At 42.5% G+C, this 71,192-nt stretch overlaps 3 protein-coding genes across 3 annotated transcripts; all 3 read right to left on the minus strand.

The window, feature by feature from the left end:
• Window positions 1-1,506: 1,506 nt before the first annotated feature.
• Window positions 1,507-6,064, minus strand: umps (uridine monophosphate synthetase). The gene is made up of 10 exons (XM_063498583.1): window positions 5,850-6,064; window positions 5,192-5,345; window positions 4,709-4,833; window positions 4,412-4,599; window positions 4,211-4,302; window positions 3,893-4,053; window positions 3,694-3,811; window positions 3,420-3,595; window positions 3,214-3,328; window positions 1,507-2,754 (listed from the first exon to the last, which is right to left on the minus strand). Exons 1-10 carry the CDS (start codon window positions 5,997-5,999, stop codon window positions 2,576-2,578), a joined length of 1,458 nt encoding a protein of 485 aa, XP_063354653.1. The 5' UTR covers window positions 6,000-6,064; the 3' UTR covers window positions 1,507-2,575.
• A 2,496-nt stretch (window positions 6,065-8,560) lies between these two features.
• On the minus strand, window positions 8,561-34,021 carry LOC134644211 (fibronectin-like). The gene is made up of 49 exons (XM_063497016.1): window positions 33,726-34,021; window positions 32,896-33,021; window positions 32,647-32,781; window positions 32,269-32,400; window positions 32,023-32,160; window positions 30,999-31,157; window positions 30,339-30,536; window positions 30,033-30,215; window positions 29,263-29,439; window positions 26,973-27,128; window positions 26,612-26,740; window positions 26,220-26,363; window positions 23,591-23,712; window positions 23,289-23,457; window positions 23,021-23,206; window positions 22,759-22,887; window positions 22,530-22,619; window positions 22,251-22,445; window positions 20,877-21,155; window positions 20,049-20,312; window positions 19,720-19,814; window positions 19,186-19,354; window positions 18,979-19,065; window positions 18,697-18,888; window positions 17,862-18,134; window positions 17,202-17,316; window positions 17,049-17,125; window positions 16,867-16,956; window positions 16,495-16,761; window positions 16,284-16,400; window positions 15,986-16,150; window positions 15,747-15,902; window positions 15,550-15,663; window positions 15,183-15,452; window positions 14,814-15,025; window positions 14,355-14,442; window positions 14,072-14,257; window positions 13,907-13,996; window positions 13,620-13,811; window positions 13,443-13,532; window positions 12,655-12,763; window positions 12,316-12,532; window positions 11,969-12,139; window positions 11,739-11,877; window positions 11,413-11,574; window positions 10,575-10,700; window positions 10,314-10,420; window positions 10,085-10,204; window positions 8,561-9,951 (listed from the first exon to the last, which is right to left on the minus strand). The coding sequence occupies exons 1-49, from the start codon at window positions 33,853-33,855 to the stop codon at window positions 9,883-9,885; spliced, it is 7,506 nt and encodes a 2,501-aa protein (XP_063353086.1). The 5' UTR covers window positions 33,856-34,021; the 3' UTR covers window positions 8,561-9,882.
• A 27,169-nt stretch (window positions 34,022-61,190) lies between these two features.
• Window positions 61,191-67,282, minus strand: LOC134645243 (melanoregulin-like). The gene is made up of 5 exons (XM_063498615.1): window positions 67,036-67,282; window positions 66,676-66,925; window positions 64,046-64,136; window positions 63,792-63,958; window positions 61,191-61,762 (listed from the first exon to the last, which is right to left on the minus strand). The coding sequence occupies exons 1-5, from the start codon at window positions 67,107-67,109 to the stop codon at window positions 61,685-61,687; spliced, it is 660 nt and encodes a 219-aa protein (XP_063354685.1). The 5' UTR covers window positions 67,110-67,282; the 3' UTR covers window positions 61,191-61,684.
• Between the last annotated feature and the right edge of the window lie 3,910 nt (window positions 67,283-71,192).

Consider the following 71,192-nt stretch of genomic DNA (forward strand, 5'->3'; position numbering starts at 1 on the left):
GCCATCTTCTTTGGCATCAGTCTAAAGAACCAGTTTTGGTTCCAGTTGGCACCTTTATTTTTCTGAGTGAAGAGGTCCAAGAAAAGACAACCGGTGAACCAGTGCCAGGGTCATGGACACCCAAAGCTCATGAGTGTGCATGGACAGTACAATCCCACAGAGCAGCACCACACAGTGAAACCCTCAGTGCTGGTGTCACAGTGCATATTAGCACACACAGAGTTTTTAATTACATGACCAAACGACCTACACTGGGCATGTGAGAGACCTGACTGTTTGACTGTTTCCATCTAGAGATTCTTTGACATCATGTGGGTGACCAGGTGACTGCACATCACAGCAGGTTGCATTATGGGAAGAAGGAAAGCCAGCACAAGAAGTGCAATGTTCCATGGCACGACGTACGCTTCCACATGGAAAAGAAACATTGTGGTTTCCAAAAAAAGAAAAATTCAAAAAGACTTTAAGGTGTTATTGAGGCCTCCAAATTCCCCACATTTTAATTTAAACGGACATCTGCGGGGTTTTTCCTGCCTCAAAATGGGCCTTTGCATACTGACGGTGAACGTAACCACAACCGGATCACATATGATTAAGACAAGAGACACTTTATTTAAATGCAAGTCTCTGCATTTGCCTGTTTTTTTATAACCATGTGATACACAGTAATGTTTCCATGCTTTTATTTGATGGCTCAGTAAAAGAAACCCTTTTCTAAATTATTATTATTATTGGTGAATTTACACTGGGGGAAGTGGGTACCATTTCTTTTCTATGCAGGAACCTGTGAGAGGAGCTGGAAAAACCAGTGTGAGCCAAAGAAGCACCACCTTCGACTTTGAGGACAACAAAGGGGGGTCTGCACATGAGTGTGGCTTTCATTGATGTGCCTTAAAGTAACCAAAGCTCTCTGATGGAGCTTGCAGTGTTTAATTCAGCTCAGATGCATCCCTCAGCTTTTCTTAATGGTTCAGCTCAGGTTCTAATGAAATGACCTTCGACCTTGTTTGTTGACTTTTGGAGGACATTTCTATAAACCTGAACTCTGTTTTGGACAAAATTACATTCAAGTAAAAACTGTAGAGATTTTTTTGGTATCACGTGTTCCCATGTATGTAGCGGTGACTCCCACAGATGGATCCACAATCATCTGCTCCCATTTTATGATCCTGGTTTTGAACTAGGGATCATCATCATCATCTCTGTGCTCTAAACAATGGCATATTCATGAATAATTCCTCTTCCTGAAATGCATTTCTTTATCCTTCTTATTTACACAGTGACTCAGTTCTTACAGTTCATTGAGAAAGAATTTGCCTGTGGTGTGAAAACCATCTGCAGAGGTGAAAAGCATCAAAAGAATAAAACTGACTCTAATATGAAGCGCCTTTATTGCATGTAGTACCTGCCCTGCAACCGCCGTGGCTCCAAGGCACAATGTAGCTAATGTCTTTAGAAAGAAGAGTCATAAATTTATATAAAGATCATTTATTTATGTATGTGAAATGATAAGGACGGCAGACAATAGATCTAATAGAGACAGATATGAGCTCCATTCAGCTTTCCCTCATCCAAGTCACAGTAATCTGAGGTTAATAATCAACTAATAACCAAACAAGTGCAGGGGTTAAAACACTGTTGAGCAGGTCCATAGTACCTGAAATTAGGTATTTCCCAAAATCAAGAGTTAAATCATCATTCAGTTTGTTCAGTATTGCGCTGTGACTAGCTGCAAAATCCACCAACAGTACACGCAGGTGCAGTTAAAAGGCTCCTTCATGGGATTTACGCTGTTTGTGAACACATGAAGACTAATGAAGAATCACTGCGTATTAAAAATGCCCTGTACTTGAAGCTTGAAATATTACACAGTGTCCATCCTCTTCAATTCTTCTTACACCTATCCAATTCAGGGTCGCGCAGGGATTGGAGGGTATCCCAAGTTTGTGGAGTGCGGGAGGAAGTCGGAGAGAACCCCTGGAAGCCCAGAAAGAACGAACAAACCCCAAACAGAGCCCCCTGCTGGCTGGTGATTCAAACGCAGGAGACAGAGCTCACAGTCACACCACCCCCACAAAATATTGTAGCATTTTTATCTAGTGTTTTAGCACTTATATAACAGCATGCAAGGGGTGGTGGTTTTGTGGCACAGACAGAGCTACACGATGTGGTCTTTTTCGTGCTGTAAGAGACATCCTGCACTATTTTAAGTGAATCTCCATTTCGAAATCTTCACTGCAGTACTCATACGGGAGGAATTACCTCAATCCATTATTTAAAACCAACTACTGAAACCTGATCAGAAAAAACACTGAGATTAGAAATCAGTTCAAGTTGTGCAACAAATTAAAAGGAATGAATCAAAAACATTTAAAGCAGCAGATCAACGGTAAAATGCACACCTGCCAAGAACACACTCCAAGTGTCAAACACTGTTGTGTTGCACACTGATGTGGCAGTGATACCTGAAGTAAACGGTAGCATGTGCATAATTACACGCCGCCTTCAAAACACTCTGATCACCTGCACAGGTCCTCGTTACAGGTGCACTCTGAAACTCGAGTCAGAGAGTTACTTAGATGCTGCTCTGGCCCACTCTCTTTCTGTAAGCATCCCAGCCCGACTTCCTGTACAACTCTGCAGCTTCCAACCTATCAGAGGCTGCCAAAATGCCTCGTCCCACGATGATGACATCAGAGGCTTTGCTGTAGATAACTTCCTCTGGAGTGGTGTACTGCTGGCCCAGCAAATCTCCTGTAAGGGGGGAGGGAGACCAAGAGAAGGGAAAATAGGTTTAGAGGAGACTGATACAGACTTTGGGAGATCAGCAACAGCAGGGGCGGCACTAGTTTCATGTACTATAGCACCCCCCTGTGTTAGAAATGAGTCATGGCACCATAAAGAGGCAAAAAGCTGAGTGCAAGGCTGCCTGAGGTGCAGTTTGGCCTGAACTTTATAAAAACCTCAAACGAGTTAACACAACTCTGTGAATCTCCTGATGCGACATGTGTGATTCCTCGGGTTACAACAACAAGGGATGTAACACTGAGTGCATGCACTGTGTATCCATGTATCTTCAGTAGGGTGGATTTCATATTGACACTGCATTCACACTTCACTTTGTAGTTCTTTTAGTATGATGAATAAGTGAAAAGAAATTATGATAAACAAAGAAAAGTCAGCTCAAAGTTCAGTAAAAGCTGTCAGACTTACCTCCAGCCTGCATCTGCACCCCGGGGGTCATGTGGATGAACTCTGGCCTCTCTGTGAGCTTAGTGCCACAGATAAACCCAATCACAAAGTCCGAGTGCTCCTCTGCCATTTGCACCTATGAAAACACAAAACAGCTGTAAACTGAAAAGAACACAAAGCACATGTAAACAAATTTAGAAGAAGAGCACACACAGAAATGAGCTCACCACAGCCTTCGTGTATTCACCAGCAGCCAGTGATCCCTGGGAGCTCATCTGAGCTATGAGCAAACAGCCTCGGGCCAGAGGCTTCCCTACAGCGCTCAGACCTTTCACCACTCCCGGCCCCGGCACTGCGTGGGCATTCACTATGTGGGACCACGATGAAATCTGGTACAAACCACCTTGAGAAAAGACATAAGATCACAGCGTTCGACTACTTTGGAGACATTTTTAAGTCACTTTGAATTTACACGACCAAAAGAACATGAAATCGTCTCACCCTCATACTGATGCTTGACTGTGTTCCCAATGTCAGCGAACTTGCGATCTTCAAAGATAAGGAAGTTGTGCTTTTCTGCCAAGGCCTGCATTTTCTGAATAAAGGCTAATGTGTAGTCCTGTTAACACATATGGAAAAAAAACCATCAGCTTTTTTGTCACATGTACAGATTTGACAGTTTAAATTGATCACACGGTACCTCGAGGATGTCTACATGGGTCTTCAGCATGCAGATCTTTGGACCGAGTGACTCGGCCAGCTGGAGCAGCTCCTCGCTGCTGGTTACATCAGCAGAAACACAAAGATTGGACTGTTTCTCCTCCATAATCTTCAGCAGCTTTGATGCTAGAGGATGAATGTCTGCAGACAAAAGGAGGAACAAATGAAGAAGGAAAAGAAAATGAGAAAAGAAAGAAAAGACCAAGGAGTCCATAGCATGTGTGTGGAGCTCAATGAAAACACCACCAGTCTCTGTTTTGACGTGAAATAACTAAATTTAAGCTTTAAGACTACATACTTGGTAACTTGGCTCTTTCTGAATAACTGAGCTCCAGCTTCTGTTTCACACACAGCTTCTTGCTGGCTGGAGAGTCTGTGCCATTCTTGGGCCTGAAAGTGAGTCAAGGTGACAGTTTTACAGTTTTTTTGTTCCTAGATTGTAGCGTAATGCAAGCAAACACACCAGCTACACTGGGGGGAAAACTCTGCAAAGTTGTACCTGAAAGTGTTGTTGTCCCGGATGAACTCGTGGACACTCTGGGCGGTTTGGGCGTCGATGCGTTCGGCTGCCTGCAGCACACGGAGCAGCTGAGATATGGAGATGATGGGATGGAGCTTGATTCCCTTTGATGCCAACATCTCCACGCCACCTTGCTCTCTGTCCATTAGTACAATTGCATCAGTCACCTTAAATAAAAACATGTCAGAGGTCATTCTTGTGTACTGCTGCTCTTGATGACATCAGTACAGCATAACTATGACATTATTATCTTTACTGTAACGTTAGATTCTGGACCTTCAGTCCCTCTTTGTAGAGCACTTCAGCAGTCTCCAGGATGCTGGTGCCGCTGGTCACCGTGTCCTCAATGATCAGGCACGTATCCCCCTGACGGAACGACCCCTCCACCAGCCGTTTGGTTCCTGAAGCAGAGTTACAGAAGGCAAATTACGAGTCCATACTGAAGGACAAACTTACAGTAATTCTCAAACTGTGAAATATTAACCAACAATATAGCATGCAAGATGAAGCATGCACTTTCTTGCTTTGCATTTTGTTTTTTAGGTTTGGTTTACGCAGGTTCTGTACCGGAGAACTGGGATTTCAGACAGTTTAATGTCTGCCTACACTGGACACCTGTGTATTCATGCACACCTCAGTGGGGGTACTGCCTGAGGCTTCAGGTTTTTCAAACATCTGGACAGCAAGTTTAATCAGAGCCTGTAGTGGCAGCATTGTTTTTTAATTTTTTGAAAACCTGATCAGCTGAGAGCGGCTCACCATAGTCCTTGGCCTCCTTCCGCCTGATGAGCATGGGCAGTTCATGTTGTGAGCAGATAATTGTGGCCAAAGGCAAGGCTGTGTAAGGAACCCCACACACAGAGTCGAACTGCAGACCCTCTTCTTGCACTCGCTCGTAGATGAGACTTGCCACCTGGAAGTAAATAAAGAAGTTTGGGTCTGTTGTCAGAAAAAAAGACCACAGTTTAGAGTGATGTGTTGCAGATGATGAACTTCTAATAAAATGTTAATTAAAAAGCTGATACAGTTAAATGACCGGCTGTTTAAGGCTGAATGGTTTGAAACGCTCATCCTCATCTTATCCTGAGTGACCTGAAGAAGAGAAGAGTATTGCTTCAGAAAGCTGCTGATTCCTGTAATGATTATTGAGGCTGGAGTGAGTGATTAGCTGGTGAGAGGTCCAGTCTGATCTGTTTTAACTGCCATTTTCCGTGAAAGGAGGGGATCCCTGAAACTCAGTCATTGTGTCTGCTACATTACTGTGAAACAAACCACGTGAGTGTTAACATTACACAGGAACTGACGAGTGCCTACACAAACACCTTTGCCTTTAAAAAGTGCATCCAGCAGACGTTTCATGTGTCCGGTATCGCTTTAAGCTGTTCTGCTCTGCAGTCACGAAGATAGCACGTGTTACCTGGTTCATGAGCGCGGGGTGGGACACGAGCACCCTCAGGTCGATATAAATGGGTGTCATCAGGCCGCTCTTCAGCTTGTATTCCCCGAACTTCACTCCGTTCACGTCGTGGAGCTTCAGGATTAAACTATCAATTGAAACGCCGTCCATGTTCTCCGTATTTACGAGACTTTCACTCGTCCTCAAAACTTGCTCGTCCCGTTCGCGCTACCCGAGTTACAGTAACATAAACACTTCCGCTGAACCTTTCAAAATAAAAGCGTTAATGTCCGTTTTAAGAGCGTTTATGTTTACAGATCAAATGTCGCGTAGCTCAGTGAAGAAACGTGAAGAAGCCTGGTAGAAAGAATCGTTGTTTGTGAAAGTTCAAATATGAAGACTCGAATAAATAACGTTGCGACAGGCTGCTGTCCAGCCTCTCAGCTGTGATAGGCTCCAGCACATCCAGAAGAAGATGTATGGATGAGAAAGTACGCCCTAACCGGAAGTAGATACCCGCGTCAGCGTTATAGCCCTTCAAAATAAAAGCACCGACCTCAGCCATGCTCATAAACTATGTATTCAAAAAATAACGTCAAATCGATTTCGTTGGTGAAAACATATTGTATGTTATATTATCTTTTAACTTTAAGAGTTTCGGTCATAAAAGGGCTTCCTGCAACCCCATGGTTCCAGGGGCGGATCGAGAAGGGTGGCATGTGCCACGTTATGCCACCCCATTCGCAGGGGCAGATCGAGAAGGGTGGCATCAATGACTGTAGAAAACATGGGGTGGCATGGAGTGGGTGGTGCCACCCTAAAATGATCTCTTGCCACCCCAAGTGCCACCCTAGTTTTGCATATGACAGTGTTATTTATTAAAATAAGATATAATTAACACTTTGTTAACAGTGAACATAAATTCTTAAACTGAATATATTGCACTGTGCTACCCCCCTCCATCATTAACAAATGGTTCAGCCAATAGTGCGGACCAGCTTTATTTTTTGTTTTCAGTAGCAAGCGATGCCTATGATAGAGAGAATACACCAGTTTTTAAATTTTAATGACAGACCACTAAATCCTGAGTTATGTTAATATATATATATATATATATATATATATATATATATATATATATATATATATATATATATATATATATATATATATAGCGCCAAAACAGTAAAGAAAGAAAAAAACCCACCTCTTTGCTATTAGTTGAAAAATGTACTATGTCGACCTTTAAAAAAAAAAAGTCCTCAGTGTAAGTCAGCAGCGAGACAGCGAGCGAGTGAGAGAGAGAGAGAGAGAGAGAGAGAGAGAGTTTGGGAGATTTGTGACGTTTAGCGTGGAGTACGTGTGTAGTTAGCGTGCTGTGTATTCGTTGTTTTGTTTTGTGTGTCAGTGAGGGCACTAAAGAATGTCACAAAGGCAGATTGCAATGTAAACGCTGTCTCTAGGTGGAAAAGAGGAGTGATACACCTCCTGTTATCGGGCCTACAAGGTTTTGGTCTGTGGTGTTCTTCTCTGTCTTGTGGCGGACAAACATTTTTTTTACTGGCACAAATAATTTGTGAGGCATCTTCTTGTGGCACCTGATTGTTCTCTCATTTTAGTTATAGTAATATTTTTAAATGGTTGCACAATTAAAAAAAACAACAAACAAAAAAAAACCCCGCCAGGTGTATTGGCTGCATTTTTAGATAAATAGTTGTGTATGTTTACAAAATGTGTGCACGTTTTCAAAATGTACAATTTATATTTGCATTTCAAGTTACTGAAATAATTTACTCAACACATCTGTGGTTTTTACAGTAAAAAGAAAAACTACTACTAGGATTTTATGTTTTTTGTGTGATTTCAGATCAGTTGCGTTAATACAGTATGTCAATGAAAAAACAACTAAATTCAGACACGTGAGGTTGAGCTATAAAGAATGATACCAAGCAAGGCAGGGGAAACAATAAAATAAAACAATTTAAAGGTGAAATACAAATGTAAAATCAAAAATGGCCAGTTATATCTTGGACCTAGGAGGGTTAACTCAGCAAATCATGAAAAATTAGGTTTAAGTTTTCGTTCATGACAGTGCAGATTTCTGACATTCTGTGTAATTTAAACATGTAACAATTTGATTTTTTCCTAACAAAACAGTGTGAAACGCAAGTTAGACTGTTTGTAAATGAACCGCCCCATAGCTTTCTGGATTTTATACTTATTAGGCTACATATTTATTTATTATACAGGCTATACAGTACATAAGATCAAAATCCGCATGTTTTATGTAACTAAAGTGTTTAATTATGTGGGCTACAGAAAATAATTAAGTTATAAACTATATTTATATGAAAAACGCATATACTTACTGCATTTGAATCATTGTAACAATATGTAACCACCTGCATGTGTCTGAAAAAAAAGGCTTTGGTTTGGCCACCCCATTTGATTTCCTTGCCACCCTCATGCCATCCTAAGAAAATTTTTCTAGATCCGCCCCGCATGGTTCGCTGATTTAGGCTTTTTAAACGAAGTCTTTGCCAAGGTTTTAATAGGTAACTGACTAAAACTACAGCGTTTGCTGACCAAACTAACTGAAGTAAAATTTCACTGAAGTAAAAGTGACTTCAGGCACTGTATAAAACTGTCATAATTCTGTTTTGTAGAGCATGTCCCATTTTTTCCCAAGAGATAACTAGGAATGAATTCAGTCTCACTAACAGGCATGTGTTTTTATCAGTTTATTAAAAAGATTCAGTCCACAGTAGTTCAGAGTCTGGCACCAACAACATAAAAAACAAATGAATCAAAAATAAAGTGTACACCCTAAAATAGCACTGAACAAAATGCCTGAATAACAAGGGATAAATAAAAGAACTGAATTAAAAAATAAAAACACTAAAATGTAATCCACTGGGAAATTATGGTGAATTCTCCAACTTATTTTTGAAACAATAGTTACATTTTTAGGTGAGCCAGTTCTGGGTTTACTTTTTAATTTTTTATAGGTTCTATAATTTGTACTCATATTGCTGATGACGACCGTCTGCATGGTGAATTAAAGACTAATAGCAGACACAATAGCACATCAAAAGTAACAGGAAGGCTGTTTCAAATCTTTTTGTCATTTAAAAAGATCAGCTGCTCTTCAAACTAGCAGACCACAGATATACACAGGATACTTACAGGAGTGCTTTCCTCGTAACAAAGGGAATCACACTTCACTACAAAGAATGTAGATTCACGCTAATAAAAACTGTCATAGCAGTTTTATTTTAATCTGATTGTGACGGTCATTTCTGTATATGTCACTAAAACTGACCCACAGGAGCTAAAAGTTATTTTGGGGGTACAATAGCAATGCTGCATGGCTCTGAAACTGCCTTTGCAAAACAGCTCTCCCTCTTTCTCCTGATATGGAAGGACCCACAAAATGCATTCCACCATTATCTAAATGCATTTGAAAAACGGATATGTCAACAAAAGGTGGCTACAGACATCAGGGAGCATTTAGAGATTTGCATTCTGTGTTTGAAAGAGGAATGTTCTGAAAACAAAAGCACCAATACAACAGTCAAAACACACATAACAATACTGCTTCTGTGTGTGTGTGTGTGTGTGTGTGTGTGTGTGTGTGTGTGTGTGTGTGTGTGTGTGTGTGTGTGTGTGTGTGACTGTGAGTGAGAGAGAGAGAGAGAGAGAGAGAGAGAACAGGAGATTTGGGGAATGAACGTTCAAGGGGGTGAAGCAGCAGGATTCGTGCTCTGACAGATTTGTGTCTAAAATTAATCTGATGGAAGAAATCCCTGGTTCTGTTGAAGAAAAGAGGCTCAAAACCCACAAAGAAAGCTGCTACAGGTCTTTGAAAGGCACAAGGAGTGGAGTAGAAAAGTGTTGTTAAGGCACTACAATTTGGTGGGAAAAAAATTAAGGCACAAATCTGATGGAATATTTCCTTTTCACAAAAGCGAGGGAGGGCTTCCATCTTTAAGCGATGCTGACGCTGTTAGGGATCTCGTCACTTTATCCTCCTTTACTCGTACTCCTTTCGTCTCTACTCTTGTGGGCTGATAGCGTCTGCAAGCAGCTCCGGCCTCAAACATTCAATCGGACACTGGATGTTCTGGAGAACAGAGAAGGGCACGTCAGAGGAAGGGAGAGAGAAGAAAAATACATGCATGTTTTATGGGCTACAGCTACATTTTATCTAATGTAAATCTTCATTGGAACGATTACTATTAGAAAAAGACACTGACCAGTTTGCGAAGAGCATTTTCTCTGTAACGATCAAAGACGTCTGAGCGAACAGGCTGGAGGAGATCAGCCTCCAGCTCAGTCTGTCCTCCTGGCCTCCTGCAGTTCTCACATCGCCAGCCCTGAAGAGAGGAGAGAGAAATGTTACTCACACACACAACCAGCCTGGCCTTGGGTGCACACAAACACCTTTTAAGAGCTTTAAAGCAACAGTACAGGTGGCGTTCTTACCTGTAGTCCTCCATAGCAAGTACAGGTACAGATGGCTCCCTGGTACTCCTTCTGCCACTGCTTCCCGACCTGGTACATTTTTCCATCGTCATAGCAAGTCGACTCATCTGGAGAAGGATAGAAATTAAAGAAGCATGAGAGTAAACTCGACCAGTTAAAAAAATTCTGACATAGACCTCATCACTTTATTCACACCAAACGTGTTCTCGTATCATAAACATCACACCCGGCTCTTGTGTGTGTCTAGCAGTCAGCACTTACAAGGTTCACATTTGAATTCTCCTTTGCCGTTGCCCAGACAGGTGCAGCTCATCATGTGACCATTCTCACCGCGGCGATCCCACTTTTCTCCAATAGGGTAGTTATTGCCGCCATCATGGCACCACTCTGAAGAAGGGAGAGGCAGCAAAGAGAGGGACAGACGAAAAAAGAAAGGGACGAGGAAATGATGTAGAGAGGGAGTGAATGCACAGATGTGCAAAAGATAAAGAAAGCAGCTCATCAGTCAAGCCCATTCACAGATACATATTTATGCAGCGTGTGCAGACACATAATAAATATACAGAAAAAACAATGACAGTGAACCTGAAATGCTCTCAGTTTCTCGTATTGTCATGTTAGCTTTGCAGTTATGGACAATACAAATAACTGAGTGCGAGGCTCAGTCGGGCAGATCAGTTTGCTGTGAGGTTTCCACAGTTTGCAGAGAAGGATCAGAGGGGTCCACACGGGCAGGCTACAGCTGACTCACACACAGTAAAATCATTTTCTTTATGATTAACTGAAACAGCAAATACATTTAAACCTGAGGCAAAAAATGTTCTATGCAAAGGTCTATTTCTCATTGCTGTGGCTGCCCATGCTGACATTTTATTACTGCATGCTGCTGCACATAGAACATCCACTGATTCTATGACTCAGGAATTTATAATGTGCATAAAGGCAAAGGGTTATGTGTTTAACTGAATTTCCATTTGCTTGTTTTATGCCTCCCTCTTATAAATTCCTTGTGTTTAAATCACATAGAATTATTACTGGACTTTAATTCCATGGTAGGGTTTTGCAAAGCATGCTGGGATGGGGTTAATAAGCCACTCACTGGATGAATCACACCTAAAATGCCCACTGCCCAGCCCCAGGCAGCGGCACCACAGCTTGAAGCCCGTCTCTGACATGCGCTCCCACTCTGAGCCCACTTCATGGTAGGTGTGTGTGAACGTGTCGTAGCACACATCCCGTTTGGGGGTGATGGGGATGCCACCTTTCAAGACAAAAAAACAAAATGTTTTTTTTATTGCTCATTAAGAAACTCATCTGGTTATTGATTTAATATTTTCCAATTTTTCACTTCAGACTCTTTGAATCTTTTCTACTTATCAATTTTCTGTGATCAAAGAATAAATTTGCGAGTGTGAACTACTGTACCAGCATCGCCAGCGGTTACGACTTCCTCCAAAACCTTCTCTTTAGCCCCGCCCTTCATGGCCTCCACAATGACATTATAGGAAGCTCCAGATGTCAGTCCAATCAGAGTGGCGCTGGTGGAGTTGCCAGGGAGACGCATCTGTGTGGAGAAAGATAAAGCAGCTGAATGAGGAACGTCCTCTCATATCAAACGAGCTCGCACGTGAATGTGTGTGCACACGTGTCTGTACCTGGAAGCCTCCTTCCTCCAGGTGTGTGATAGGATTACAGGACACCTCGTACTCTGTCGTGTGAGGGATGGGTTTCCAGGAGATGGTTGTGATTGTCTGAGCTTCTTGGGGAATCTCTGTTTCACTGTCAGAAAAACCAAACGCGAGACCAGGCAGAGGGCCGTCGCTCACCTACAGGAGCCACATGGAACAAAGTGTGAGCACATGAATATTAATTAGGGTAATGTATTTGTACCTGCTCTGAAATCAAAAACCAGCATGCTTAAGACATGCTGATGTAACGTGTTGGAGAATGCTTTCACTGCTTTACTGAAGCAAGATTATAGCTACGTCAGGGCCTCACCCACCTTGACCAAAGGTACTCTGTTTCCATCAGGGCCTGCCACAGGAATATAAATTAAGGGCTCTTTGAGAGTGGGTCTCTGGCCTTCCTTGGGTCCACTGTAGGGGCCAAATCCATTATTGGGACCCAGACCCTGATACTCTGTATAGATGTGCTGACCCTGCTGGCCTGGCTGGTTCTGGCCGCTGGTGCCAGCCAGGTGGACGTGGTTGGAGTCAAAACTGGAGAAACAAAAAGAAAGGGATGATAAAACAGCAAAGATCAAGAGGTGCAAAATCAGAAAACACTTTTAAGGTGGTTAAAGAAATGTCCTTCCTTTCCATATGACTGTGGCAATGCTTACATTTTGTCATCAAAGGACTCGGGAACATCCAGAATGTCAGTGGTGGGGCGATGAGGAACAGGAAGCTGAGGCAGCTCGGGGAACAACAGCTGAGAATCTGGAGCTGGTTCTGATTGGATCAAAGACAAACGTGTGCTGGCTGTTAGATTCTTAGATTCCAGTACTTAGTTTGGATTGGTTTCATTGTATAATGGTTAAAAGAGCTTTGGACAGCTAAACTCAGACCCTCCGGCAAGCATGATTTGCCCAACATATTTACAGCAGTGCTGCATGGCCAGCAGAGGGCAGCACAGCACAGCTCATGTAGCAGTCATTACTGCTGGTTTTGTCTCTCTGAGAGAAGTTACTCTTAACAACAATCACGAAAAATAATCAAAGTCAAAGTTCTCTCCATTACATCATCTAACTGCTGCAAGTGGGAAACTTTAAAAAAACAACAACCTTTAAGGCTTTTATTTAATGGTGTAATCTGCAAAGTCTTTGTAGAAGTACTCATAAACTGAGTATATTATTCCACAACAACACTATTATGTCCCACCTTTAGCATATCACATTTTAAAAAGGTGATGGGAATAGTTTTTCTTTTTTTCCCTTTAATGCAAGAGAAATAACTTTGCAATGTTCAGTTTCTCTTAAGCAATACCAGAAGTCAGAATAAAAGCGTTTAATACATTCGACGTACAGTGAAACGTAGAAACAGCTGTAGCTGAACTGTAACAAAATAAGTTACATATCTAAAGTCTGCTCTGGCCAATAAACGATTGCAGGTGGACGACGTCTGCACTTACGGGTTCTGGCTTTCCCCACCAGCGGTGTGCTTCTCAAAGCATTCTGCAGGGCTACGATCTTAATGACATACTCCGTTCCTGGTTTCAGACCTATTTTCAAACAAAAAGTCAAAAAGATTCATCACATTTTTAAAATAAATATTTACATGACATGTAGTAACACTCATGGACACTTACCATTGATGGTAACAAAGTCCTGGCCTGCATGGGGTCTAGGAAGGACCTCTCGAGGCAGACCACCCGCCTCCTCATAGGTGACGTAGTACCCTGTAATACCTGGGCTGCGTGACGGCTCCCACATGAAAGAAATGCTGTTCGGATTCAGGGAGGTGAAGCGAATATTTGTGGGTGGAATGACCAGAGGCTGAGCTACAAGACAGACAGAAAAGTGATTACTCAGGAAATATGGAGAAAGTCTTTCTTTCTTAAGTAAATTCATAATACTGTGTGATGTGTACAGTTACCTGTGGTCGCTGTGAGTGTGAAAGGTACACTGCGCCCATGTCCTTTCAGTGTATAGATGTTGATCTTATAACTGGTGCCAGGCTCCAGACCTAGAGTGTTAATACAGACATGTTAGCGAGAGTCTGTATGTGCAGAAACACATGTTTAACTCTGCTGTCTCGTACCTGTAATAGTGTATAAGCGCAAATCAGGGCTAATGGTGTTTTGGATGGGTGTGTAGCCGGAAGAGGAGTGGGTGGGCGTGGCCTCAACCAGGAAACCAGAGATGGGGTCTGTCTTGGCCCGCCATGTCAGCGTGATGGTGGAATCATTAACATCAGAGATACGCACACGACGAGGCGGGCTGATATCTTGAAGCAAAGCAGCACCAGAGAAAAAGTATTAATAAGACGGAATAAAACCAGCTCTTCATTTTTATGCATCAAATTATCCATTTTATAAACTCACTCTCCAGGGTGGTGACCTCTCCCTGGACGGGCCTGCTGGTTAGAGAGTTCTTCAGGGCATAAACATTGACTTCATAGGTGGTTGCAATCTAACAGGACCCAAAGAGATACGGTTACATTCTCCACAAGGCTGAGAGTCAAAATAGCGACTGAAGCTGCAAGATTATATGGCTGTGCCTGTGAATGCCTCGTTAAACAGAGTCGTTATCAGCAAGTGTGCAGACCTCCACATGTGTGTGTGTGTGTGTTACTGCACATGTAAATGCACTAAAGCTGGAGCTATCGAGCGGGCTAAATGCTTACAATTACATCATGTACAGAATTATTCCCAACGCATCAGTGAACACATTATTCTTTCTCATCTGGTATCGTTACTTAAGAGAGACTGAAAAAGTGTCAGTATCTGTGATGGCTACGCTACTGAAGTTTAAGGCACTGGAAGTTGATTTGATTTCCTCACCATGAGCCCAGAAATGTGTGCCTGAGTGGTGTCTGGGGCCAGGTTGATTTCTTTGGTAGGCCCGCTCTTGTTCTTTGGGTTTACCACCACACGGTACCCTGTGAGGCCCCTGAGCCCTGTTAGCTGATTGTCCTGACCCGGCATGTCCCAGCGCATAATGAAAGAAGTAGGGCTGACCTGGGAGAACTGGAGGTTAGTTGGAGGAGAGATTGCTGGAAGGAGGGAAAAAAGAAAAGAAAAATAAGTGTTACTAGGAAACAGAAGAGGAAACTTGGGTTTTTCACTTTAACTGCTGTTTCGCATTAATTAGAAAGCTTTGACGCTGGAAAATGTACTCAAACCTGTAGTTATAAATGTTCCCTTCCCTACCTGTAGCTTGTGTCCCAACCACGGCTGTGCTCTCGGTGTCATCGTACAGAGCAATGACCTTCACAGTGTATTCGGTGCCGGGCTGGAGACCGTATATGTCGGCTGACTCGGCGTCTCCTCTGGGAGCAGGAAGCAGCTCTCTCTCCCCCTCCTCAGAACTTGAATACAACACTCGGTAAGACGTGACGGTTCCCTCGGGACTGTCCCAGGTGATCCGCAGTGAGGTTGAATCAACATCTGAGAAGGTCAGGTCTTTGGGGCGGTCTACATCTAAAGGAAATGAGAGAGGATAAGAAAGACAAGTATGAGAAGGTGATGTCGTTTAAGTAAACTTTCAGTTAAAAGTTTCCACAAGGCAAATCCTTACTTGTTGAAGCCGTCACCACCTGTGGAGAGCTCTCTCCGTCTTGTACTTGAGCAACCACACTAAAGGTATACTCCGATGTCGGCATCAGGCCTGAAAAAGTAAATTCTGTCTGATCTGGAAACAACAAAAAAGGGAAAATCAACACGGTTCAATGTTTACAGCTAAATTTCACAACAATGTGAATGTGGGAAACGTACCTGGAGCCACCACCTCGGTAAAAGATGGTCCCAGTCCATTTCTAGGAGCCCCAGTCACCCTGTAACCCTTGATGGGGCCTGCGGCGGGGCTCCACCTTACTGTGATGCTGTTGTCATTCACATCTGTCACCTCCATCTCAGAGGGAGAGTCGACACCTGAAAGAGAAGGAAACAGAGATGAAAAGGAAAGTGTAACGCTGTTATGTCTCTGAGAGATTGTGCCCTTTGTGTGTCCGTACTTGTCTTATGAGTGACATAGATTGGGATGCTGGATGCGGGGCTGTCTCCTCTGCCGGTCACAGCGTACACAGTGATAGTGTAGTCAGTTCCAGGCTTCAGGTTAGAGATTGTGGCGGTGGACTGAGAGCCAGGAACCGTGAACTCCTTAGGATTACCATGACCACCTGAGGCAAAAAGTAAGACCTTCCGTTTGCAAGTGTAACAATTTACTAATGACTGGCCAAAAAAATTGCAAAAAGGAATAATATAGTCAGAAAAATATACAGTTCTTAGTACAAATTAAATCTGTAAGTCTACCTGACTCTCCATGGGTGATCCTGTAGTAGCGCACAGTAACTGGGGGAGCAGCCCAGCGGACAGTGATGCTTGTTGGGTTCGAGTCTAGGACTTCCAGGTCAGTGGGAGCATCAGAGACTGGACAAAGAAGCCAGAAAGAAAAATAAATACATATCCGACGTGTTGGCGATGATGTCGTGAGTGGATAAAACATTAAAAGTGGCGTTCATACTTGTTTTCTGTGTCCCGCTGAGCGGCAGGCTCTCCTGTGTCCCGCTCACGGCGAAGATGTTGACCAAGTACTCTGTGTCAGGAGTGAGTCCTGTCAGAGTGAAGTGGTTCCTGGACGGGGGCAGCCTCTCGTCTTTGGACCTCCCACCCGTGACCATCTGGTAACGGATGCGGTAGCCACTGATCTTACTCTGCGGAGCAAACCAGTGGATGGTGAAGGAGTTGGTCATGATCTCAGAGAACCGCAGGCCGACGGGTGAGTCCAGAGCTGCAGCAGGTTGGGACAAAGAAGGATAAAGATGATTTCACTTGCTCTTATGATGCCAGTGGCTGATTCTAGGCTGATGCAAAGTTGCTCCTGAGTTAGAATCACCTGTTTTCTGAGTGCCAACCACAGGCGAGCTCTCCCTCTCCTCATAAACACACATCACGCTCACCAGGTACTCGGTGTTGGGCAGCAAATCTGCAGACAGCAACAACACCACAGATGTGAATGCAGCGCTTTCTTCTGTGACTGTACCTGGCTTTGTGTTAATCATGATTACTACAGCTTACTTCTTAGCACCACACTGTTAGCCGTCCCTCCTACGTTGGTCTCTGTGATCTCATCTTCATCATCGATGGGATGATACCTGAATGATACAGAGACCGACATCAGCTATATTCACAAGCTACTGCATGAGGACATTTTTGTGTTTCTTCACCTACCTGATCAGGAAACTGTTAATGTCAGCAGTGTTTGGGACTTGGGGAGAGACCCAGGTGACCTCCATGGTGTCTGGCCCAACCTGCCCAAAGGCTAAATCAGTGGGAGCTGGCACAGCTGTAGGAAAGACAGAGCAGACTGTTAGATTTATGAGATTTCTTATTGGTTGTGAAACGGGATTCAGGAAATTTAATAACTCCACGAAAGGATGCAAGAGAAAAGACAAACATAAGGGAACAACTAAAGGAGAAAGTGAAATATTTACACGACCGTCTTTTAACAAAAGACGAGTCTGTGATGTGTTTGTGTGTCAGTGCAAATCCTCTTCTGAAGTTTTACAACATCTTCAAGCTGGGAGAACAAGCACTGTTTGTACTGGTGGGGGGTGTGAGGGTAAGCCTTAGTATGATAAACCTCTCAACTAAAACCAGATGGTTCCCCCCCCCCCCCCCCCCCCACACACACACACACACACACACAGGCCTATTAAACTGACAACAAAACACGCACAGCAATTACATCAGCAACCTAAAGGTTTCTGTTGTTTAAAGAGCCGTGTCAAAGGTTTAATAAGAGCTTTATTACATTATATAACCTAAACAGTGAATTCACACTAAACGTGTGTATTTTTTAGTTCAGCTTGGTAGAAACCCGGCTCTTACAGGTCTGCTGAGTGAGCGTGGTGGGCTCGCTCTCGCCATTCTCCGTCAGAGTGGTAACGCTGATGTCATAGTCGATGCCCGGTTCCAGTCCGTAGACCGTGTACTGACCAGTTGTGGGCAGCACCTGGTCTTCAAAGATCGGTACGCTCTCGCCGGCTGCAACTACAGTGATCCTGTAACCAGTGATGGCTTTGGTGTTGAATGGTGTCCAGCGTAGACTGATAGTGGTGTCGCTCACATCCTCAAAGCTGAGGTCAGTCAGCTGTGGTACTTCTGGATGGATGGGAAGAGATTTGGGGGCAGAGAAAGGAAGAGAGAAAAAACCCAGAAACGCCAAACAAAGAAACAAAGAGCCAAATGTGAGGGAAAAGAAAAAGGAGAGAAAGGATACAAACTGGTTAATCTGGGCCACAAATACTGGACTTCCAGCAGGGTGACACTGATGGAAGCCCTAATGTTAAGTTTGCGTCTCCTAATATATAGATATATATATCACCAAATGGTAATATAGCTATATTACCATTTGGTGATATATAAGTTCACATTAAAAGCATTAGTGTTACCTATGAGTCACTTTAGTATAGGCACTTAGCTGCTGATGCCTATGCAGAGAGCAACAGTATCAGAAAAGAGCTGGTAGGTGTTAAAAGTTGAAGGTTGATGTTTTATTTGAAAACATCAACCTTCAGCATTTCAGCAATGTTGCTTCTGCAGCTGATTAGAGAATGACTTTCCATTCTGCACACATGCACATCCTGTCTGCATGGACTGATGGACCAGGAAGAAAACCCATTCAAACCTCTGTGAGGCCTTCTTATGAAATTAAACATCTCACCTGGTGTAATGACAGTCGATACCGGAGTGCTCTCCATCTCATCTTTAACAGCGACAACACTGATGTTGTACTCCACACCAGGGCTCAGGTTTTCCAGAGTGCAGGAGTTCTCACCAGCTTCCACAAATTCCTCCACGCTGTTTCCTTGTTGTCCGTCAGTGGGAGTGCATGTCACTCTGTACCCAGTGATGTCTTAGAGGGATAAGAGAGGTATTTAGTTGTTTGACTGGCTATTCATGATTTGTTTGTTGGGATTTTTCTTTTTATTGCACATGTGTGTACCTGGAGTACTGGCTCCATTCCATTCCACTGTGACACCACCGGTGCCTGGGTTAGGCTTCAGATTGAGATCGGTTGGAGGAGACAGAGCTGGAGAGGAAGAAGGATAGAAGATCAGAGGAGGACGTGTGGAAAAAGAAAGCAAAACAGAGGAAAAAAAGGTTTGGAAAGTGCAATGAAAAGAGTCCAGCTGTTCTGGTTTTTACTTACGTGTGACAACACGGCGTGTGATCGGAGTTCCCTGCTCGTATCCATTAATGACTGGCTGGACGCTGTAGGTGTATTCAACTCCTGGAGTCAGACCGGAAATGTAGATACTTCCTGACTCAGAGGTCACATCTCTCGGGGCTTCCCCACCCTGACTGGGCCGTACTGTCAGCTGAAAGATAAATGCACAGTCAGACAGACTGAGCAGAGCGAGACATGGACTGGGGGAACAGGAGGTAAAGGTCAGAGGTCAGTGCTTTCCCAAGAACACTGAAGCCAGCAGAACATTCTCATCTCTGGTGCGACATCTTCTAACCAATCAGATTTATCTCAGAGGGTTCAAGTTCCCATGTTAGTAGCTAATTCTTAGAGGCACACACTCAAGTAAGAATAACTGGAATGTGTTTTCCACAGCAAACAGGAAAATGCATTTAACGATTAGGAAAAAAAGAAAAACAGTCAGAATTACACACGTAAAAAAGAAAACCTGCACCCAAAAAGGCAAATGATGCAAAAATATACTGTAAGTGAGCGTACCTTGTATCCAACGCGGGGGACTGGAGTCCAGGTGATTATAATGGAGGAATCAGTCACATCAGTGTTGAAATGAGGAGCATTACCCATTGCTGGGGCTACAAACACAGAAGGTGAAGGTGTGTTCTTATCAATTTTGGTGTCATAGAATAAAAATACAGCAAAAACTTCAATATTCATGCTTTGGTGTTTGAAGGAGGCCACGCCTCATTGACTCGACTCATGCAGTAAAATCTTTTTTAATAGCAAAACGCACAAAAGTTTGAAGTATAAGGTGACATTTTTAACTAACAGAGCATAGTGCTTGGTGGCTTAATGCACTGGATACTCACTGGTTGTAAACAAAGCCGTCTCTCCCGCACTCATGGTGTAGTCTTGCTCTGCGTGCAGAGTCACCGTGTATTCGGTATCTGGCTGCAGGTTGAGGAGGGTGTACTGGGTGAGGCGGGCAGGCAGGCGCAGCTGCTTGGGGTTGGAGCCCTCAACAGTGAGGAAGAGACGGTAGCCGGTAATTTTGGCACGGGGTGCAAACCACAGCACCACTGCACTGTCCTCGGTCACATTGGCAAAATGTATGTCTGTGGGGGCATCTGGCTCTGAGAAGACAGATAATGAGCACTGTTAGATACAGAGCAGTTTGATCTAAAAGACTGTCGGGAGCAGTATGAACAGTTTTAGTTCTTGTAAAAAAGCCATGCATGTTTCATGCTTCATCTCTGTCTGCTTTATCCCATATTCAAAGAGCCAGTTGTATCAAACTATCTTCAGAAACGAAGGGTCCTATAACAGATGGAATGGCCCCTGCAGAGCCCCCACAATCATCAACTCATCTCTGGACCAGAGCCCAGGCTGCTTGGAAGAACTAAATCCCCAGACGCCCTGACAAAATGCAAAAAACTCTACCACAGGAAATATGTGCCACTGGAAAAATAAGCACTTGTTTATTATGGTTTCTGATCAGTAATCATGATTTCATGTATTTATAGGATAACTAAAACATGTGCACATTGTATTGTCTGTTTCACAGTGTGGTTGTGTTAGGGTTAATGCCTCTTTACCCAGATTTTAGTCATGCAAAGAAGAGAGGCTGTGTATATTCACATCCAGTTTTGGCATGTAAATGATTTCCCTGTAGTCTGGAGGCCATCTGTCATACTCACTGGTAGATTGCTCTCCAATAAGTGGCAAACTTTCGTGTCCATTATGAATAGCATAGACACTGAATCGGTACAGTGTTCCTGGCTGTAGATGCGTCACTTCAGTGTAGGCGTTCTGACTGACGGGCAGATTCATCTCTGGCTGAGAAGAACCAGACTCATCGACGGGCACCACGGTGACCCGGTAACCAGAGATTTCACCAGAGGGTCTGGACCAAGTCAGAACGATTTTTTTGTCAGACACCTCAAAGAACTGCAGGTCGGTCGGGGAATCCACTTCATCTGTGGGCACGACACAAAAAAATGTCAGTATTTGTTCTTTAAAACTCAAGTTAGACTAAAAACGTTGGGTTAAAATTATTTAAAAAACGCTGAGCAGAAAAAAATGCACGTATAATGCAATGGATGGAGTCCAGCTCCTGCTGGCTGTGATCATTCAGCACATGCAGCTAAATGTGTATGACTATCTTCCCCTTAATAAAGGAAACATGCAGAAGCATTTGAGGGAAGAACCCAGAGAGCCTGACTTCTTTACCACTTATAGGTAGGAGACAAAAGCGCTGGACAAAATTAGTAAAAGAAGAAATAAATCTGACCCGAGCAGAATAAAAGAAGGGAAATAACACATACCAGATCAAGTTAAGTAGGTGGCGATTTGATTCATAGCAAACTTTGAGTTATTGTACAAAGTTTCTTAGGTTGGGTCTTTGCAGAGCCCCGAATGACTACTGCATTTCCAAAAACATCTGACCTTCATTGCTTGTTGCATAAATCCAGTCTAATGCAGCTGATGTGTTTAACATGTGTGTAAATAATTATAAATGATTACTGTTACAGGACGCTCACTGAGACGAGCACTTCCAACCCTGCACCCAACCCCAATGGCAACCAACAAACAGCCTAAAACTGACTAATATGAGCTGCGGTGTGAGGTGGAGTTTCACTTTTCTGCCTTGTATTAAACTCAGTCAGCTAATTTACACATCTTCAGTCCATCACACAAACTGTACACACACTCTTCAAACATCTGTGTGACTGGGCCACCAACATGTTTGACCTGGCAGACTAACAGGTTTTACATAACTCCATCCCAACAGCTGTGAACTCAGTGACTTGACTTTCCTTGGAAAGTTCGTCTTGCTTCTACTGAGGATTGCAAACAGGCATAAATCTCTAAATACGCCACAGGACAACTTGCAGGTTATGATTGGTGCCCTCATGGCAAGTGTATTAATTCAAAATGTATGGAGGCACAGGCAGAAGATCAAATTATGATATGCAAAGATTAGAGGTGCTGACATGAACCATTGTGGATTATTCCTTACATCTTTTAGACCAATCAGCCAGTAGCACACCTACACAGACAAACTCATTTACCTGGCAGTGGTTCCCCAGAGGTGCTGACTTGCACAAAGATGGGTTCACTCTCCAGGGTGTCCTCAATGGCGTAGATGCTGATGTTGTACAGGCTCCCTGGTAGAAGGTCACTCAGAGTCACAGACGTTGCTGTATCAGGGAGATTCAGCTCTGTGCTTTCACCTTCTACTGATGGAGTGTAGACCACACGATAACCTGCACAGAGGAAGAGGAAACAGTTACCCGTGTGTAGGCAGATGAGTTCAATAGCCAGCGACTGAAAATGTTAGCGTAGCTTACCAGTGATGGGAGCCAGCGGTTTTTCCCAGCTGATCATGATGGATGTATCTCCCACTTCCTCCACTTCGTGCTCCTTGGGAGCATCAGGTACTATGAAACAAATGAGGTGTAAAAACTAAGTTATAACCACTGTGGTGTGCGTGTTGATGCATGACACAAACTGTATTTCAGTGCTGCATTTAGTTTTAAAATCAAGGTGATGATGATGACAAATAACATGTGTTCGCACCAGTTGTTTGTGAAGTAGTAAGAATGAGGTTGTCCTCTCCTCCCTCAGTAACCTCATAGACGTTAACAGTGTACTTCCTCCCAGGGAGAAGCTCATTAATGTTCACAGAGGTAGCTGTGCGGGGCAGATCTGACAGGAAGAAAATATTTTGTATCAACAAATCTGTGATGAACGAGGGAATTTCTGTGATTCTGAAATCAGGCAAAATGTCAGCACGCAATTTTTTTGATCTGAAAGTGTAAATATCTGTATCTGCGCCTACCGAGAACGATGGGTTGTCCAGTGCCTTGTCCCTGCTCGATGAGCTCGTACTCCACTCTGAAACCCGAAACTGTGTCCGAGGCAGAAACCCAGGAGATGACGAAGCTGCTGGAGGTAATTTCGGTTACAGACTCTGAGATGTCAACCACAGGTGGAGGAGGGGTGGTCTCGCCTTGTGTTGTAGCCACTACAGGGAAAGTCATTGATTGGTTATTCAGGACAGTCCCATACACATTCCTCCAAAACCATCAGTGACTTCGTTAACTTACAGGATCCATAAGTGGTGGTGAAGTCAAAACGTGTGACCTCTTTGCGCCCAAAATGCAGCACGCTGATCAGCTGACCCTCGTAGGTGATGCCGGGTTTCAGACCAGAGATGGTGTACGAGTTTAGATGGCCAGGAATTGCCACCTCTCTCCACGGGCTGTGAGAGTTTTTCTGTAAAATCATATGAGATGTAAGATCTGAGGGACAGTTTACAGGCTGACATTGTTTTAAATGGTTAATTAAGTTTAGGCCAATCAGGGAGGAAGAGGAAACAAATCTCCAAAAAAAAACAAAAAACCCTTACCACTCTCCATTTAAGGATGTACTGGGTGATGTGTGCAGACGGCTGGGCGTTCCACTGAATAGGGTGGGAGTCTGGTTGGTTTCCAGATTCTGCGATGATCACCTGGACGGGACGGTGACCACCTGAGACAGAGACAGAGCTGCTTTACCACCCGCTGTGCAGTGAGTGACCAGAGTACATTGCTGAGGAGAACAGGCACATCTGTGCTCCAGTGTGGGATATCATTTTGTAAAACCAATAGCTTTACATAACCCAGTTTAACAGCGAGTGGGTGTGTGGGAGGATTTCCCTGAACACAGCAGAGAAAAAGTGTGAAAAACTAGCAGGTCTGTGTGAGATTCCAGCACAGACTCTGCTTTCTCTCAACATTTTCTGCTTCCACCGTAGTTTAAGATTTTTCCTGTTGTCTCAGAAACAAGCTAAAAAAGTGCAAAAACACTTTAAAAACTGACACTAGTATGAAGCTTGTAATTCTCACACAGTGTTATTTGACATACATAACTTATTCCTCCACTATGTAGACTCTTTTCCATCCAAGAAACATGTTTCGCTGCTTAATTAACCAACAAATTTCACCATATTCACCCAAACAACAGTTACCACCTGAGCCATCGCATTAGTGCTCGTCTGTGAGGGGACAACCACGCTGTGGTGAGATTTGGTGGTCATTACACCATCTGAGAGAAAACTGTAAGGGTTTGAGTCTGCACTATAAAAAGTTGCAGAAGTGTAGGAGTTCACCGAACAATGCACAAATTATACAAGATGACTTTGCAGGTCAGAAGACACAAAAGAAGAGAAGTGGTATAAGTAGAGGCAGAAATCCAAAGGGGATATATCGAGTCATCCTGAATGTAAACAGAAGTCATGTGGTGCGCAGACTCCTGACATAAGCTGGGCTCATAGAAACTGGTAGCTTCTATAAAGAACTGAGGTTTTCTAACCGCTTTTTCCAAATAGCAGACCTGTAATCACAGTTTCTGAGCAAGTGGCGTGGTTAACCATAAGTTTCTAGCAGATACGCAAACCTCAAAAACAATCTGGGACCTATTACTGCCTATTACAGCCCCACAGGCCACTGGCGAGGGTAAGGGTTATACAGAATCAGATGTGGGAGGTGCACGAACGGATGCACGCTCACTGCAGAGCGGCTATACAACGAGCCTCACAAATGCGCTCTCCCCAGCTTTACTTATGTCTCTTTAATGTACAAGCATGTGCATGCAGACTTGACCCTTTACTTTTCACACTTAGACACAACATTCATTTTTGATACCGACAGACGCACCGCGAGGTGGTGATAAGGACAGCGGCAAAAGGAAGTCATTCTGGGAGTCATCCTAACAATAAGAAATGCATCAAAAGATTCAATTACACCCCAGACAAGAAGACGTAAACATAGATGGCAGACAAGAAAACATTTTTTTCTAGATCTTATCAACGCATGTGCCAAATCAGAAGCTTTAGAAAGTCCTTCAAGAGAAATCTGTTGCTTTTCCATTTTTACCTTTTACGGTTTTTCACAACCGAGTTCAAGTCTGGATCTGGTTCCTGCTGCCCTTAAATCTTAGCACGCTGTATTTTGTATGCCAAAGAGCATGCGTGCACACACGCACACGCATACATGCACACACACGCGGAGCTAGTTCACAGCTGGTTGCGATTATGGCCACTTACGGTAGAACGATGCCCTACATTTTGTATCTTCTGTCAACCTGCTTCAGATACAGAGTAAACCAATAACAGTCCATTTCAACCTGGAACAGTCACCATTTGAACAAAGTTACAGCCTCACTTGGAACTAACCTGATAAATTTATCCAAGCTGCAGGAGATGGAAATGTTTCTGCTCCTCGAAACACTAAAGCCACCGCACAAGCTCACACGTGTGCATGACTCTTTTCTTTTATAGAGTTGGGGAAAAGCTTGGAAAAGCACCTAAAAAACATTAAACGTGCACAACAGACACACCGGAGTCTGTTATGAAGGTAATAGTGATAGATTATAAAAGAGAATGCAAAGTGTACTAAGAGGGAACTTAAATCCAGCTAAAATCTGTGATTTGAATTAACGTGACACCAAAATCCACAAACTGAAACCTGCTGTTCAGGGAGCTCGGTGTATAGTAGGTGTGTCTGGGCTGGATACACACTCTGCACTGTGGCGTTTGGTACAGCTGTGGCAACAACACAGGGGCTGTACCACATGCTGGCAAGAACAAAGGCTCAGAGTGGGGGGTGCACTCGTAAAAGAGGAAATCACACCCACTCCCGGCTCTGTCTACTTCACATCAAAGTCAAAGGCGTCTTTCCCAAAGGGACTTGAACAAACATTTTTCAAGAGTTGGAGCACAAAGTGATGCTGGAAAAGGTGCCCAGGTGAGGAAAAAACGAGCACGCTCGGGACCGTGACAGGCGAGAGTGTGATAGTCGTCATTTGACCTTTGGCCTTTACAGCTTCCTGTTATTCTTTGGACTTTTAATAAACTGAAAATGTATTTTAAGCTGAAGTAAATTAAATCGCACTCAAAAATATTTGTATCACAGTTCTGGGAATTTTTCCTTTGCTCCTGCTGTTACAGCCGCACGTCAGCCCAAAATATACGAACAAAAGCACATTTAAAACCTCACCAGGGTACGTCTGCTGGGGCTCGCAGCTCAGCTCCCCAACACCATTGCCATAGCAATAGCACTTGTACATGATTCCATGGATGACTTTATCCCAGGAGTCTCCTATCTGATAAAAGGCTCTCGTCTCTGGCTCCTGGCACTGGTCTGAGGGCACAAAGCAGAAGTGTAACAGTATGCAAAAAAACAAGGGCACTGAAACTCATGAAACTCATCCATATTTACAGTTCAGAGCCTGCACTCACTGCAAGTTATTATATTTTAACTACTAATAAAAAATACGCAGCATAAGCTTAGTCAATAAGATAAGTCGTGTCTATTCTTCGACCCTACACTGAAACAAGGATTAGGATGATTGGAAAAAATGCAAAGTGTGCGTGCAATGACAAACCCACCAATGGCGTCGCACTTCCAGCGGCCACGGCCTTGGCCAAAGCAGGTGCAGTTCATCATGTATCCCTCATCGTGCCGCTTGGTGAAGGTCTGGTTAACCTCGTATGTCAAGCCATCCACGCTACACTGATCTGAAACAGACATTCAACAAAATGCTGAGCACCGTTTGTGTGACGTACAGGGTTTGTGTGTCTGTGTGCAGTGCCGGGTTTGTGTGTGTCTGTGTGCAGTGCAGGTGCAGCTAAGGGCAGGTGAGGGATTTTTATCTAGCACGACCTTTCACCTTTACACTCAGGGAGATCTAATACCTGTCTGTAGCCCCTTGCTTGTTGCCATGGTGTATCCTACAGTGTGGACACCTACCGTTTAGCTGAGAGTAAGCAATGCAGCTCCATTCTCCTCTGCCATTGCCAACACAGGTACACCGCATCATGTGACCCAGAACCTCGTGACGCTTGTCCCACTGGTCGCCTACACGGTACATCGCCCCTTCATTCGATGTGCACACCTCTTCATGAGCTGGGACACACAAAAGCAACTGAATGTTACACCTCCTGCTGGTCTTAATGAGCAGGATATGCTAAAAAAAATTAGATGCACGGATCCACACACACACACACAGCATACCTTCATCATGATAAAAACAAACACATTAAAATGAACGATGCCCTTTGGACATCACTGACTCAACCCTGCTATTACTGCACAGGGTAGGAGAGGATGCAGACCCCACAGAATACCTGTCTTTGTCTCCATAGCAAAGAAAATTTGATTAAAAGCTAGAAACAGCTGTCATGTGCTCTCGTATGTAAGAAATCTGCTATAATTAAAAAGAGTGAGTGGTTTGGATTTTTTTCAGAGAGATATAAGTTTGAAAAAGTGTCTGATGCAAGTAAAGACCTGCTTCCATGTGTGAGCGTGCATGTGTGGAAAGAAAGCGTGTGGCCTTGTCGACTTTACTGCAGGGTTTTGTGTGTGCAGTCAGAATGGACCAATCACTGCACATGAAGGCTGTAGCTAGGACATAAGTACAGGAATGATTAGAACGTGGTTAAAGGTGGGCTAAAGGACTTAGGAAGGCTTTACGGGCCGCTGTGGGTTTAAATAAAATAAAAAGATTATTTTTTGCATGTTGTATGTCACTAACACTAAACTTTTGTGTATGCTTTTGTTAAAAACATGTAAAAACTTTCATACGAATTCTGTTCAAAATAAATATGCATGAAAGCCTGAGTGAGCAAATGACGAGAAGCTATTTTTAGTTGTTCCCTGATTCACAACGGGTCAGCGCAGCGAGCAGCTCTGCATGTTTGATTTGGGAGATTTTTCATGTATTTATTTATTTGATTAAACTCCGGGTACCCTTTCTGACACAAAGGGATCTGTGTCTCTTCCTGGGACTGAACCACAGATCTTTCATTTCTTAAGTGTAAAGTTCTAAATTGAGCCAAAAAAAAAAGACACTCAATTTTTTGTCCATTTGTCCATATATATATGTGTTTTTGTTTCTGGGTTCAGTGGTCCTGACCAGTTGAAATAATTAATTATATTGTTGGATTTTTGTTTGAATTCATGCTGGATGTGTTTCTACCCTCACAGTTAAAATGAGCCTTTCCTTCAGACCGTGTAAAATGTGAATCTGTTCCAGTTACAAACCCATTAACAGCTGCCTAAATGTCAGTCTGCAGTCCATCAGCATCCATCTATTTAAAATTAATAAAGCTAATAGTCTTTAGTGTAATTTAAACCCTGGTTTGATGACTTCAAAGTGGCTATTTAAAAAGCTGCTGGCCGATTTGTGGGAACTAAATTAAATTCCTCCATGCCAAAGAGATTTATCAGCAGCTGAGAGGCTGATTACAGTCTAGATTTAACCAGGCACAGGGGCTGAATTTGAGAAAGGGATTACTTTGTTTTGTTTAGTTGTTAGATTGTGGATCTAACCAAGTAAATGATGAAATTTGCATAACGGAGGTTAAATTCTGACTGTGGGTCACAGCTGGAGGCTGTCCCGCGGGCACACGGCAGACAGTGCAGAAAGCTTTGAAGAAGATTGCCACAGGTGGAGGCGAGGGGGCTCCAGACCTGATTAAACATCACCATTAACACCTCAATGACTGTGTTTGTTTTGACGATGCCTGTGAAGTCATTACTGTCAATATAAAGGAGCCCCTGCGCTCTGAATGTATTCACTGCGATGCCAAAAACACACATTTGTTGTTACAGCTCAGCTGCTTTGTATAAAGTGACTTTTACGCCTCCAAAGTTTAAACTGATCAGATTTTTCTCTTTTTACAGCGCGATGGCACCAACATCATCGCTGTCATTACTGCTTTAGACATTAGTGTGGTTTTAACGACCCCTCCCACAGTTTCACTGGCTTCAGTCTCCTTTGTTACCCGCAGAGACTAATTGGCACCAAGCTGTAAACAAAAGGTGTAAGAACTGTAAACGAGATTTTGCCTGTGATATCAGCCCAGGCTGCTTTCTAGCATCACGCTGATAATCGCCTCTATGCTAATTCAATCAGCTTTAAAGGTCAGGTAAGCATTCAGACTGGGGTGGAGGTTAGACTTTGCAATTAGCTGCCATCATTGTTAGGAAACTGCTGAGCCATGAGCTAACAGCCCTCTCTCACTCTACACACACTTACCCGCCATGGGACAGAACCCGAAACGCCGCTCGTCATCATAGTTTGTTGTGGTGCCGCACCACTTCATGCCATCCCTTCGTCCATCTGCGGTACAGTCGGTATAGTTTCTGCCATTGTAGAGGAAAGGGAACTGGCAGAGAGCACCGTTAGAATTACCGCCACGTGTTGCCACAATTGCTAAAGAAGAAGAAGAAAAGAAATAATAAGTAATAAGTTTAATAAATATCTTCACAGAAACATCTCCTTGACAGACTGTGCATCTTGCTTTGGACACAAGCTTGTGACAACTGGGCAAATGTGAATGTAGCAGCTCATTGTTAACACGTTTCAGGGTTTTTGTTTAACACATTAGGAGAACAGCAGGTCTGGGTGCTACAATGAAAACCATCTCACAGCTGGCCAGCTGCCTGTCATTAGACCCGCACATGGTTAGCTGCCTCCTTCTCACTGCAGCCTCGCTGTTATTGCACATCAGAAAACCTGTATGAGGTCTTAAAGTTAAGAGATGGGAAAAGCCTCACATTTAAAGGACAAATCCACGTGTCGTGTAAACATGTCATGTTCACGCCCTTTTGTTCCCATTGTGAGGGGATTACCTGCACTGACAAGGAGAAGCCCTACTGTCGATAAAACGCAACTCCTGTCTTTTTCAACAGCCCACACTCATTTTCTTCAAATATCAAAGAGATGATATTTCTATCTGAAGCACACAATCACCACCACAGAAGAAAAAACATGTCAACACGTCACAGCTCCAGCTTTTAGCTCACCGTTCTTCTCTGTGCAGAAAGAAAATTTCTGCTCTGTCTCAAAGTCAGACGAGGTGGAGCACCACAGCTGCCCGTCAGCACGTCCATCGGAGGTACACGAGTGGTAGGTCTTTCCCTTGTAAACAAAGGGGAACACACAGGGCAGACCACCGGAGTTGCCACCGTATACTGGAGCAGGTCCATCTGAAGGAGGATGGGAAAACAAACAGAGGCATAAACACCACTTGACAGTCGTTTTTGTATGTCTGACTTAACTCTGCAGGTGAACTTTGTAATTTGCAAACTTGTAAAGAAATAATTCATTACCCCATGGGTTGCAGCTGGACCCGGTGCCCAGGCAGGTACAGATCATCTGCGTAGTTCCCTGTTTCTTAATCCAGCGCTGGCCAACAGAATACATCAGCCCCGTCTCCGTCTGACAGGCTCCATTCTGGGCATGCTCGGGCACAGCGTCGGGCTGGTAGACCACAGGGTGGATGTTGGTGACAACACGGGAGCCAGTGCCTAAAACGCAACACGTTACACCAATCAGATATCAGAGCAACAGCTGAAGTTAGATAAAAAGCACGAATAAAGAACAAGTGAAATTATTAGTAGTTCTAAAGACTTACTTCATGTGCATACTCAGAGTAATTTAGCAGGAGTCAACTTAAGTATATGAGTAACGACTACACTACAATAAAAAGACTGTCTTACTGTCTCTAAGTCACAATGAGCATGTTTCTGTCTCACACCCTGTCATCACTTTCCCCCTACATTTGCACATCTACTTTCCCAAGTTCCCATTTCTGCCTCTGTGTCTCATGAGGTCATGATCACGAGTTCCAAGCTGCGTTTTTCTCACTTCATCACTTGGACACTTGGCACCTTTTATCTCTCTCGCCTCACAACATGTGTCTCTGGTACGCATTCCTCTCCTCGCACAGAGCCGGGGAGAATAGACACAGGGATATTATCAGTTCTCACCCAGGCCCGTGGTGTGAAGTGAGGCATGTCGTTCGCACTTCCACTCCCCTCGGCCGTTCCCCGTGCACAGACACTTGAGCAGGTGACCCCGGGCGTCGGTCTTGGTCCAGGTATCTCCAATACGGTAGGAGGACAGAGTATCCTGGTCATTACAGCGATCTAGGAGAGAAGGAAATAAGAAGTAGAATATAAAATAAATGGAAACTCTAAGCATTCTGGTGATTTGGGGGAAACTCTCTGCAGCGATTGAGTGGGGCCTGAATCACTGGCTAGCAGCTGGTTGCATGTTTGTGCACACATGGGGAAATTTATTGATGAACTCTACGAAGTGTCCAAGGCCACCCTGAGCACTTGGATAAAGCAACAAACTAATTGAGAAAAGCATTCATTATTACCTGATGCACCAGCCAATGTAATAAAGGACTGGAGTGACGGTTTAAACTGTCGGCACAGCTGGAAAACATTTCCTCCCCAGCCTCTTAAAATTCTCCAAGAAATAACAAGCTCACTTTACCATTAGTCCTTCTTAGAAGACTCCATACTACGTGGATGGCATTCACTGAGGGTTTAAAGGATATGCAGACATGTGTGATTCAAAACAGCAGCAATAAATTCAGATTTTCTGCTTGTGTGACTTTCTGAGGGTCGCACACAAGCTTACGTATCCATGGAGATCATGCAAAACAAGAAAAATCTCGAAAACAAATAAATAAAAGTAGGACGGCAGGAAATTAGATGGCTGCCCCTTCTTGAGGATGGTCCTTAGAGAGGTTCTTCCTGTTGAAAGGGAGTTTTTCCTTCCCACTGTCTCCAAGTGCTTGCTCACAGTGGCTTGTCTGATTGCTGGGGTTTTCCCTGTATTACTGTGAGGTCCTTCACTTACAGTATAAAGCACCTAGAGGTGACTGCTGTTGTAATTTGGTGCTATATAAATAAAACTGAATTTCATTTTTCTTAGCTAAAGCTGAAAGCAAAGCAGAAGTGTAGATGGGGCAGACAAAGCAAAGCAAATAAGTTTTCTTACTTCTGGAGGTGCATGTGATGCGTCCATTTCCCTCCCCGACACAGGTGCAGTCCATGACCATCCATCCCTGATACGGCTTCTCCCACGTCTCCCCAACAACATACGATGTACCCGCCGAATTGTCGTAACAGCGCTCAGCTGCAGGGTACAAACTCAATAATTACTTGTTCAGCACGGTCTATAAAACACACGTATGGCTGATACAGAAGAATGCATCTGTTAGTCACTGCTGTCTGAATGACTCACCAACAGGTTTGCAGGCCCACTCTCCTTTGCCGTTACCCAGACAGACACACTCCAGCATGTAGCCTCCTGTCTCGTGGGGTCTCCTCCAGGTGTCACCGATCTTATATGAAGCCCCGCCCTCATGACAGCGATCTAGGTGCAGAGAAGGAGAAGACATGATTTTAGAGATGATTTCAGGCTCATCAGCACAAGCAAACAAAGGGAACTGAAAAAATGTGATGCTTCATTATCTAACCACTAACTGCAAATAGCTGCATGGCACCAGGTTCTAATCAACTGTGGAGAGCGTGGGGGTTAACCAGTTTACTGTTTGGCAGTCCTAGACGTGTGGTCTGAGGTTAGAGCAGTTAAAAGAGGCACACAGTATCACACACTTACTGGCAATGGTGCAGCTGATTTTGCCCCTCCCAGATCCAATACAGGTACAGTCCCAGATCATGCCGTCCTTGGGTCTCTCATAAGTTTCTCCCACAGTGTAGTACCGCTCGTTGACTTTATCGTAGCACCTTTCCTCTTTAAGAGCAACAGCAGAAAAGATGTTTTTGGTACATGTTTTGTTCTTTTCTCAGACAGAAGTGAAGAATAGATGTGATTTTTGTGGACGCAGCTAACAGCACACAAACTAACCTTGGGGTTTGCTTTTACACTTGATTCCTGCAACTCCCTGGCAGGTACAGACCAGAGTGCTGTCCAAAAACTGCCGCTCCCACTGTTCATTGATTCCATAGAACTGACCATTCTCCATACAACCCTCTGACCAGTGAAAATGGAAACAAGACAGAGAGAAAAAACAATTGAGTGATACAGATTAGAGCTGCTTGGTAAAGATTAAAGCAAGAGGTCTTTTTAAAATTTGGAAAGACAAATGCAGCCACTGGAAACTTGTCCAGCCCAAACCACAGCTAAAAACAGACACAGGACTTTTCTCCCACACAACGATAAGCAAACCCTAAATTGGAATCACCACTCTGCTGGAGGACGAGGCTTCTCCCCTGCCTGTGAAAGTGCCTGGATGTGTTAACTTGACTTCAAAGGACCCTAATGCCGAGTGATAAATCATTTGCACAGAGCAGCGAATAATAACCTTCCACTTTTACTCTCTCTCTCCATCTTCTTTGTTCACATCTGATTCCCTTTCGACTTTTTCCAGCTTTTAAACAGATGGCGTTCTTTGTATTTTTATTCCCTTCTCATTCTTAGACCCAGTCTGGGGAGGACAGGAGGTTTTCTGGTGACTGAGGTTAATCCAGAGTTTTTTGACTGCACAATCCAGCAAGGACCACCTGAAAGCGTGGATGCTAAAACGAAGTCCCCCCCCCCCCCCCCCCCAAAAAAAGTGCGCAAACTTTGCTTTTAAGCAGTTTAATTAAAATGTCCTCACCCCCACCCCCCACTCCGGCCTCTGATTGGAAGTTCACAGGCTGCTACATTCACTCACTCACTCACAAACGGCTTACCTTGAGAGACTGAGGGGACGTGATGCTGATGCGCCTGACGCCGATCCCTGTGCGTCCCTCTGGGCATACAGTTCACTGCGCTCCCGATACACAGGGCAACCAGCACCCTGGCGATGGTGCTGCCAGTCATACTGTCGAAGAATGACTCAGTGAAAGCAGAATGAAGCTGCAGGTGTCCCGGTGTTATTATATGCGTATATGAAAGTGTTATTTCAAATACACGCAGAGAACTCGGCTCCAATCAGACTGTGCGCTTTCTGCCGCGTCCCAGCCTGCTCCCTCTGTCCTCCTCTGCAGTCTGCGGCCCCAGTGTGCAGGTTACCACTCTCTGCTAGGAGTGATTTATCTGGGCATGGCTTACTTTCAGGCGGAGGAGGGGAGGTGCAACAATGAGAGGGACTACCCACGCAGACGTGGGGCAGGCAGGCTTTTGCGAAACAAAGATCATTCATATGTAATGTTGCTTTGTCCTGCTTTTGTTTCGTTTATTTGTTTGTTTGCTTGTTTGTTTGTTTGTTTGTTTTTATGTTTGAAGAAGAATCGCTCTAAAATAACCTTTCATCACGCAGATTACCAAACTTAACAAACTGTGTGTGAGGGTGGGAGTGGGAGAGGTGGGGACTGGTGGTTACAGGGGAGCAGCATTGCCTCTAGGTTCAAGACCAAACTTCGCCTCTTTTCTCCAGAGATAAAAAGCATCTCATGTGAAGCTTCCTCCTCTGCTTCATTTGCACCAACCAGGCTTCGCTTTACTGCAGGGCACTGATGCAATGCAGTGTTTTGGCATATAGGTTTTATACAGTCTGAGCAGCGATCTGCAGGAATTAGGTCACATGGCGTCAGTGTCTGGAAAGTCTCCAGTAGCCTACAGTTTCAGTGTCTGGAAAGTGTTTATGTCCAGGTGTTTTATTGAAACGAGTCCACTGTGATACAAACTAACTTCTGTAATGTGCAAATCCAGAGGTTTGCCATTCTGTCTCACCCACCGTCCATCCTCTTGATTCTTAGCTTCCACATTTCATTGGTTTTTGATTGGATTTGATTTCGGTCGAACTCATAAAAAGCATGAGTAGTGAATTACATCTGACCAGGAGTTGCTTATTTCTTTTGGGGATTGCTAAAGGGGAGTGAGAAAAGCCAGGCGGCACTGCAAATGGATACCTATCTTTAGAAGAAAAAAACTCTAAGTGAATCAGACATTTGTGGACGGGGGGGGGGGGTTACAGTGAAATTAGAATCTGGAAACTTATTCAACGTCAAAAGTTAATGGTTTAATAAAAGGAAAGCCCTTCATAGTTAACTGCACCCAAGTCTCCAGCTTAGGATATTAACCGCATTAACAGCTTTGATTCGCAAGCAGTTCTGCTGCGCAAAGTTAGCTTTTATGTGGACATGTCCTGAAATGTAAATGCAGACACCTTTATGGTACAAAGACTGGAGTTACATGGGTTACCGCTTGATGTGTACTTCACGCTCCAGGCCCTGCTAGAAATGAAAAACAGCTCACTGGGTGTCATTATTTCCTCTGCAATGTCATGAGCTCAACAGTTACAGCAGTAAAGCAGATTAATCGGCAGCCAGCTGGTAATTTAAGCCAATCAAGCCACGGTGAAATGTGAGCGAAGGCGCTCTGACTGCGATGTTATGTGCGTCAGGAAATCTGGGCACATTTTTGAGGCGTTAGAGAGATTTTATGTTGGCATCATTTGGCTCTGCTGTGACATCTGTCGTAACACTTCATTTTATTGAGCATTTGCTTCACACCAGGAGACAGTGATTAGTTACAGGGGAACTGATTATGATACACCACAGTGTGCCCGTTACGTTTTGGCTCATGCATGGGAAGTTTGTCGGCGTGTGCTGCATGACCGTAAACATATTTTCTTTTCAAAAATTTAGAAATATGAAACAGATTCAACAGCTGTCAGCATAAAAGTCTGAGTCATTGTATGTCAGCAGACACACAGGTCATCCTATCCCATGTGCTGAATCCAGTGTTTCTGAAGAACTGAGGAAAGATCGCTCCTGAGAGCAGAAAGCCTCACATGTGTTTTTGGTTACTGGCCGACAACATGATGCGCTGTGCTTCTTCGTCTCTCCGTATGCCTTTGGGACAGCGAGCTGTTCGTTCTTTCTTCTTTAACGTACAACTCGTGACAACAGAAAACCATAAAAATGTTTAAAGCAGAGGAACAAACAACTTCAGGCGTGTAGCAAAGGACAGGAAAACAACATGCGTCATCTAATCATGCCAGCGTAATGAGCTAATCATCTTTAAACCAACCTTATGCAGTGAGATAATTATGTGACATTAAAATGCTGTTACACACCAAACTGAGGCTAACCATAGGAAACTGCCAACAATAAATGGAATCCTTCCGCTCTGTGGTTACTTTTCCCCTCACTGATGCTTTCATCTAAAACAAAACTTTTAACTTTAATAATCCACTTTTGTTTTTTGGTTTTTCATAAAACTCGCCCCCCAAAAAAACAACTTATGTACTGCAGTAATTCAACCTGTGGGTCCCCTCACTTGAGTGACCCATCTCTGGTTAACTTAATCTCTTCCTGCTACTGCTCTGCTGTGATGAGTGACAATGATGAAGCTGGAAATCCAACCTAACATCATTATCTTGTTATTGTGCAAACCAAATGCCCGATGTGGCTTTGCATTTCAATGCATGAACGTCGTTACGGTTAAAGTGACTGGTTTCAAAGGGTAATTTGCTATTAAAAGCAAATTAAGCAGGATGACCACAATTTCAGGAAATAGTTCCATTATGTGACCTGTGGAATAAAGGAAAGCATGGATACAGACACCACACCTCCTTTTATTCGTAAAAGTATACAAATTTTATTATAAAGCATATGAAACACTGTAAGCTGTTTAATCTTTTCATCCCGGATTTAGCTGAAAGGTTGCAGAAACCAGAGCAGACTACACAAGATCTTGATGTTGGCAAACATCCTGCACTGAAGAAGGAAAGTGGAAGGTCTGTGAGAGCGCATAAAAAGTCAAGAAAAAGGTGAACGAAAGTTGGAAAGTGTAAAAGCGAAAGAAGGAAGGTTGGAAAATTTTTCCAGAAGATTTCAGTCTTCTGCAGATGATATGAGTAAGCTCCAGGCAGCGGGGGCGTCGTGAGAGCTGATAATAAAAGTGAATATAGAGTTGAGAAATTTGGGAAGTGCAAATACAGGATTAATGCTGACGTGTGGAAAGCATACTGTAACTCTATGAATGCATTACACAACACATGCACAATGATCATTTTGAGAAGGAGGACAAGTGTTCAAGTGAAAGAGGTCACAGCTGCAAAGCCTCTGCAAAGCAACTGCACATTCCCATCCAGCTTTTCCTGTTTCCTTCTCCTTCGTTCTCTCGGCACGCTCGTCCGAAAGCCTTTTGGTGCCGTCTGCTTGTGCAGGCAATCGCTCATTCTTCTCTGCCTCCTTCTTTCTTATAATCATTAAGTGTGTTAGTGTGTCTTGAGCAACGGTCATTCCTTGCATACTACTGTAATGTCTCAGAGGAGTCTCCTTTGGCTCTAAACAAAGATTCTTGAGAGTTCGGAGCTCCTTTCTGTCCTCTTGCCTGGAGTTTTGTGTGTGTGTGATTATTTCTAAATGATTTGATTTTGTCCAGACTTTTTGGAGATCACCTTTCACAATAAAATGAACTCAAGCAAGGAAGTATGAATGTCTGTAACAATTTTTGTGCTCATCCATCAACAAACTTGGCAATGACACATCAGAAAAGAAGGAAGGAGTGGCACGATGGCATGATGACACAAAAACCTGTAATTGTCTGTGACAGCTACACATTTCTACACGCATTCACCTTTTTTCTCTCAGTAGGTCTTAAAGCATTGTGTGCACTAAATGTACAATACTGTATGATTTTATGTAATACATATATAACCTTGGACCTCGACGACAGGCTTTAATGAATATAAGCTTTGTGAATTGTTGCTGCTGTTCCCTGCCACACATTGTGTAATATTGTACATGTATTAAGATCAGTTATTTATATTTTAGTACTTGGTTTTTACATTTATTTTACTCGTTCCAGTTTTTAGTGCCATTTTACATATTGTTTAGTAGCATGCTGTATGTACACAGACCCAAATACCTGTGTTTCATATTAAAAATTTGAATTATACAAAAAAAATTCACTTAAAGTCTCTCTTAGCATTTTTTCTGTTTCCAGCCTCTTGCTTTCATCTCTTTTTCCTACTCCTCCAGCTTTCCTTCTCCTCCGGGGAGATGATTTCACAGTCTAAGGAAAGATGGAGTGATTAGACGCTCAGGCCCAACACGTTTCTCACTTCTGTTAGTTTTGGATATCTTCAGATCTCACGATTTGTACCTGTTCAGATCTGGTTTGAAATGTACCATGAATATCTGCAGCTGAGTAATTATTGTACTGCGATCACAGCCACCAGCAAAGGTTTTACATTTGGATCTTACTTTCACAATCTTAGTATTTTAGTAATAAACTGTCACAAATGTAAATGCATCAACATCAAACAACATTTTATTTTTCCCACAGTGTGTTTGCTCATTTATTTGACTGTTCTTGAGTTTTAGACACATATAAGATGCCTGGTTCAAAAAAGCAAATGAAAATGGTTGTAAAAATGTGGATTATATGCGGGTGGCACCCCCCAGGAGAGGCTGATATCTACCCTTTCTGTGTAAACCCAGCCGCAGCCATTTGCTGTGGAGACGTGCAGGAAAACTGCATGACAACCAGAGAGAGCGTGAGAGCGGAATGGCCTCTACCATCTCCACCACCACGAGCTTCAGCGCACCGTAGATATGAATGATTCAGATCCACAACCACCGGATTAGAACAAGCGACAGGAAACATGCTAATGTGTCATATACACCTCATGGACCACATCCACTGTTACAGTCATGGGGATACACACTGTTTTTGTCGTCCTACCCACTTGGAAAGTGTGACACACAGGGTCTGGTGAAAGTAGCAGACACAGATGGTCAAACATGAACAAAAACAAACATATTTATTTGAACTGATACTCCTCATAGGAGGACTACGAGGTGTAGTCCACGGTGATCACTAAGGAGAAGCTAACAGGGCTCAGCTATGGCAGCTTAAAAGACGATATAGAGGCTTCAACACTTCATCACAAAGACTGAAGTGATTCAAACGTGCACCCATTTCCTGGTTTTTAAAGTCATTAATGATGTATGCTGTACAATCATAATTCAGTTGGTTAAACAGAATGAAGAAGTCAAAATGAAACTGTAAGTGCTGAACGAAAACAGGCTCAAGGATTGCAGAAATGTTAATGTGCATGATGTAGCTAAAGATCATTTTAAATGTTTCAAGGTAAATACGATTGCAGTTAAAAAGTTAATTCATAATCTGTAGTTCTGTATGTTTACAAATATAAATTATGGCTTTAGTGAAAACAGTGTTAAAACTCTGGTTGGTTCATTTCAAACAGAATGACCTCCTATTACCTTTAAAGCTGACAGATAACACAGTAATCTGATGCTTTCAAGGTCTCACTTTGATGTTTTGTTTCAGTGATTTTTCTGCATTATTTACTGTTTCTGAAGGCAAGTTAAGTTTTGCATTAACTATAACATGACATGTAATAATATTTATCTGATTACCTGATTAGAAATACTTTTTTCTGCACATCTGATTTTTCTTTTTTTTCTTTGGATAAAACCACAAAAGATTAGAAGATGCATTTGGATACATTTTTACTTTGTGAAATCCTGAGCACAACGGCTTTCAGAGGTTTAAGAGTCCAAATAATCCTGCTGGTGAGGACGTTACTGTTAACTTCTAAGAATAATACACAGATGTGAGCTGCAGTTAATTGAAAAGTCCAACCAGACTAAGCAGCTCCTCTGAAAGCAAACGACGAGGAAGTGCAAACTGTGAGTGTTTGATTATTCAGTGCACTTACTGAGGGCTAAACAAACTCAGAAGACAAAGTGGGTTAAAGCTGCTTATTCTGGAATTTTTTAATGTCTGCTGTTTTATTAAACTTCCTCTTTCTCCATGTTTCTCCTTCTTTTTCCAAAACTCCACTTTTCTCTTTGGCTTCCAATCCCTCCTCCTTCCTTTATCCCATCTCTTCAATTCCCCAGTGACAACCCAACAAACAAACAGACAGATGATGTCACCACTGCAGCATTCAGTTTATCTCTTGGTGACAGCCCATAATCCAGTGGGCCGTGGACCCCCACAGGGAACTGATGCTGGATGGGAGGAAGTTACAAGAGTCACAAGGGGGTCTGGTGTGTGTGTGTGTGTGTGTGTGTGTGTGTGTGTGTGTGTGTGTGTGTGTGTGTGTGTGTGTGTGTGTGTGTGTGTGTGTTGCAGCTGGAAGACCTCACAGACAGATGTGATTTGTGTCCTAACACCACCATAGAAGCCTTTTCTTTACAGCGACGGTTTTCAAACTTAATCTCAAGATTGAAATATTTTTGCAGATCTTTCTCAAGCATTAACAGTGAGGAGGGAATTATGCTGTTTTCCAGTAGCTCTTTATATTTAGCCACTATAAATATTCATGAATAATGTGTTATTGACCCCAGCAATCATAAATGTGCATTAAGTAGGTACACTGAAAATGTTTAACGTTTCCAGATAAATACATTTAACCATAAAAAGCTACCTGTACAAAGCTAACCATGTAGTTTTGGTGTTTTTGGTCACCCCTGCAAAACATCAGCTTTATCCTACAGCTGAGAAGGACTTAAAGGGATTTCTCAGAAGGACTGTTTCCCTGTAAAAAGGAACATTTATTTTCAGGAGCCTGAAAGTTGGACAGCAGCCAGTGAACGTAAAAATAAAACCTTTCTGGACTTTCCAGATCAAGTTTTCCACATAACACATGATATTTCCTAGATGACGGTTCTTTTCTTTCTATCTCTCCTTGTGGTCACTGGGGTGGAAAGGGAAAGCTTAATCTGAGTTGTTAACTTCTTGGTCTTGATAAATATTAGCATGTATCAGAGGCTGAATGGACAATGTGCTCTTTGGATAACTTAACCGAGATGTATTACCCCACAGAGTGACCTGTCTCACCCTGCTGTCCCCTCTCCGACCTGCTCGTATTTAATCTGCACATTTACATGTGTATGTACTAGTTTCTGAACAATGCTTTAATGACCTTTCCCCCACATAAAAATAGATTTTTTATGTTTCTTTTCAAAACTAAAACTTGAAGAAAAGAACAGATCACGGGGGGCTGTTTCCCAAATTTAACCTTTAAAGGGAATAAAAAGTAACTAATATTGTGAGACTTATATGAAGCATCAATCTAGTTACCATGGGATATTCAGACTGGGGTTGCCATGGTTACACCATAACACTGGTGAGGAATTCCTAAGTCATAACTCGAATGCAGAACAGGGCACCCGAAAGGGGAACCAGAGAAATGAAGAAACGAGGGATAAGAAAAAGTTTTAAAAAACCAAAAAAAAAAACAAACAAGACAAAGCAATGAAACTGAAGAAGGCAAAGTCTCCAACAGCCTCGCTTCCAGATATGTTTTGTTGAGTCACTGCAATGCTGTAGAGAAACAGTTACTAAGCACAGAGGGCATGGAAATTCAGGAGAGCTGGGAAATGATGACTTCTCTCTGATGTGTGAGTCATACACAGTCATGTTCTAATTAGAGGCACATAACTACAGATGGAGATGTTTTTGGAAGGTCTCTACGTGTGTGTGTGTGTGTGTGTGTGTGTGTGTGTGTGTGTGTGTGTGTGTGTGTGTGTGTGTGTGTGTGTGTGTGTGTGTGTGTGTGTGTGTGTGCGCAAAGTATCACGACTACAATGTAGTCTACAAGGGACCCTCAAGGTTTGGGCCGGAGGCTAAAGACACCTCATCATTTTTCCATCTGTCATCCACAGCAGAGCAGAAACATTCACTGCAACTTGTTGCATTACAAATTGCTGCTGGAAAGGCAGCTTTACACAGGGATTACCCCATGCAGTCACTTTGCTTTGTACTTGAGATTAACATTAGTATGGATTACTGCAGACATGCTTGTCTCACAGGTCGACAGAAGAATTCTTACAGCAAACACTGCTGTGTGTCTGATTCTTCCATTCATGCTGAATTTCTATCAAATGTCCTCTTTCAGAGCTGTAAATGGCACAATTTAAAAAGTTCATTCACTCTGTTTAACTCACATCAAACAGAAATCTCAGAGACTGATGGATTTAACTGGAAGCAGGAAGTGTTTTTAATGACTGGGTGCCAGTTTACAGATCCAGCACACACATCAAACTCTGTTTCTTCATCTTTGTAGTGTGTCTGTTCAGAGGATGGTGGGCTTTCCTCATTTCATTCATTCTTTCACTTTTTTTCTTCTAGTTTATAGCCGCTCGGCTTCATTTTGCATTTAGTGATGTGGCTGTTAGATTTGTTTCGGTCCAGTGTTAGTGCTGCATGTTTGAGACACAGTGGCAGCTACCTGTAATAGTTAAAGTTAAAGGGTTAATAAAAAGGGAAAGGAAACACCCGACACCAGCTCTTGATCCCACACCCATGAGTTCCACTAGCTTCTCAGTAAGCTGCTTAAAAACATTAAGCGTGCTCTGGAGGTTTGCTGCCCACACTGAAGAAAAGTGTAGTGGATTATGAGGGACTGGACTCGTACTCAGAGCACTTTCTACTACAAGCTTCATTCGCTTTGAATGGAAGAGAGGCTCTGTAAGATGTTATCAAGGCTTGCCACAGTCTGAGAACCCTGGATTTAAAGCATCTGTGTGGAAAACCCCTTTAGAAGCGAGTATCACAGGGTATGTCGTGTAATATGAGTGAGCTGGTCTTTTAATGATGTTAGAGTTGAGTTTTGGTCCTGCAGTCAGGCATTGTGGCACTGTTTCAATACTCTCTGTCATACGTTTGGTTTTTGAGAGAAAGAAGTATAAAACGATACTGCAGCTCTGTTTCCTTTCCTCCTCTCTCTGAGTCGGCGTGTTATGTCATAACCTGCATGAGTCAGTTTGGCCTGACTGGAAACCAGTGAATGGAAACACACTGGGAGATGCATATTCTCTATGCAACTTCTCCAGTAGTATTGGAACGACATCAGCTGTTTTAAGTGGAGCGAGCGAGGGATAGGATGCAAAGAGAGATAGGTAGTGTGTGTTTCTGCTGACATCAGATCAGTGTGTTTGTTCTCATTTTACTTCTTAAGGAAACATCTGGAGACATCTGGATATGCCATAAACAGAACATAAAATCCTTGTTTGGTGAGAAAAAAGGAACGAATGACAACACATCATGAAAATAAGACAGCTGATTCATGAACGGATGAATTGTGTAATAACTTGGCAAACGTGTGCAAATAAATATGAAAGTCTCCTTCTGAATTGTGTTTGGACTCCAGATGATCATGTCTTAGCCCGGGAGGGGGATTTAAACCTACTGCTCCATGAAAACAGAGAGCGATATGTGTGTGTGCAGGAGGTAGATGAGCCTGAGAGGAGGACTACGTTCCTTTTATGTCTCTAGACGGGCGGCGTTATTGGGACAGACTACCTGTCCACTGAACCGGGGCAGATATACCAGGTCAGGTCTTTGATGTTGTGCAGTGACCTGCCCCAAATATCTAATCTCATATCAGAACAGAAGAGTGACTGTTAGCCTATGCAGCCCACTCTCTTTTGGGCCTTTATTAATCTGCCTAATAATGTGGCGTGTAGAGAGACGTGGAAATTAGAAGGGCCAAATGCCACATGACAGAAAATTCAGCTGAGAGGTATTACAGCTCGCTAAGGTACAGCTGCAGTACTGCATGTTTGAGCTAGAGGTTAAAAGGAAAAAACAAAGAACGCTTTTTCTCACCAGGCACCAGCTCCTGGTCCAGCTGGCATCCATCCATCCATTTTCCAAACTGCTTACCCATCTCAGGGTTGTTAAGTGGGCGGCTGTGGACAGGTCGCTAGTCACAGACGTTGGTTTTACACTTTACATACGACTCCTTTCCTTTGGTGATCGTAGCAGTATAGAGTTTTATTCAACTCCCTCATAGAAGGATTAGCCATTCTGCTTTTATATTTCCGCTCACTGCTAACTCTGTTTGCCTGTGACAGTAAACCTTTGTGTACTTTAATCCAAGTACTTCTTCCTTTGTATTATTGTGGGGTCTTTACCTTGCAATATCAAGAACCTTGAGGTGACTGTTGTTGTGATTTGGTACTGTGGAGGGGCGTGGTCTGTGGCGCCGCTGCGGGGAGCTGACACACTGGAGCTCATCACGCCTCCCCTGCATTAAAGTCTGCGCTGGATCCTGACTGTCTGTTGTTGTTGATATGCACGGCTGGCGGCTGAAAAGCTGCAGCCGAAAGTGTAAAGGTACGACAGCTGGACATCAAAGTGTGCACTGAAAGCGTTGGAATGTGGTCGGGTCCGCCATTCGTCTTTTACAGGTACTACTTAATAAAGTTGAATTGAACTGAAGTGCACTTTCTGCAGCATTTGAAACTCATTACAGACAAGTGAGTTTCAAGCCCCTCATTTAATTGTCATATTCGTCTAGACACACAAAGGAAACCGCAAAGCAAGAATGATGAGCCCAGGAGTTGTTCTTTCACTCTGACTTTCAATAGCTGTTTAAAATTCGATTTACTTTGTACCCCATTTGGCATTTGGCTCTAAGATCTGGTCATATTTCATTGAACAGAGTTTTTAAACTGGGGAAAAGGCTCTAAGCTGTACAGCCTACAAACTCATATCAGTTACAAACCAGTCTTGTTTAGTCAGGGGCTTTAATTTGGATAAATGAGGTTTAAAGTAGGGTACAACAGCGCAGCACTAATTAACTACTTCCCCCATTCTAGACTCTGGCTCTTTTAAAATGTTTACAGAATTAACCAGAAAAACAACGGTGCTGGTTTTTATAATGTTTACAGCTGTGTGAATAAGTTCATGCAGCATCTCTGAGCTTTTCAAAAAGAGGTTGATCTTTTTCTGGTGAGGAGACTCGTACCTGTGGACACCAGGAAAATAAAGGAGAAGCTTCTTCTTCTGCTTCTTGTTCAGGAGGAACTACACCCTTTAGTTACACTGTAATGGGTGTAGGCTGCTGGGGGATTCCCATGATGCACTGGGTGTTTCTTCTTCACCCGCTATGTGTTTATACACCTCTCTGCATTTAATCATTAGTTATTATTAATTCCTGTCTTCTTCATCCAACCTCAGCTCAAAGAGAGAAAGAGCAGAAGCACCAGAAAACCTTACATGTTGTTTTGGGTCTGTGGACTTGACGGAGTTTGCTGTTAACTACACATACTGTATATGCACATATACTGTGTGCACTGTATAAGTGCATACTGTTCTAAATTTATTAATGAAAATACAGATAACACCATCTCCTGTTTCAAATTATTTGCAGGGTCTTTAAATCACAGCAACAACTTTACGTTGAAACTTTGATGCTGTCATGAATATTTTGCACTTTCCAAAAGTCCCGTCTTGAGAAACAAGAACTGATTCATTCAAACTGTCGCACCACCTTCCCTGAATTTTGATGATTTCACTGGGTTTTAGTTTAGGTTAGCATTTTGAAATCCATATGTGACGCAGATCACAAACAGAGAAAACAACAAAACTGATGACTTGGGTTTGATTGTCTGGCTCGGCTAAAGGGAAAATCACACAGGAAAGAATTCAAAGGAGAGTCGTTGCACTGATTTCAGTTCATTTCTTTGTAACTGTGTGTGCTGTTGTCATCAGCTGAGCAGTTTAACAACCAACACAAGACAGGATACAACAAAAAGAAGAAAAAAGAACTTGTTGCTTGTATGTCTGTGGAAAAAAACAATGATTCACCACTTTATGTTCTCAAGACTCTGAGACCCTTGCACCACCATAGAAGGACATGATCTGCCCGTGTGTGTGTGTGTGTGTGTGTGCATGCCTCAGACGTTGCAACATTAACGTTCTGTTGTTTGAAACAACATATGTCCACCGTAAAATGACACCCATTGAAAACAAACCCTTTGCTTTGCCCACCAACTCGTGTTTATCCAAATGATCCCACCAATGAAAAAGAAAGCCACAAACACCAGACATCGGTGTACTCACAAAGTCTTAAATAATATGGGATTAGCAAAACATTGTGTCCCTTAATATGTAATTGTACAGACTTGAAATAGAGTGCAGAAACGCAACAGTGGCTGTGTAAACACATCCAGAGATCCCCTCCATAGTTTCCTTTAGAGACATATTTCCATAATGGTGCATGAAGGAAAACACTGAAGGCAATAAAAAGCAACTATTAGAAATTCAAGCTACTGACTTACTGCTCAGATTTACTACAAATGAATCTAAAATCACTGTTTTAGCATATCTTATATCACAGGCTAAGGCTATACAACAACAAGAGAGTTGAGCAAACAAACAAAGAGCAGGCGCAGTCACATGTAAAAGCTATTCATTATATAAGACTGGCTGGTATTTTTAAGTCTTCCTTTCACACATGCCCACTTGTGTCTTTTCCAGGGAAGGTTCCCACTCTGGCTCACTTGGTTTCTCACATCCATTTTCTCACACTAAAGTCTTTCCTCATTCTTCAGTATAATGTTTTTTTAAGCAACAACCTCGTCTGTTTGAGTCAACCCTAATTTCTTCTTGATTTCTGCTGATCACATTTGATAGCGACCACCACATCTGCCAAACACATTTGTCCAAACAGCCATGGGGGGGATTGCAGGGACTTTTGGGACCGAGTTGCAGAGGAGGGAGTTGGTCTCACACAAAACTCGACCCACTCTTCTTTTCAGTTTTTCCTTCTTTGCTTTTTGCTTCTAATTCATCTTTTTTCCCCTCCTTATGGTCTCTCTTATATTTTCTACAACTGCTGTCCCTTTCTTTTTTCCTGCCCATTGTCTCTTCTTCTTCTCCTCTGTAATCATTCTCATCCTCCTCCCAGTTTGGATGACCCGAGTTGATCTGAGAGCTTTTATGTTTTTATTCATCCTTCAGCTAAAACCTTTAATCAGTCAATCTGCCTCGCAGTAACTATAAAAAGAAATGATTTGTGTAAATGTGTGCGCATTGGTCTTTGTGAATCAGTGCGTGCTTTTGTGTGCGTCTACCATATTTCCATCGCTCTGTAAGTCACTACAATTAGTACAGCATGATAACATAACAGCAGGATGGGCTCTGGCCTTGGAGTTAAAGGAAGTCTCTGTGTGTGTGTGTGTGTGTGTGTGTGTGTGTGTGTGTGTGTGTGTGTGTGTGTGTGTGTGTGTGTGTGTGTGTGTGTGTGTACAAACACACATATTTCAGCCAGCAAAACCATCTCTTCTCAAGCTAGCCATTACCAGTCGAGATAAACTCTTAATTAGCCTTCTTCTGGGGTTGCTAGGCAGAAAACAAATTTCTCCTTTGAGAATTTTTGAAGATCAAAGACAAACAGATGAGGCCCTAATTTGTCATGTTTTATCTTCTGTCCCTTTTAATCTTTTTGTATCCTCCCCTCAGCTTTCTCTCTCCTTCTCTCTGTCCCCCCTTTCTCCGGTTTCAATCAGTGGCTTCATCCTCTCCTTTATAAACAAACAAAGAGAAGCTGTTTCCGCACCCCAGACTTTATGCTATTTGTAACTGAATCTGTAAATCATATCCACTGTAATCCGTTCTGCAAATACGCCAGAGTAACTGCATTAACTTCAAGGATTTGCTTAACATTTGACAGAGTGACACAGTGACATCTCCTCAGGGCTCCAACTGAACTGAAAATGTTACCTCTTAGCAGAAAAGAGTCATCTAATACAGTCGTCTGAAAACTTTCTTCTTTACATGACTTTATATAGATTTATTATATTTTCCAAAGGCCATTTATGGCTGGATTTATGTATCCTCACAGTTCCAGGGGGCCAGTGACCATGTTTTGTTTTTGGGAGCCAGAAGTTACCTTATTTGGACAAAAGGCTGGAGCACCAAATTATCAGCTAGCTACCGAGCTTACTCAGCAAAGTGCACCCATAGCCTGGGCACTACTCCAGCACAGTTTCCTGAAAATGAGTGAAAATTGACATAAATCATCAGTTTTTCATCACAAACCTAGTGAAAACTTCTGGACAATCTTTAAAATAAACTGCAGAGCAAGCCATATAATTTCCCGTATAACATCATCAAAAAATATCAATTACCTAACAATGAAAGCACGGTTAAGAGGTCGAGTTAGGTTTCTCAGTTAGCTGGAGAAACAGGTAGAAGCATAATAATTGCAACAGTTGCCACCAACAACACTGTTAAGAACCGCAATCGTTTTTTGTCCCGCGCTGTAAACACGTTTCTTTCTTCTGGAACAGTTGAACCTTTTGCCATGGGAGCCAACGAGAGCTGACTCACTTCTGAAGCCGGCCTCGGCCATTTAAGGAACTGTTGTCTTTGGCACAATCTTTCACCATGGAGGTTGCTGTTTGGGTGCAATTTAAGAATCAACAACATAAATTACTGAACTCTCGCTAAGGCAGTTTGATTTTACTTACTGATACAGAAGTATTAAAGCTACTTCCAGCCGCTCACTTATTCGCCAGGGGCTGCTCCACATGTTTGATTTGGCACATTTTTAATGCCAGATGCTTTTCCTGAGAGAACCCAAAGGGATTTGTGCTTCATCCTGGGATCAAACCAGGGCTCTTTCACATGTTATGTACATGAGAGAGTGTAATCCACAACACTCTGTGTAAGAATACAGATCTTTCACATTTCCAAAAAGGATGCATCAAATACATTTTGATTTTCTGATTTTACAGCACATCGCAGAAATCCACAAAAACCTCCCGAAAGCAATTTTTTCTCATTTTCTGTAATTCCAGAACTACTGAGCCACATTGTAAAGAAAGACTAAACTAGGCTTTTACCCAGGAGTATACATATGTACGCCCATGCACAAAGGGGTGTGCAAAATGAGCATGTTAATTGCACTGACCTAAAAACATCACGAAGCCCCCCTCCCCACAGGACTTGTTTTCTGATGATGCCTGTACAAAAGATAATAAGGAGGCCCAGTTTGAGTAAAGATTCAGAGGTGTAGCACGGCTCAGCTTGGCAGCTTCTCTGAGCAAACAGAGGCTTTACGAAAAGAGAAGAGAATGACCCCAAGCCTGGTTTTCCCCCTTTGTCACAGGGTTGGAAGTTTTCCAGACTAAACTTGAGTCCACAATCAGTATATCAGACTCCCTCCTCCTCCTCCTCCACTCTGTTTCTCTTTTCCAGACATCTCTCTTATCCACGCTCACTTCCTCTGCTCTCACCTCCTCCCCCTCCTCCAGCCCTTCTCTAATCTCTATCTTTTGCCTGCCCCCATCTCATCGTGCTTCTCCTTCACATCAGCGATTTAGACAAAGATGAGTCAGTTAAGTTTGGCCTGTAAGTGTTCCTTAAATCCAGGAATATTCCATTTCACATTCAAGGCTGTGTGTACAAAGGCGAACACCGACATCACCGATGAGCAGTATTATGTTCTTAAGAGATACTGAAAGAATAAATCTGCATCCTGCTTTCCAAATCTGTTGGTAAATGGAGGGTTCAAACTGTAGAAGAACCTCTTATCAGCTTCTCCCGGCACATCGTCATGATAATCACAGTCAAAGTCAAACAACGTGCAGGCAACAGACAAAAACACACAAAGTAGTATCACCTGTCAAACTAGCTGTAAAGCTTAAATGACTTGTTGAGGATCAAACTGATTCAGCGCAGAGATGTGATATCTCAGTGATGTCATGAATGTGACAGAGTTATAACTTCCAGTTACACATGTAAACTTAATCTCACCGAACTCTCAGCCCAACATGATGTCAGTGAGAATGTGAGATCCTTTCGAGGGACCTGGAGTCAGTCACAGTTCATTTATGCTAAAGGGTTTATGAATCATAGCCAGAAATAACAAACCAAAGATCCCTCGCTGTGTTGTCTTAAACACTGCGATCCCCACTGTGGGTCATTAGAGGAGGGGGGGTTCATATATGTAGCTCTTGTATCAATACTAGGCAGAGTTCAAACACAGAGGAGAGAAGGAGGTGAGCATAGGGAGGGGAGGAGGAGGAGGGACAGAGTGTGCTCACACAGAAAAGATCATATAAAGAAGAAAGAAAAGCAGCTATTTATGAACATTTCTTCAGTGGTGTCAAAATCTTTCTACTTCCTGTCAATAGCATAGCACACACATGCAAGCACTTCCTCTGCTGGATGAGAACTTTAGCAGTAATCATGCAAATGGCCTCAAAACGTCAGTCTACACAAAATCCACAATATGAGCTTTCAGCGGTGGATTTGGAGCTCTGAAGTCTAACCCTCAGTCATGAGGTTGTGGCATGATAGAAACACGTGTGTGGATAAAATAAACTAAAATCTGAACTGCATAGCAGTGCCTTCTTTCCTCTCTGCATCTATCCATCCCTTGTTCTCCTCATGGCTTTCTCTGTGTAGATTTATCACTCCCTCTTTGCCTTCATATCCAAGCAGCTGACTGTTTTTCCTCTTTGCCCTCCAGTCCTCTGCCTAACCGCCGCTGAGCTCATGCTCTATCATTTAACCATACCACACTGGGAAAAGCCTGCCGTTTGATGGGCCCACCTCTGCTTGTGTGAGTGTGTGTGTGTGTGATGTGTTTCTCCCAGAGGGAAGGGAGGAGCAAAGTTTTTGAGTTAGATAGGATGCTGAGCCAAATGAAATGCATGCAAAGAAACATGCAGAAACACACACATTTACAGGAGACCGTGCAAACATGCACATGTTTTTTTTTGTTATTAAATTCATTTACATAATGCATTCCCAACCTCTTAAGGCCAATTTAATGTCCCCTGTTGATAGATTATAGGTTTTTGCATCAAGTGTGTGCACGCCAACATTACTGTAGAGCTGACAGAAAGAGTTAAATAACCGCACAGGTTTTAAACTCCATGCAGCCTCTGCCTTACCAACATCCAAACTAGCTTACAAACTAGAGTCTTGGTTCAGTTTTCATCCACCATGTGTTCACAAGTTTCCAAATTCAGTGAGTAAATATTATCAACATTTCAAAACTGTGTGGTTTGATTACAGTTAGCTTGCTGCTCCACTGGTTTTGTCGTTAACACCCCCGCTACTAAACGAAGATGTAGGTTCAGCTAAACCAGACTCGTTCTTTGACTAACAGAAAGAAAAAGGGAATGCAGCTGGGAGGACAAAGCAGAATACTGATGCATATTTAGGAATATATTCCGATAAGGAGACAGACAGGCAGTATGGTTTTCTCCCTAATTTGACCTCAGTGAGCAAATGGCAGCTGTTTTTCAGTGAGCTCATGACGGTGGAAGCCCAGGATTTGTCATGTCTGTATATGTGTGCGAATGTGTGTGTGAAGACCTACCAGAGTGGATTTCTGGGCGGTGAGTCACAGAAAGCGGAGAATGCAGAGTCAGGCAGATGCATATCCCCAGTGTCCCAGAGCAAGAATACACCTCCTACCTACAGACACACTGAGGGACACGTGGGGCGCAAATCTCCTCGAAGGTAGAAATCTGACATGATGTGTAAACGAGAGCGTTGGTCTGTGTGGAAATGTCCCCACTCTGTTAGAGCCAGAAATGAGTCTTTCAGCCGTCTGGAACCACCTCTCAGCCAAAGGAAGTTTGACACTTATTTCAGTCACTGATGAAACGTTTATGTTACTTCCTGCAAAAATATACACTCTTAAGATACTGAAATCCACTGTAATTGTCTCAAGAAACTATAAACCTTTTGCATAATTTCTTGTGTCCCATTCACTAAAGCAGAGTCTCAGCATTTTGAGAAATGATCATGAGCTTAATCATAGCGACAAAGAAGCTTGAAGGGGTTTTCTAGCTGTAGCATGCTGAGTGGAGCTGAGTGAAAGACAGTAGAAAGGTTGAAGCCTTGATCAGCTATCACAATAGATGAATCATCCTGATGCTTGGCAGCTCTGTGCAGACATTATTGAGCATCATGGTACACCAAAGATGACGTACCGTGATTGAGCGTCGACAGTCTAACAGTCTAATCTACTGCCAGCAGCCAGGTATGAACACAACGAACGTTACATGATTTTATTCTTACTACACTGCGTCAACTACAGTTTGAGTTAAAGATGGCAATGTTTGTCATGAGAATTAGCATCTTAGCAAAAAGAGAAGAACAGTGACAGAACAGTAACTGTAGAGAGACGCTAACAACGACTCTTATTTTGAGACGAGCAAATGTGTTGCCTGGCATTGTAATTTTGACATTAATACTCTGCGTCTGAGCAGCTAGCAAGCCTTCCTCAAGCACACGCTAGGTAAGCTAGCTGTTTCTTGCTAGTTTTTTTTTTTCAGACACCACCACAATCCCACCTGTTTAAGTAAAGATGCTGCAAAGCTTCCTTCATGTGAGTATATCCTTTAGCTTCTTTAGCTTGCTTGTTTTACTCAGTTTAAAAGGTGGGGGGAAAAGTTTCTTTGGTGGACTGATGCTGGTCACTTGGACATGTAAATATTGCCCATCCCTAGCAGATAGTGGCAAAGGCTAAAAGGCTAAGAGACTAACAGTTCTGTGTTGAAGCCTGGAGTTGAGCAACTTGGCTCTCGTCAGTGTTGCCAACTTAGCAACTTTGTTGCTATATTTAGCAAGTTTTCAGACCCCCTTAGCGACTTTTTTTTCAGAAAAAGTGACCAGTGATAAATCTGGTGACTTTTGCTGGTGTTATTAGGGAGATTTATGGCCACTTTTTGACGTGAAAGCACGTATCGCCCTTACTCTCAACAAGCAGCGGGTGATGCCGTGGGCACCTCGCCCGTGCCAAAGCGCTGACAGGCGGCGGATCGTCCTCACGCAGCATTCGCCCCCAGCTGCTGTCAGAGCAGGAGATACTGACCCCTACGCATCCAAACTGCAAATGAATTGCGCTTGAGCGAAGCCGCTGCTCCCGCCCTGACTGTAACACAGTCAGTTCTTCTTTTACTCTTACTTTTTGTGAATCACAAGGTTTAAAACTACTTAAAAACACACACAAAAAGTAACTCCACCAGAGTGCCTATTTCGGGTCACTTTTGATGGTACCAAGCCCAGATAAAGGAGGTGGGTTGGAATTGTGACATTAAAAAAAATAATTGCTAAAGTAAATTTAATTTGTTCTAAATATATTCTTTATATTCTTAAATATATTCTGCATTTACGGTGTTTTTTACTCACTTTATGTCTCTTCCACGATGTTATTTCTCTCTCCTACAACTTAGGTTACAATTAAATAAACATGACAAATTATGCAAATTAGGCGACGACGCCATTTAGCGACTTCTAGCAACTTTTAGGACAGCCAATTGCGATTTTCCTTACTGAGGAGTTGGCAACACTGGCACTTGTTAAGAAACTGCTGACTATTAGGAAGGATGGAGGTTTAAAGCACGTCTGCATTAGCTTCACTCTTCAGGCCCAAAAACTGCCTCCGTATCTTTCACGGTCTATGGTAGTGTAATCATTAGCTGAAGCTGATTTTGCACATTTGTGTGTACTAATTCCATCCATCCATTTTCTGACGCTTATCCAGGTTCAGGTCACAGAGGCAGCAGTTTAAGCAGATAAGCCCAGACTTCCCCTCCCTGCCCACGTCTTCCAGCGCATCCGAGGGGACACTGATTGATTCCCAAACCAGCCGAGACATAATCTCTCCAGCAAGTCCTGTGTTTAACCCTGGGCCTCCTTCCTGTAGGACATGGGGGAAACACCTTGCCTAGGAGACATCCAGGAGGCACCCTAATCAGATGTCTTAACTTCCTCATCTGCCTCCTTTTGATGTGGATGAGCAACGACTCTAATCCGAGTCCCTCTTGAATGACCTAAGCTCCTCACCCTTGGAAGAGCCCAACCAAACTTCGAAGGAAACACATTTCTACCTCATTTTTTCTGTTACCACCCAGATCTTGCGACTGTAGGTAGGTGAGGGTGGGAAGACAGGTTGAACGGTAAATCGGCACCTTCACTTTTGTGCTCAGCTCTCTCTTTACCACAAGAGATCAGTACAGCATCTGCATCACTGTGGATGTTGTACTGGTCCAACTCTTAAACTTATGCTCTGCTCTCCCCTCACTCGTTAACAAGATGTTAACTTGGGCTAGTCCAACACCCTCCAAACAACAAAAACACAAACCAAGGTCTCTCTGCAGTTGTACAAGGACTAAGTGCCAGTAACAACGGGCCAGAGATTCCTGAAAATTCCCAGAATGGAAAAAAATAACGAAGCTTTCTGCAGCATGCCATTATGTGGAAATTTGTTTTGAATCCATGTGCTGTCACTACACACTGGAGGAGTAAATCTGTACGTCTGCTGAGAGCTGGCCCAAAGAAAAGCACATTTTACAGACGAATGCAGAACTTTTTGTTTATACTCTGCTGTACTTTACTCCTTCTTTCAGCTTCACTCAACTATTCTAAGTCACTGCATCATAATTATGAAACAGAGCTTGGGTGGAAACTCAGCTAAAGGTACAGACATAGAATATGAAGTCACTGTGGTAGACAGGACCATGGAAGCTGAATTAGTACTCTATTAGTATTCCAGAAATGTTCCTGTAACCTCCCAGCTGTGAAACACACACACATACGAACTTGCACATCTTGCTAGCGGTGACGTCTTAAACGCTTGACTGTACTGTTTATTTTAAGACATGGAAACCTTTTTTATGCTTTTCAGTAAGTATACCTTTAGTGTATTCTCTGTGTTCTGCCTCTTGTATTTAAGTATTTCTGAAGGCAGAGCTTCTCTTCCGTCCACACCGTCATTACATGACATCATTCACAGCCAAGATGTCTTTTATGTCATACAGAGGCTCTTCTCTGTTAGCCAGTCTGGATGCAGTCGATATACCATCAGTACAACCTCTGATCCAGCCTCTGATTCATGTCAGAGAAATGGTGAACGTGAGTGGGTGCTTTTTGGTTGCGTCTGCAGGTCAGGTAGTTTGGGTGAACATCAAATGAGTGATGACAGAAAACCCAGCCAGGTGATCATGAAGGGGAATGAATCACTGTCTGACTTTACACTGGAAAGATGACAAAGGGGGAGATGAAGACGACAACAAGAATCTGCGTAAGAGCTTCTTAGACACTGTTATCTTTCTGTGTGTGGGTGTCTGTGAGCGTGTGTGTGTGTCTGTGCGTGTGTCGTTAACAGCTTGACTCTGACATTGTACCGAGCCCATATATAAGGTTCAGTGTTTGCCATACGCAACTGGTTTTGTGTAGGATAGATCTAAGGTAGTGATATCATTTAATAAAAGCACTAGCCTGAGCAAGGGAAAACATATCAAAAGGATGAACATGACTCCACATGTTGAAGACAGCGGTCGGCAGGTTGGGGGAGGGAATTGCTTGCCAGCTGTGTGAGATTATCTAAAACACCAAAGCCACTTCAGTGAATGCTCTAATACACATATACACTCCATATACACAGCTGTATTTGTATCCTCCGTTTCCTTTTTAATGGTGCCCACCAAGCACCAGTTATTCATGGATGTTAGTTTTGGTCTAAATCTGGATGTCCAGTCATGATGGTCTTTAAAAAGACGCCCCCTGTACGAATATGGTTAAAGGTAAAATGTGGAAAAGTTGTCTTTTTTTAATTCAACCTAATTTTAACCGCTCTCTAACATCAAACTGAACAAATGCTGTTGATTAGACGTCTGAAAGCTGTCAAGGCTCATGTCAGGTCAAAGTGATTCCACACATTTATTTAGATTTTTCTTTCAGGGAGTTTCTTGTAATATTTAAAGTATTTTTGAGCAATAGTTCCCAAGAACTATTGCTCAAAAATAGCCAGTTAGTTTGTATCCGACCATTTTCAGAGGGACGTAGTATTTTCTTTTGTTTATTAAACTACTTAACACTGACCTAGTGGCCCATCCCTAATTCAAGATATGGGCCACTCTTGTGTCTAGAACAAACAACTTAGCAAAGAATAGTGTATTTAGACAGCTTTTCACAAAATCACTTTACTTGTTCCCATTTTGGTGGTAGAATGAATAAAAATTCATTGCACCAAAAAGGTGATTTCCAGAGAGCTATTAGCTGGAAACTCAGTAAGTGGAGGACAAAAGAAGAAGTGTCAGGCTTAAAAAAATATCTGTCCTGCTCTCGAGAAATAGGAAAAAATACAGCAAGGACCTCATCAGAAGTGGTCTTAGTGGAAATGTGGCTGCTAAGGATCCAGGAGAGCGGTACAACACAGCTGTACGGGGGCTGCACTACAGTCAGTGTGATGGTGATGTTTAAAAATGGATGAAATTATGAACACAGAAAGGTGCCTTTACATCTTGATCCACCATGCAACACCATCTGTAGAGCCTCTAATTGATAATGGCTTCACTTTTCAGCATGGCAGTTGTCCCAGACACAGTGTGAGTGCAGTAAAAGCATAGCTGGATAGAAAAACACACAGTGGAGCACAATCAGCGTCACCAGAGGCCGAACCTCAGCATTACAGAGACACTTTGGGCTTTAAGAAGCCGGGAGAGAGTTCCTCCTTCACTTTTTAATTAAATTTGGATTTAAAGGAACATTTTTTCTGAACATTTTTGCAATGAGATGAAGGGTTTTCACCTTTCTCCCCTTCAGTCAGGAGAGATGAAATTCTTTTCAGTCCTTTTTCAACATGTTTCTGCAGGGTTGGTGATTATTGGTCTGAACAAGGACACGCCGAGCACTTGTGAATATGATTGGTCCTGGAAAGCAAGCGTTTAAAAACGAGTTGATGTAGTCTTAGATTCAGGAGACACCATTTATCTTCTTTAATCGTGTTCAATTTAAGGAACACAAATCAGGATATTTCAAGAGCACCAGTGGACTTGTGTAATTACCGATCCACCAGTGATGACCACAGACATGCTGTACACACCCTGCCCTGCCCAAAGACTTGCTCAACTCGTGCGGCATGTCTGTGTTTTGCATTATTTTCTGCCTGAACTAAGAAACTAAGAATGAGAGTAATATCCATAACATCAGGCTGCGATTGCACAAACACTGCTAACTCTGTTTTATGATTTATTTGGCCTCCTGGTAATGCCAGAACGCAAAATAATTAATGTTGTCTTACAGACGATATTAAATTTGGAGTTGATGGATGAGACTTTAAAGCGGCGTAATAACGCTGCCTTTCCTGCAAAGACTCGACTTCTGACCTTCTGCCTGGAGTCAGCGAGGTCAGCGCGTATTGGTCTGGTTAGTTTACGCTCTTCTTCAAACATCCGTTACAAATTACTGCGAGTGTGTGCGCGTGTGTGCGCATGTATGTGTATGTCTGTTGATGCTTGCATGAATGGGTGTAACTCTGCTGCCAGCACTGTCTTATCATAAATTACTGTCAGAGATAAACAATGGAAGTTTGGAGAAGGTTCCAAATGGGGCATCAGGAAATGCACGCTGCCTGGTCCCGTAAATACGAGTCTAAACAAACTGAGCCCTTTATATTTATTTAATAAATCAATAATATGTAGTTTGATGCGTTTAAATCAAAGTGGCATGATGGTTAACAAGAAGAAATGAAAAACATGTTTTGTTTCGACATTCAAAGCTTAGTCATACTGACAGTCATGAATATTCTTACCTGAAACCAAACGTTCTGTGCCCCGAAGCTGAAAGTTTACAGCTTCTGTCCAAACACTGTAAAACATCATATTTAGGTCTGTAAGCATGCATTTTTTCATCAACACTAAAATCTAAGTGCAGCTGAGTAAAACCTTTGACCACAACAGCAACAGAGGTCTAAGAAGTGTTTGCATTACTTCAGTTAGCTGTGGTTCAGTGAATCAGATGATGATGTGAACATGAGCGCATCACCCGTGAAACGTTTGTGTGCCCTTCTGTACAGCTGTAAACATGACTGATCTTAAACGTGTTTAGTCTCCAGTAACGCACATGGAAATAAATACGTAATAATTATTCACTTAATGATCCGTGTATATTTGGTTTTAGTAAACGCTTGGTGGACTCGTGCTTTTGCGTCAGCTGCATAACCTCCAAACACATATGACAGTTTATTAGTACACCCTTAGTCACCACAGCACACTGCTCTTTATCTGCACATCAACATGAAGGTCCTGACCCTGTGAGGGTCAGCAAAGCAAGCTTTGTTCAATGTCACATCTTAATGAAGCAAAGCGTGCACTCAGGAAAGCAGGATTAGGGGTTTAGTGAGATAACGTCAGGTTTAACCTCGGGTTTTGAGGGTTATGAAGGGTTACTCCTCGCTCAGCTCACCGTGATAACTCGTGCTCTAATCTTTCTGAAGACCAGGCATGCAAAACGATATACTAATACTGACCAGAAAATCTCTGGAAAATAGCTTAACTAGTCCCAGAAAATCTCAAGGACCTGGAAGGATAAATAGCGAAAGGCCTTTACGAGACCATATGAAGTTTCTCTTGTTCCCTCACAAACATCAGCAGCACTTCCTTTTTAAAAAAAGCTACAAGGCTTAATATATGAATGTAATCCTTAAACGGGGAACCTAAAAATTTATCCTGCATTATGCGTTTAACGTCTTTGGACTATCTTCATACTGTAGGTTGTAAAATATGTTAGTAATTTCACTCACTCACTCACTCACTCTTAGCTTGATGTGAAACATATCGAGCTTATTAGCAAGACTGTCGATATTTGCATAAGTGAAGTCATCAACGACAAAGACATCCTGTTAAAGTTGAGCTTATTTCATCGTGCAGACTCCAGGTCTGTGTTTATTGGTCCTCTGCTTTGAGGCAAAGACAGGAGAGTCATCAGATAACGTAGCTAACCCTAACCCTTCCAGCCTTTAAAGGCTGGCACATGTGCAGTGTGCTATGTGCACTACATATTTCATACAAAGTGCATGAATTTTGAACAGGTAAATGACAAAATTGCATGCAAAATGCTGCATTTTGTAAATATCTCTTACAGAGCCTCTCATCACAGCTTAAACCAAAGACTTTTATACTGAAGACAAGACGTATGACCACAAAACTAAAAGTCAGCGCCTGATAAAAATCTGCTGCTGTTAGCTGGGTCTGCTTACCTCACACTCCATGCTGGCAGTGGGCTCTCTTTTTAAACTACTGTGAGCAGTTGTCGTGTCTCTTTGTGTTTATTCTTGTGCACATCTCTGCTACATGTTGGTTTATTCATATGAACTTTCTGTTGTAACTTTGTTTTTGGCTGTTTTACGTTTTTTGTTGTCTTTTGTAGTTGTCTGTTCCGCCCTCATTGGTTTCACCTGCACGCAATCAGCTAGTCCGTCGTCCTGTTTACCCTCCAGTTCTCTGTGTGTCCCTCATATTTACCTTCCTGGATTCCCGTTTCATTTGTACCAGATTTTTGTTCTTTCCAGGACTTTTTGTAAGTTTTGTTTTTTTAATCAGCCTAGTATTAAAACTTACTGTGTCTGCATGTGGGTCCTCATTTTATTATCTCATAACAAATGCAGCTACTGAAAGACATGAAACACACCATCTGTCGCTCTGCTTCACCTAACAGGTACCGACCTTTGTGTTGGTTTATCTTTAATAAACGGGAACAGTCTGAGCGATTAAGGGGGAAATGCACAGACAGAAGACAAAAAGAGAAGCACAATGGTGTTTTTCTCTTATTTGCCTTTGCGGTAATTTAACAGTTTAACAGTTGCTGCAGGAAGGAGAAGATAAAATCTGTTAATAAGATTCAAAAACTGGGACAAAGGAATCAGGGCACGCCGGTCAGACGGTTCAGGCGTGACTTTGTGATGAATACCCCGAGAAACCAAACCGTTTAACATTACGCATCTGTGTTTGTGCGTCTGGGGACAACAATCCACTTCAGCATCTCGTAAAATGACCATCAGCTGGAGTCACCGTCTGAATGACCGCTGTGTCTATGAACGTGACTGACCACAGCGAGCTGTTCGCTGACTGGCCTTTGGTTGCTTTTGTCTCACTCACACACACACCCAGCAGATGAGAAGTGTGTTTTCCAAAGGTTATATAGTGAGCTTTTAACCCTGTAATCAGAACACGTCTTTTTGTCTAAATATTCTAGTCTGACATCATACAAAAGCACCCTCTCAATCAATGACTCTCTTTCTTCTGTCATATTTCAGTCCAATAAATACAAACTGATCACTGTGTGTGTGTGTGTGTGTGTGTGTGTGTGTGTGTGTGTGTGTGTGTGTGTGCGTGTGTGTGTGTGTGTGTGTGTGAGGAATATTTCTGGAGAATGATGCAAGCAGCACTCGATGTAAAAATGCACACACACACAGACACACAGTGGTTTAATGAGAAAAAGGTGCAAGCAGCACAATGGTGTTCAATGCTGCCAGACCACTGGTCCGTATCTCATACTCTCCCCTCCCCCAGCATCCCCCCTCTTTTAGTTCCACATCTGTTTCCCAAACTTTGGAAGGGGCCTTGAAGAGCACAATATCTGGGTCAGAGTAAACTGCTTCTTTGTGCATATGCATGTGTGGAAGTGTGCAATAAGGAGTGCACCACACACAAAACGTTGTCACACACCCTTTGAACCTGAACATGTGGAGAGTCTCAGGTGTGTGTGTGTGTGTGTGTGTGTGTGTGTGTGCAGGTTAACAGTTATTCTAAAATGGCTTGGATAAAAAGCAAAGATGGGACGTTATCATCAGCATCCTGTATTTTTCACTCTGTTGTATATAGCATTTGTATTCTATTTTTATCCTATTGTATATTTTATTCTATTTTATTCTACTGTATATAGTATTCTATTTTTATTCTATTCTGTACAGTTGTGTACTGTATTTATTCTTATTTTATTCTAATTGTCCTTCATAACTTTTGCACTGTCCACTTCCTGCTGTGACAAAACAAATTTCCCACGTGTGGGACTAATAAAGGTTATCTTATCTTATCTTATAAATCTTAGAGAAAGGGGGGTTAAAAGTGGGAAGAAAAGGAAGTTTAATTTCCGGTAGACAGCCTGCATAACTCACTGTGTGCATAGTTTTCCATTTTTCTCCATTTTATTCTTATAGAAGAATAAAGAATAAGTGTGTCGAGCACTTCTCCTTTGAACTGAAAGCTAAATCCAGATTCGGGCCGTCTTAAGTTTAACCTGATAACTTAATCCTCATTCTCCACGATCACAGTTTGAGCAGCAAATCATGAGGATTCATCCTTTTCTCACTTCTGTGAAGCGATAACTTTAAGGAGTGAGTAGAGTCTCAGTGTGGGATGGTCAGCACTGTCACGTCACATCAACAAGGTTTCCAGTTCAGACCTCCTGGTTGGCTCTGACAGCAGTTTGTAGGTCTGAAGCCATGTTTATTAGGTTAACTGGTGATTGTGGTGATTATGGTTAAAGTGTGTGTGTGTGTGTGTGTGTGTGTGTGTGTGTGTGTGTGTGTGTGTGTCTCTTCCACAATGTGTATATATGCTGCCACCTTTTGGACAAAACTACTATTACATTAAAAAAAAAAGATTGAACTCTTAATGAGTGAAATATTTTAATGGTCACAACGTGGACGAGAAACAACCCAATATGACAGAAAATAGAGTTAAAACACAGTTTACACCTACAAGTGTTAACAAAAGAGTGTTAAAGATTATTTTTAAATACATTTAAATGGTTTATGTGTAAAATACTGTACATATAGATACCAATAATATAGTTTCAAAGGTTATTTTAGTTTTTACTGAATAATTTTTATTATCTTTGAAAATTATGGATTTAGTTAAAAATGATGTGACGATGTAGACATAAAAAATAAATATTAAAAATAGTATTTACTTTTGTATTTTACAAATTGTATAAGCCAAACAACACAAGCACAAGTTAACAGACTGAGCTGGGACAAAAAGGGTTTTTCTGTTAGAATTCAACTTCAGGATTTAAATTAAAGCTGAAATGTGGTAAAATGTGTTAAAACAGTCTCCAGCATGAGTCCACATTCTTTAAAGGACACCTTCGGTCTTTGGCACATTTTCTCTGTTACTGCCTCTCAGCCTTCTTTCTTGGGATATTTTTCCTTGGCCAGTCTGACAAAGTCCTCAGCACTGTCCAGCAACACCAGGCGGTCCTGAGAGAAACATCAAGAAACACAAAAGTAGTTAAAGACTGTTTAGCAGACAGATGTAGTCGGAGGAAGAGGCACAACAACAAAACAGTAGAGATATGAGAGAAGAGGTGAAAGAAGAGTGAAGAACAGGGAGGGTAGAAAGTGAGAGGAACTGTAGTTTCATCTGATAAACAGGAGCTTCTTTGAATCTCTGAACATAACAGCAAAAATGCAGCCTAACAAGATTAACCTTATCAAGACAACATTCTGGGCCACTGGGCTGGGTGACGGTATAACGACTGCTATTTCTCTGCACAAATTATACAGCAAGCTTAAAAACAACTAGAGCTTAGCGAAAACACTGGACACATTATAGGAAACAAAATAAAAAGCAAGACAGGCAAGTAGATAAAGAAAAACTGTCAAATCGACACGTAAGCAAAATGTAATAAAAATGTTTTTAAAAAAAAGAACAGGATGAAAACTATATGATCATAATGCAAATAAGGATGCTGCAAACATGCAGGTCAATAAAGCCCAAACATAGAGTACTATACTACTCACAACTTTGCTACTGTGAACCTTTCCTTCTATTCTTGGTCAAGGAGAAGTTAAAAGCAGATGGTCTGAGTATCTAAGTGCGAGAGTGGAACTGTCATGGTGGGCTGTGTGGCAGGCAGGCAGGCAGGCAGGAAAAAGGACCCAAAATGCAGGACTCTGGGAGACAGGACTTGAACTCAAAACGCAGCTTTAATGCTGGAAAAACTCTCACAGAAACAAAACAAAGTAGAAACACTGGAACACGACAAACACACAGCTTGGAGAAAGTACAGAGAGACAGAGAGCACAGGAAAACACAGGGCTTATATACACAGGTAATCAGGGAATGGGCAACAGAGGGAGACACAGCTGAGAGAAATTAGGCTAACGAGACAGGGGAGAAGTAAAACTGAACACACTGACATGAGACATGAAGGTTCAAAGTGAAACAGGAAACCAGAAACAATTCACAAAACCACAAACTTGACACTGAGTGGTAGACAGAAAGAATATAACACATAAAACAGAGAAGAAGAATAACCCTTAATACAAAATCAAACCAGCACAACTCAAAAACCCGAACAAATCATAGCTTAGAAAAACACCAAAACAGAAACAGAAAAAGCTGGGTCAAAAATGACCCAGAACCGTGACAGGAATAAAGCAACTCCAAAGTAGATGCAGAGAAGTTCATTTCCCAGCTGCCAGCCCACACTTGGCTTTGAAAAAGCAATAAAAGGGCCTTAAAATCAGTTCTGCATTTGACAGGAAGCCAGTGCGGAAAGCTAGCAGCAGTGAAATGTTTACAGAGTCCTGCAGCAGCTGCAAACAACGCAGTGTGAACTGAGCAATATTCTGGAGTTGAGAAAAATGATGGACTTCAATTTAACAATGTTCAGAAAAAAGCTGAAAAAAGTAGCAGAATTTAATCTTGAATCACTCCACGATTCCTGAAATGAGCATCAAGGTTGGATGATACTGATCTCAAATGACCACATTATGGTTCTGAGAGGACCAGACAGGATCACCTCTGTCTTATAATCCTGCAACTGAAGAAAGAGGATGGACCCATTACCAGCAGTCACTGAAATTCAAAAGCAGATATATTTATATTTAGAGAAGTGTAAGGAGATGTGTACAGCAAATAGGGTCTCGAGGGGGTTTATATGTAAATGAAAACAGGCCCTAAATGGAACCTTGAGGTACTCCACGGGTGAAGAAGACAAGCTAACTAGGTCTAAATTCCAGCCATATGAAACTTACAGAAGAGCAGACTCTGTGTTATGACAATCAATGAAGCCTGAAAGTCCATACACCCATTTTCTGGGTACACCGTGAACAGATTTCCAGTCCATTTTTTACATGAATAGGAGCTTAGATCCATTCACCAGACTTTTTATTTTTAAAACAAATAAAAGATACTGCAGTGTCCAATACTTCCTTCGAAAATGTAGGAATAATGTCCAGGGACCAGGGGTTGACAATGTTATGTATGCGTGTTTGCGTGTACCATGATACAGAGGTATCGGTTCTGGTGTCCTGTTCCAGGAGGGAACAGAGAGGTGTGGTCCAGCAGCTGCGTCAACAGTTCAGTCGCTTTGTTAAGATGTTCTTCATCTCGACTGAATCGGCTCTGTTTGTTCACACACAGCAAGGCGTCCACCTCACACTGGTAACCTGCAGGGATCCAAAGAGATGAGCAGCGGAAAGAACAGGGAATTACACAGGCAGAGAAGAAAAGAGCGGAAACAACCGAAAACTCACCGAGCTGAAGCAGGATTTTCTTCCACCGAGCTCTGACCTCTCGTTTGGCATAGCGCAAGGTATGTATGTCATAATTCAACTTCTCCCATTCCTGTAGACAAACACAAAAACTTCCAAATTAAAATATACTAATGATGATGCAACTTACAACTGAGGGAAATGATATTTCTGCAGTGTATTCAATTTAAAAAAGCACAAATGTCAGCCTCATGAATCAGCCTGGAATCAGCAGAAAGTTATTTACCAGTCCACAAAACAGTCCACCCACACCTTCCACTTAAGAGCCCTCAGTTTCCCTCAGGCTTTATGAATCGCACATGTATGAATAACAAAATGAATGATGGCTGAATCCTGTTTAGTATTTTCATGACCACGGAGCCATTTTTACTTTTTGTTTCATCAGACGTTTACTTATTATTCTTTAGTGACCCAGTTTCCTTGTTGAAAGGTATATTTTATTTTATGGGTTTAATATTCAGCAGTTTGCTTTTTGGACGTTTTATTAGGAGCTTCTTGTGTTAAAGAGTTGTCTGGGTAAATTCTTTAAAATCATGTGTGATTTTTAACCTGCAGGCAAGTGTGTTTAATGTTAGAGTTGCTATCAGAGGACTGGAAACTGTAGAATCATTGTGGTATTTACTTTGCTTCAAACCCAACAGCCCACCTAGTTTGGTCAAAATGGGGGTCCCAGGTTTTGGAGACAGTATAGAGTGGTGGGGTGCTACACCCTCACAGTTCATTCATCTCTTGTTCCTGTTTTACTTTGGAGGTTAGTTGTGTCTTATTTCAGATCCCCCCTCTGTCTCTTTGTCTTGATTGTCTTCACCTGTTCCTCATTATCTAGTGTGCCATCCCAAATTTGTAGATTGGGCGGGACTATTTATACACATGTGTATAAATAGTCCCGCCTTCTTGTTGTAACATCGTCTGTGCTCTATCAGTGTAAGTTTCTGCCTTATGGGACTTTTTTGTGAAACACTTTTGCTGCTGTATGTTGGATTACATTTTTTTTTCTTTGTGATAAGCAGTAGGCGACTGAGTTAAAGAAATAAAAAGGGTTTAGCTATTAAAGCTGACTTCCGTTATTAACTCTGTCTCCCATGTTCTGCACTTTGGCTCCTCACACGATCCACACAGCCACTGTGTTTGTCTGGAAATTAGTTAAAATATTGTTAAAAGTCCACTCTTAAAAATTGAAAGTTGTCTTTAAATTATACAGAAAAAACAGATTTTAACTGTAAAGTATACAAAACACAAAGTTGACAGAGTGGTATGTCCTACTTCATCTTCTAGATAACCCCCCACCCATTCAGCCCCCACCACTGTGAGGGCTCTTTAATGTTTCAGGCCTGCTGAGTTTTTTTGTTTTTGTCCTAATATTAAAAGCAGTCCCGCAGCATGCTGAGAATTGTGCAGTGAATATTCTGTTTGACCGGCCTCCAAGCTAATGACCTACATCTCCATCAAGGAGTTCATTTATTTACACAATGTGCCCACTGTGTCCTGCAGCCTGACGTGTGCACTAAACTCAAACTCTCACTGAGCTGCGGTCCTGAAATTCTGAGAAAACAGCCTCTGTCCTGATGTGCTCCCTCTGCGCAGAAATGAAGCACGACTCAAAAGTTGAGAAAAAACAAACAAATAAACTTTGCTTGCTAATGTCCCCAAAAAACCCTGAAAAAATAAGGATACAAAATCAAAAGTAGAGACGTGCTGGGGTTTGTACATCCACCACCTCCAAACACAAGCACACTGACAAAGTTATTTTGATGGAGTCTAACTAACGAATAAACAGCAGTGATAGGCGCTGGGTGACTGAGTAAGTAAGGAGCACGCGGTCTCTGTGTGTCGTTTGTGTGTTTGTGTGTGTCGATGCTCAATCACTAATTGACCCGTGGTCACATTTGCTGAATAGCTGTTTTTAGACAGCTGCATTCTTTCTCATTTTCTGAGTGAGAGCAACAGCTTTTCCTCTGGCCTCGCACTTTCTCAGCTAATCTAATCTAACCAAAGGCTTTTATGCATATTCATAATTATTATGGCTTTTTTTCATTACTGAAACACTATGCTGTATCTGTGGCACTATTTCATATTATTGACATAAATCAGGCTTCTATGAAAGTCACCTGTGTGTCTGCCTTTTTTAGATTATTACATTAGAGAGCTCCAATGGAGAGCAGAAGGAAATTTTCTGACAGTATCCAGTCACGAGGAACTCCAGTTTGACCAGTAAATGTTGGGTTTGGGTTGGTTTTTTGGGGGGTTTTTTTTTTTTTTTGAAAGATTCCTGAAATTATTAATTAAAGCTGCATTCACTGGAATTTAGACATACCACGACGTCTTTTAAACTGCTGGAGAATACACACTAATATTAATAAAAAATACCCTATTATATAGTTTAATCTGATTATAGTTTAATCAGCCAAATGTTTATATAAGTAATATAGGTTTACAAGCTTAAGTGGCATATCCTGTGAGCAGATTGACTCCTATATGTTACACACCCAGATGAGAACAGATTGTTTTATAAATATGTGTTTTTTCCCAGTTTTGCGATAAACGCTGCTGTTTGAATATGTTTGTTTCTTCCCTCTAACAGCGTCTGTAGTGTACAGCATGTTTTCTGTCACCTCCGTAGCCTCGTCAGTCTGGTCTCTCATGCTGATGAAAGCCTGTAACTCTCGATCCAGTCCCTGACTGATGGGAGTGTTTTCGGCTCTGTCTGCGATGGCCCGCTGATCAGCGGTGCTCCTCTGGCTTTGCTGGTTGTTCCACTGACTCGTTTTTGAAGGTGGTGGTCCAAATATGTTCTTCTCCTCTGTCTCACTGTCACTAGACCCACTGGATAACTGCTCAGGTGGTCTGGAAGTGCTGTGCATTCTAGAGAGAAAGAAATAAAAGTAGGATACTGTAAATGTGTACTTTATTCCTCTTCTTATTTTAATATACTAAAGGGTGAAGAGTTGGGATTGTAACAGAGTTTCTCTAACCGCAAAATAGCATTCCTCTCTTCTTGGTTGTGTTTCAGATAGTGACAGCAGCAGATGGTAAACTTAGCTCCCATTGGCTCTTTCCAAAAGTTAAAAAAAAAAAATGGATATTGATCCTTCACAATAAAATCCCAAAACAGCCTTCAGTCAAAGATTTCTTCAAAAATCTCCAAAAAACCAAAACAAAAAGGGCACAAACTCCAAGCACGAGCCGATCCTGTTACGTGCTTCCTTCTGTCCTGGCCTGAATTCCCTCTCCCAGCCTGTCCGTCAATTACATTATCCACGTGAAAAAGAAACAGGGGAAAACAACAACACACACACAGGATAGTCCAGGGATGAATGGCACACTCAGTAAGTCCTGATGGTCCAGATTGCAGTGGCGAAGGCAGCAACACTTCAAAACTCACACTTCTTGAGTTTACTGCTCTGAAACTGGAAGTGTGATTTTTGTTATACTTAAATATGTGTCTCATTACATGAAGATAAGCAGAAAGAGGCCTTTTATACCGATGCTTTATTAATATCTGCTCTCACATCTCTCTAATACTCGAGTCTTCTGTTTGAAAGTCCTGTGTGATCATTCTGGAGCACAGCGCTGCAGTCTGGAAGGTTAAAGCTGTCCCTGGGACATTAAAACACAGTGAGAAGGATTTCTGACAGTGTGTTTCTCACCACAGGAGTCATCACCTAAGACAATGTAGTAGTCTTTGGACTAGTTTATGGATGATTTCAAAAGATTGCATAAGAAGTCAGATGTTATGTTTTCAGATAAATATTTAATGCACTTCTTTACAGTCTTTTTGAAGGAGACCTGTGGCTCAAGACGGATCAGCTGAAGGTCCAGAAGCTTCTCTCAGGTCCAGATGCTATTCGTGTGTTGAAGATATTTTGGACAGAATAAGATAAAGATACTAAGATATCTGCTATGTGAAGACACAAGACTGGTCCATCCCTTCTTTTAATGCTTCAGTGAGTCATAAGTCAGAGTTAACAAACATCTGGGCAGGTACAAAAAGGAAGGAAATTATATATTTTTGTTGGTAATGCTGTTCCTGTCTTCCACAGTAGATGGCAGCATCACCCCATTTTACTCTTTCTCGCCCATGTCGGCCCCTCTCACTCAGACACGCTGGACGTGTTTATTTTTATTATGAGCTGTCGATGAAGCTTGAGGATTTGTCATACAGCATAGTTACCTCCTCAGCCATGAAAACCTTGCTATCACATCTGTTTCTCTTCACTTCCACCATCAGGTTTGATTAGTCATCAAGAAGAAAGTGAAAAACATGTTTTGGCTGTGTTTGCTTTTGTGCATAGTTCCTGCACATTATCACAGCGACTAAATTATTTATTTTCTTCATAAACTTCTGGCACATTTACATGAAAATTTACATTTCAAACATCAAAGCGATCTAAGACTCTCTCTTGTGGGTTGCTGCAGTGTTTAAAGTGGGCTATAGAAAATAGGACAATAATGGAATTATTTAGAAAACTGCAGACACGATGGAAAACATCTGCACGAGCCAGTGAGCGTGAGGATCTGAGGGGTTTGTGTATTTCTTTCTTAAACAGTCCAGACGTTACTCAGTCAGCAGTTCACGGCCTCTAGTGTTGGGAAGATCACACTGCGCCTTGGCTGCGGTGACGTGAATACATACTCTCATTGAACTCCTCCCATGGCCGACTGTTTACATGGGATATGATTTCATACAGTGTGCTGTTTGCATGCTGTACTGCACCCACACTTTTAATTAGACTAGTGTGACATGTAAAAGTGATGAATAGGTCTCGCATTTGTCTTCTTCAAGTTGCTGTCTTATCCGGCGCGTTTGAGCAGCTCTCTGAAGATGGATATCTACCATCTGCCGTGGTTGCTGTTGTTATGTTGCTCGTAGTTCTGAAAGAGTTTGTATTAAAAAGAAAAGTCTCCTGGGAGGAGCGTTTCAGCTTGGACGCGGATGACTTTGGAGAGGACACAAGTTTACATCTCTACGCATTTACATCACAGAGGCCGGAGTGTGCAGGAAGAACTCAGACTCGTGTGGTTACACGGTTTATGAAATTTGGGCCCGTTTTGCTCTGATCAGAGTGTTTATGTGGAGCATGTGGAGCACTCCTCGTGTAGCCGAACCTTTTCTACCATGCAAACTCATTTTGGCATCAACTCGAAGAAGATTGAAGTGAAAACAAAAACTAAACGATTCGTTTATTGTAAAATTTACTCTCTCACATCTGTGCAGGTTACCACTGGCGAATTCAGGTATATGGATTTTCCTTCAAACATCGCCTCCCTCTCCTCTCTCTGTCTGAGATTTATATTTCCAGTGTGCATTCTCCCCTCCTACCTCACTAACTGCTGGACCACCAGCTTTCTTTCTTTCTTTTTTACACACACAGACACACACTGGGCCAATGGCAATGTGACATTGACATAGTGCAGTTGAATACCTTATGTGAGGGTGAGTGATGGACCCTGATGGCTGTTGCCTCAAGGTATGTGTGTCTGAGTGTGTGCACTGTATGTGAGCAGCAGTGGAAATAGCATTATATTCCAACTCGACACAACCGAAAGACGGGTCAAACACCAGGGGACGCAGAGAATAATAAGTAGGAGCAATGACATATACACACACTCGTACGCAACCCTTCAGGGAACAAACTCCTCGCTGCTCCATCACTTACATTCATGAAAGAGGCGCTCACACATGACTTGGTGAGGAGAGTAGAGCTTCCTGACACACACACACATACACACATGCACCCACCCATGAACATAAGAACTGGGCAGGGATTCAGAGACACAGATTGAAGGTGATTATAATTCACAGTGAAGTCTGGCTGCTTTAGTTATCTCCAGCTCATCCATCTACGTGTGTGTGTGTGTGTGTGTGTGTGTGTGTGTGTGTGTGTGTGTGTGTGTGTGTGTGTGTGTGTGTGTGTGTGTGTGTGTGTGTGTGTGTGTGTGTGTGTGTGTGTGTGTGTGTGTGTGTGTGTGTGTGTGTGTGTGTGTGTGTGTGTGTGTGTACGCGTGTGTGGTTGAGCACTCATCAAGGTAGCAGGGGGAAAAATACCACCAGGAAACATATAAATCACAAAGATAGGGGGAGTGAGACAGTGAGGAAGAGGAAATCAAGACTAACCGAAAGAACGAGGTGAAAGAAGAAACGGGAACAGAAAGGAGTGCGGGAAGTAAAGGAGATGATAAGAAGGAGAGTGCAAAAATAAAAAGGGACAGCTCTTCACCAAAATTGATCTTAAGCAGCAGCAACTTACACTCACAAACAAATGTTACAGCTATCACAGCTCATGGAAATACTAACTTATGTCTTAGATTACCTACCTGTTTGAAAGTTGTGATAAATCTGAGGTAAGTGCTCACACCAAACCTGCACCACACAGGCTCTTCTTATAAAGAAGAGATTAATAGATGTGTAGTTACACACAGTGACTGTCAGGTGGAGCTTTTGTTTAGTTTATTATTTAAGTTTATTAATGTGACCCCAATGAGCCACAACATCTAAACCACCTGCCTCTGAAACAGCTTAAACCCGCCGTGCCACAGAAAATCTCCTCTTGGGGTAACGGCGATGCTCGGCGCTCGCTCGGTGCTCGCTCGGTGCTCGCTCGGTGCCTCAGGGTTTAGCCGATTCTCTGCAGCTTGTCCTGCTAATGAAATGGTCTCTTCCATCGGAGCGTGCCGTGGCTATAGAGGTGTTAAAGATCTACAGCAAAGTTCAGCATCCTCTTTTCAGTCTATTTCCTGTTGCTTTTCATCTTCTTCCTAACACACGTGTACCACACACATTCACATGATGAATGCAAGTGCGTGTAAAAGGGCTCCACTCGGTGGGGACCGATGGGGCATCTTTGCCGCACATTTTTACTGCTAATCGATGGAGATGACACCATTTCTTTACACGCCGTCACCGCTGATCAATGAGAATTATGCCATGCTTTTTAGCTGTCACCGGTAATCAATGAGGATGGTGCCATCATCTGCATCTTCTGATCATTACAGCCGGTGATCAATAATAAAGCTGGCTCAGGATGACACACAATTATCATAGACCAGCAGTCCATGATGATAGGTTGATAATGTGTATGTGTGCGAGAGAGAGCTGTGCCACAGACTGACAGCCACAGAGGGAAAAACA

The sequence above is a fragment of the Pelmatolapia mariae genome, linkage group LG16_19 (genome assembly GCF_036321145.2).
Source record: "Pelmatolapia mariae isolate MD_Pm_ZW linkage group LG16_19, Pm_UMD_F_2, whole genome shotgun sequence".
Lineage (NCBI taxonomy): Eukaryota > Metazoa > Chordata > Actinopteri > Cichliformes > Cichlidae > Pelmatolapia > Pelmatolapia mariae.

Excerpts from the sequence above, each read along its gene's own strand:
- umps (XM_063498583.1), bottom strand. The coding sequence starts at position 5,999 with ATGGACGGCGTTTCAATTGATAGTTTAATCCTGAAGCTCCACGACGTG. Across the intron at positions 4,600-4,708 it reads TCTACAAAGAGGGACTGAAG|GTGACTGATGCAATTGTACT; the intron begins GTCCAGAATCTA and ends TTTTTATTTAAG. Across the intron at positions 3,329-3,419 it reads GTGAATACACGAAGGCTGTG|GTGCAAATGGCAGAGGAGCA; the intron begins GTGAGCTCATTT and ends GTGTTTTCATAG.
- LOC134644211 (XM_063497016.1), bottom strand. The coding sequence starts at position 33,855 with ATGACTGGCAGCACCATCGCCAGGGTGCTGGTTGCCCTGTGTATCGGG. Across the intron at positions 19,815-20,048 it reads GACGGCTTTGTTTACAACCA|CCCCAGCAATGGGTAATGCT; the intron begins GTGAGTATCCAG and ends CTGTGTTTGTAG. Across the intron at positions 11,575-11,738 it reads CGTAACCGCTGGCGATGCTG|GTGGCATCCCCATCACCCCC; the intron begins GTACAGTAGTTC and ends TTGTCTTGAAAG.
- LOC134645243 (XM_063498615.1), bottom strand. The coding sequence starts at position 67,109 with ATGGGAGCTAAGTTTACCATCTGCTGCTGTCACTATCTGAAACACAAC. Across the intron at positions 64,137-66,675 it reads AGACTGACGAGGCTACGGAG|GAATGGGAGAAGTTGAATTA; the intron begins GTGACAGAAAAC and ends GTTTGTCTACAG. Across the intron at positions 63,959-64,045 it reads GAAAATCCTGCTTCAGCTCG|GTTACCAGTGTGAGGTGGAC; the intron begins GTGAGTTTTCGG and ends GGATCCCTGCAG.